Genomic DNA, 72,089 nt, shown 5'->3' with positions numbered 1-72,089 from the left:
TTTTTTTCATTTTATTTTGAAACAATAATAGGCCTGAACAATTTATCTGCCATTAACAAATACTGACACAAATCAGGGAGGAAGAGAGAGAGAGAGGAGGGGTGAAGAGGGATGTAGGGAGGAAGAGAGAGAGTGAGGAGGGATGAAGAGGGATGTAGGGAGGAAGAGAGAGAGAGAGAGGAGGGATGAAGAAGGATGTAGGGAGGAAGAGAGAGAGAGGAGGGATGAAGAGGGACGTAGGGAGGAAGAGAGAGAGAGGAGGGATGAAGAGGGACGTAGGGAGGAAGAGAGAGAGTGAGGAGGGATGAAGAGGGATGTAGGGAGGAAGAGAGAGAGAGGAGGGATGAAGAAGGATGTAGGGAGGAAGAGAGAGAGAGGAAGGATGAAGAGGGACGTAGGGAGGAAGAGAGAGAGAGGAGGGATGAAGAGGGACGTAGGGAGGAAGAGAGAGAGAGAGAGGAGGGATGAAGAGGGACGTAGGGAGGAAGAGAGAGAGATGAGGGATGAAGAGGGACGTAGGGAGGAAGAGAGAGAGAGAGAGGAGGGATGAAGAGGGATGTAGGGAGGAAGAGAGAGAGTGAGGAGGGATGAAGAGGGACGTAGGGAGGAAGAGAGAGAGAGGAGGGATGAAGAGGGACGTAGGGAGGAAGAGAGAGAGAGAGAGGAGGGATGAAGAGGGATGTAGGGAGGAAGAGAGAGAGAGAGAGGAGGGATGAAGAGGGATGTAGGGAGGAAGAGAGAGAGAGGAAGGATGAAGAGGGACGTAGGGAGGAAGAGAGAGAGAGAGAGGAGGGATGAAGAGGGACGTAGGGAGGAAGAGAGAGAGAGAGAGGAGGGATGAAGAGGGATGTAGGGAGGAAGAGAGAGAGAGGAGGGATGAAGAGGGACGTAGGGAGGAAGAGAGAGAGAGAGAGGAGGGATGAAGAGGGATGTAGGGAGGAAGAGAGAGAGAGGAGGGATGAAGAGGGACGTAGGGAGGAAGAGAGAGAGAGGAAGGATGAAGAGGGACGTAGGGAGGAAGAGAGAGAGAGGAGGGATGAAGAAGGACGTAGGGAGGAAGAGAGAGAGAGGAAGGATGAAGAGGGATGTAGGGAGGAAGAGAGAGAGAGAGAGGAGGGATGAAGAGGGATGAAGAGGGACGTAGGGAGGAAGAGAGAGAGAGGAGGGATCAAGAGGGACGTAGGGAGGAAGAGAGAGAGAGAGAGGAGGGATGAAGAGGGATGAAGAGGGACGTAGGGAAGAAGAGAGAGAGAGCGGAGGGATGAAGAGGGACGTAGGGAAGAAGAGAGAGAGAGCGGAGGGATGAAGAGGGACGTAGGGAAGAAGAGAGAGAGAGAGGAGGGATGAAGAGGGACGTAGGGAGGAAGAGAGAGAGAGGAGGGAGAGGAAAACCAAAAAAGTAATGCGAGTAGAGAAAGAAGAGAGTACAAGAGAAGAAAGGGGAAAAGAGACGGAGCGCACATCACTGGATGATCAGTGCGTAACAGAGAGAGAGAGAAAGGGAAGCAGAAGAAGGTAGGGAGGAGGAAAGGGGGGGGGAGAGAAGGGGAGGGGGAGAGAGAAGGGGAGGGGGAGAGAGAGAAGGGGAAGGAGAGAGAGAGAGAGAGGGAGATGGAGCGGGGACCATGAATGAGAACTCTCGTCGCTCCGACAGAACACGATTCACCAGTTGAAGCACGTGTGACCCGAGACACGCGCGTTGTTCCACTTCTGTCACTGTGGATGGAAACAACCGGACTGAGCTGTGGAGATGCCACGAGTAGAACATGTCTGATCCTGATGTTGATCAGTTCGTCCTGAGATAAGAAAAGAAAAGAAAAGAAAAGAAAAACCCAGAGATGTTCCACGATGCGCTGTTTGGAACCGCGCGCGCGTAAAGGACGCGTCGCTCCGGAGCCGCCGCCGCGCGCCGCAGCTCGCCGGTCCGCCTGAAGTCGTGATGCTGAGCGGACCGACCCTCGGAGACCCGCGGCCCCTCCCGCAGCTGATGTCCCTGGAGGCCCGTCACGAGCCCACCGCGGTGGGGGGGACCCTGGGGCCGCGCAACGCCACGCCGGCGGCGGACGGGGCTCCGGGGCAGCAGGCGCAGTCCTTCCCCTGGGCGGGGACCCTGCTGGCCGGCGTGCTGATCACGACCATCGTGGTGGATGTTATCGGGAACCTGCTGGTCATCGTGTCCGTGTTCAGGAACCGGAAGCTGAGGAAAGCAGGTGAGAGTCGATCAGCTGATCGATGATCGATGACAAGTTGATGCTGGTGCAGTTTTTCTTCCTTATTAAACTCTTTTTGCAAATGTCCCTATAATATTACATCAGTTAAAACTTAGAATATAACCTAAAGACTTCGGTGCTTGAATAATATTATGAATATTTCTTTAATTAATTAATCACAAACTCAGTTTGAATTTTCCTGCTTGAATAACACAAAGGATTCTGGGACATTTCAAACTGTAGTCAGTGTCTTTTCTGTGATCGTTCAGAATTCAGCTTCAATAACCGGACAGAGGTTGTTACACTTCATCCCTTCATCACTTCAGACTTTGTGTTTCTGGCGTGTTGACGTGGTCGACGCGGGGGAAACGTGGTCAAACCGTCGAGTGTCTGCCGACCGGGCGCCGTCCGGAGGGTTTGGAGCGAGGCGGTGGACATTTGACATCCTGGCTCTGGGTCAAGGACTCTAGGAAACTTGACTTGCAATCGATGTGTAAACCACGAGCATCGCTGAGCATAACTAACGCCGGGCCACTTAGGAACCCTTCAAATACACCGAGAGAGGGAAAAAATCTAATTGCTCCTAATTGTTATCTCTGGCTCTGCGGCATGCTCCCACTGAGACGTCTCCGGCACTGACAATCACCATAAAGGCACTTAAGTGAGGACGTGCGACAATATATGAATATTGACGGGGTCGTTCGAATGCGTCTCGCACGACGACGTGGCAGCGAAGCTTCAACTCTAATGGTCCCCGACGGGCAAATCCATTCCCCACGTTGATGTTAGAGAGTCTTGTCTCGTCTGTCCAAGGTCAAAGGGCACGTCTCTCTCGTACGGAGAACTTGAAGATCCAGGCAGAGAGAATTTTACCGCTCGCCACCAAACGCTGCTAAACGTTGGGTTTCTGTTTTCTTCTGGTTTCTGTTCCACGAGTCTGTGGATTGACAGGTCGAGCTGCTGCGCTGGTGCGTCCACGTGCGGCTGTCCGCAGCTGATTCGACCCTCGTCCAATCTGACATGTTTTCACTGCAACTTCATCAACTTCAAACGGGATTATTTCACGGTGTGTTTTGTCGTTTGGTTTAATTCTTCTCTCCTCAAAATGAAACAGAACGAGCCGACGAGCGAACAGTTGAAGTAGCCGATCGATGAGCAGCGTCGATACCATCAAACCGTAACGATACCCGACACCTCTGGCGACCCAATGTCAGCTGGGATTGGAAAAAATATATATATCACTTAATCAGTCCCTTGGCTGCAATCAGCAACTTTGATTTAATAAGATGAAACTGACATTTGCTTCCCCACATGAACAAATGCTGCTTTTCTTTTTTGCCGTGCATGATATTGAGTGAATCATCTTCATCTGCAGACGTCATCTCGGGCTCTAATCATCTCGCCACTACCAACAAATCACGGAGCGCTCCGCCACGTCCTGACATTGTTCAGGCCAAAGTGATCAATCGGAAAACATAAGGGGAAGATGAATCGATAACCAAGTGAAGAAGTCAGTCGCAGCCCTGACAGAAGCAGCGCGTCGCGTTTTCTCCTGCTCTGCTTTCATCACGTTGAGAATTGTTTCATCTTTGGGTTGAATATGATTGAGAGGGAACAAGAGTTGACGTGAAGGTCACAACAGCGTCTCAATGACTTTGTTTCAACACGTAGTTCAAACCTGCATCACACTGAATCTCCGACTGAAAATGCTGTTGTCCGTAACATCACGTGGACTTTTTCTGACTGGACTCTGATGTGAACTGTGAACTGACGCTGAAGGTCAACAAACGAGACGAGAAGGACGGAGCTCAGAATGATCCTGTTTGAAAACTCTTACGTGACCGAGAAGAGTTCTCATCACAAACTGTCTTACGTTTGAGGGCGGCACGGCGGAACAGTGGTTCGCACCGTCGCCTCACTGCAGGAGGGAGCTGGGTTCGAACCTCACGATTGGCCGAATGTTCTCTCCCATGGTTCTGAGTGGGATCATTATCATTATTATTATTAATTGTTTGGTTCATAAAACGTGTTTCCTAAACTCCCAAGATGATGTTTTGATTTGTTCACACACCAAAGATCTTCAGATGTCACAGAGGAGCAGAGAGACCAGAAGACTTAAGACGCTGAAATCAGAGAACTACTTGAACAGACGAATCGATTATCAAGATAGTTGGAGATGAATTCATTTAGTAGTCGATTTATCCATTAAACTCGTAAATTGTCCTTAGATATCAACGCTTGTTTGTCTCTTTGCGGCCGTTTTCACAGGCGATGACGTCTGAACATTTCCCTGAACTTTCCCCGAGCGGCTGAATGTGAGAACGCACATGTCCACAAACGTTGCTCCGGAATTTTTTCCGTAACTTTTCCCGCCAAAATTTCCAAAAACAATGTCCGAGCGATGAAACAGTGAGATTCACGGCGAGCGAGTGTCCGAACGTTCGTATGTGAAAGGCAAACTCCGTTTTCCGGAGTTCATGTCTTAAAAAAAAAAAAAGCGTATGTCATCGCTGCGACGCGCCGGCGAGCGGTCAGGGTCGAACTCCGCCCCCGAAGAATAATCTGTATGGATGACGGACTCTCCTTCATTTGAGCTTTTCATTTCCATTTGTCAACTATGAACAAAGCTTTCGGACGCAGTGAATTCAAAGAGACGGCGACGACGCGACAGCGTCTGTAAGTTAACAACAACATTGTGACGGGAGACGAACGCTCCTCCGTCACCTGGGCTCTGGTTCGGAACCTCGCAGTCGAGCTCCAGAGGCAACCGGCTGGTCGCCGTGGATCCATACAGAAACAACCCCAGTCTAGTTGCTCTCAGTCGACTAACAGACGAGTCATTTATTTCCTGTGTTTCCATCAGTTCCTGTAGAATCCCTGAGCGATCGAGAACAGGATGGATCGGTCCCCATTTCTCATTTATTCTTCTCTCGCCACGTCCTCATTCATCTGATCTCCCGTTCCCTCTCTTATCTCCTCCTCTTCCCAACTCTCGTCTCAATCCATCTCCTCCTTTCCATTTGAATCACTCCTCTGGACTCATCTTCCTCACCTCTCCTCTCTCTTTGAATCACTCTCCTCCTAATTCCTAGTCTCTCTCTTCGCTCGCTCTCGGCCCGACAGGTCTCTCATCTCCCTTCTCCTGTTTCCTCTTCTCATCTCCCTTCTCCTGTTTCCTCTTCTCATCTCCCTTCTCCTGTTTCCTCTTCTCATCTCCCTTCTCCTGTTTCCTCTTCTCATCTCCCGTCGTCCTGTTTCCTCTTCTCATCTCCCTTCTCCTGTTTCCTCTTCTCATCTCCCGTCGTCCTGTTTCCTCTTCTCATCTCCCTTCTCCTGTTTCCTCTTCTCTTCTCCCGTCGTCCTGTTTCCTCTTCTCATCTCCCTTCTCCTGTTTCCTCTTCTCATCTCCCTTCTCCTGTTTCCTCTTCTCTTCTCCCGTCGTCCTGTCCGCCCACACCGTCCATCCATCACCTCGCTCCATCTGCACCATCGGAAACACATTACCTGATAATCAGTAGAGTCGTGTCACGGTTCATCGTGTCGCCAGGTTATTTCACTTTTTAAATCGAACAACATCAATGTTGTCACCTGACAAAGACAATGATGGTGTCAACAGAGGGAAGTTTGACTTCTCCGCTCTTCTTAAACCAACTTCTACAGAGTTGTTTTCATCTGAGGAGCAAATGCTCTGCTGCTCTGACCCGGGCGGCACGGTGGTGCAGTGGTTCGCACAGCGAGAAGGGTCGAAGGGTCGTTTGTCTCTGTGAGGTCTGGACGTTCTGGAGTTTAATTAAACAGTTGATTCCACAGTGGAGAGTTTTTGTTTTCACTGTGAATCCTCCTGTTGTATTCTCACCTGGGCTCAGTCGCCCATTCTCTGGAAAATTTTACTAGCAGGAAAAGTTCCGATGGACGACGTCCCCTGCGAGTTGTCGGACACGGCCCCCTCCTCCGGAGAGGTTCAGGAAAATGTGGGGACTTCATGAGCGCGTGCTGTGATTCGCTGGCGTGCACCTGCGTCCGCTGGGACGGGTCCAACTCCTCTGGGACCCTCAGGTGAAGATGAGCGGTCAAGCTGAAGGATGGACGGATGTTCAAATGTCGTTTTCTTCTTCCTTCCATCTGTAGGTGCGTCGTTGGCACGTTACTGCCCCCAACTGGACATCAGGTGGGGGCAGTAACGTGCATCCTGGTGACTCGTGCACGATAAAGAAACCAGACGCTCAGCGAAAACGTTGCGCAAAACTTCTGTTGGCCTCCTTGGTGGAGACTTCGGATGAAGGATGGATGAAACTCCACACACCAAGTGTGAGTCAATGTGTGAAACAACAGGAAGATCCGTCGTCTTAAAGTCTGTGACGGTCGAGCGTTTTGTACGTGAGCGGATGAATGTCAGTAATTCCCCTCGCAGATGGAGCTCGGTTAGCATCGCGTGTCGGGATGACGCGCGGCGGCAGATGGCTCTACTCGGGGCTTTGTGCTGAATCCTGAACCAACTGGTCCGACAGCTGGAAACCAGCAGGAAACGGGGGTGATTGGGGGGAGATCTGCTCGGAAATACCACCCGCCGAGGGGATTTACTCCCAGAATGAGCCTGTGATTCTTCTTTGACCTTCAACTTCATCTGAACATCTCAAGACGCAGCCAGCTCAACTCCGAGGAACTGGGATGAATCTCAACGAGCCCTGAAGGAAACTCATTATGGAAGTCAGTGAAGGTGGCAGTGACCTTCACCCACTTGGAAGGAGTCTGTGATGATCAGATTAGGAACCTACGTACATACAACAGCTATAATTGGGTTGAGGGATTTGATTGGATTCATAGAATCGATGTCTGTTCATGTGTTGTGAGCTTGGAAGGCAGAAACATGCTGAACATGTTGCAGGCGCTGGTTGACTGGACCCAGACTGTCGACGCTGGACAAAGCAGGTAGTGCAGGTTGTCAGGCACGAAGGAACTCAACAATACAGGCAACGAAACGTCAGCACATCTCAGGAACATGGAGAGGAAACACAAAAGAGATGGGAGCACAGAGACCACATGCACAAGAGCGGCGGGACAGACGCCCACAGAACACGTATATTTGGGGGTGTGGTCTGACTGTCAGCTCGACGACACCTGCAACCACGAGGGACCGATTGGACGGTACCAGCTGTCAATCACGCTGTATGTCCGCCTCCCAATCTATACGCTGCGTTATGGTCTGTTTGACTGTAAACTGACCATAATGTACAAAATAAACATCATCGTTGTTATTGGACAAGACATGAAACTAGAGATTGAACCATAAACTCCTCAGGAAAATGTTTACTGACGTTATGAATCTTTCTATGGATTTCTATGAACTCACAGGTAGATTCGTTTCCTGACATCCCAGATTTCTCCTCCAGTGCCATCATTAAAATCAAATTGGTCCAACGCTGTAGTTTATATCGCCTGTCAGCGAGCCACGTGACCGTGGGACCTTCTTCTTCTTCTTGTCGTCCTGGGGCTTTTCAAATGTTGAGGAGACCCACGAGCAGAAGCTCCAGACAGAGTCTAACAAGTTCCAGTGGTTTTAATAAAACATCAGAGGAGACGAGGCTCAGCGGGTCGAGACAGGAAGTGGAAACCTGGGAGAGAAATCCAGACAAACAACTCAGACAGGAGAGAGAGAGAGAGCAGGAATCCAAAGACCAAAAGAATCAAACAGGCAAAACACGAAGACGGCGCTGACTAGTAACCAGCAGGTTGTCAATACGTTGACTCCAAACAAACGAATCATAGAATAAAGTTCATGCAACAAGTTCACACCGGGCGACGACAGGAAAAGTGTGACTTGCTTAAAGGAATTCTATAATCAAAGTCTGTCCGACAAAAATATATAAGTATTTAAAAACTCTTTCAGCACAAAGCGATTGTCGTCTGCACTAAGTTGGTGCGAGTCCCGGACACAAAGACGCCGCTGACTGAGACACGACTCATTTCCTCACATCTGCTTTCAACAAGGTTTTTCATTTTTCCTCTCTGAGACTCTGAGGAATCTGAGGACAATATGTTCTGATCTGCTCTGAGAAATACAAGATGTGAAGTACACGTACTCTTTACTGCAGTGTGGAGGAGCTCGTACTGCACCCGAGTATCACCGCTTCCTGCAACTCTATATGTATTTGATGTCGTACTTATTACTCTGCTGACGACTTTAGTGCGTCGGCAGATCAATCGAAAACAAAATACGATCAGAGAATTAAATCAAATGCGTTATTATCTTAGACTTGTGGATGATTTACATCGACGCAAGTGAAATTATAATCCAATATGAGCACTTTGCTACTGTTGTTATATTTGAACTTCTCTGTGGACCCATTATAACTGATAATAATAATAATATTAATATTAATAATGATAAAGTCTGTTGCTGCTGTAAAAGCTCAAAATGCAGCCGACGCCTCCTCTTTGTCGGATCATATCTGACATTTGACGGACAGCGACTCACCGAGAACAGATTCTTTCGAGTTATGCATGAAATGAATTCTGACAGAACTCTTGTTTCTGCAGAGAGAAGTGTTCGACGATGGAGGTGAATGTGACGGTGGCCTCTGAACTCTAATGCTGTTTGTGTTTGATGAAATCCATTTCATATGTGACTGTACCGCCGCACCGAACGCATCCGTGCTCGTTAAGTCCAGATTATGAGGGAACACGAGGAACATGAGGAACACGAGGAACATGAGGAACATGAGGAACACGAGGAACATGAGGAACATGAGGAACATGAGGAACACGAGCAACACGAGCAACACGAGGAACATGAGGAACACGAGGAACACGAGGAACATGAGGAACATGAGGAACATGAGGAACATGAGGAACACGAGGAACATGAGGAACACGAGGAACATGAGGAACACGAGGAACATGAGGAACACGAGGAACACGAGGAACATGAGGAACACGAGGAACACGAGGAACATGAGGAACATGAGGAACACGAGGAACACGAGGAACATGAGGAACACGAGGAACATGAGGAAGGTAATGTGAGACCTTACCCGTCATTAAAGCTCGGCGACGGTGCAGGAAGGTCGCAGGAAGGTCACAGGAAGGTCGCAGGAAGGTCGTAGGAAGGTCGCAGGAAGGTCACAGGAAGGTCGTAGGAAGGACGCGGGAAGGTCACAGGAAGGTCGCAGGAAGGTCACGGGAAGGTCACAGGAAGGTCGCAGGAAGGTCACAGGAAGGTCGCAGGAAGGTCACAGGAAGGTCGCAGGAAGGTCACAGGAAGGTCGCAGGAAGGTCGTAGGAAGGTCGCAGGAAGGTCGCAGGAAGGTCACAGGAAGGTCGCAGGAAGGTCGTAGGAAGGTCGCAGGAAGGTCACAGGAAGGTCGTAGGAAGGACGCGGGAAGGTCACAGGAAGGTCGCAGGAAGGTCACGGGAAGGTCACAGGAAGGTCGCAGGAAGGTCACAGGAAGGTCGCAGGAAGGTCACAGGAAGGTCGCAGGAAGGTCACAGGAAGGTCGCAGGAAGGTCGCAGGAAGGTCACAGGAAGGTCACAGGAAGGTCGTAGGAAGGTCGCGGGAAGGTCGTAGGAAGGTCACGGGAAGGTCGCAGGAAGGTCACAGGAAGGTTGAATGAAGGTCACAGGAAGGTCGCAGGAAGGTCGCAGGAAGGTCGCAGGAAGGTCGCAGGAAGGTCGCGGCTCGCTGGCGGGCGAACGGAATGTTTGCAGAAACAGATTATGCACCTTTTTAAAGGATGTGGGCAATTTTACTCTGGGAAAAGTCATTTACCACATCTGTTAAAAGCGGAGACGGACGTTACGTTACTGTTAAAATGAGAAATGTCTGGAGCATCTTGTTAAGTTGTACTTTCGTAGTTTCACAAGTTTCACAAATAAGGAATTACGTCATGTTTTGTTTGATCGGCACCACATCGTCATACGTGTCAGGACGTGAAAGAGCCACACGAAGGATGGAAGGAATCTGTTTCCACTCTTTTCTCATTTGAATGACGTCGTTCATTCTTGTAGTTTTATGAGTTAATTCTCAAAATCTCTGAACCTTCCTTTTTTTTCAATATGGTCCGAATCCTCAGTCGTACCTATTTGATCAAATATTGTTAATTATGAATATCATTTAACTCTTGATGGTGATTCGGATCAGATTCTGATCAGACCAGAGACGTTTCTGTCCCAATAGTTTATTACAAATTTGGCCAAAACAGAAAACAGAAAAGAAAAAAGAAGCAAGCGTCTCAGCCTGTAAATGAGACAGATATAACAAATGAGAATAACTTCACGAAAGACCAATTAGATGAAGCTCGCTGATCCGCGGCGGCGAGATGTAACGAACACGAGGCAGGAAGTTCACCAGTCCGGAGCTCCTGCCCGACCTCGACACCTCCACCCGGGACTCAGACGCTGAGACACCAAATAAAAAAGAGCGGAGAGAAGGGACGGAGGCCAGAGTCGTTCTGTGTGTGTGTGTGTGTGTGTGTGTTTGTGTGTGTGTGTGTGTGTGTTTGCGTGTGTGTGTGTGTGTGTTTGCGTGTGTGTGTGTGTGTTCGTGTGTGTCCCTGTGTGTATGTGTGTGTTTGTGTGTGTGTGTGTGTGTGTGTGTGTGTGTTCTTGTGTGTGTTCTTGTGTGTGTGTGTGTGTGTTCTTGTGTGTGTGTGTGTGTGTGTGTGTGCGTGTGTGTGTGTGTGTGTGCGTGCGTGCGCATTTGTGTGCGTGTGTGTGTGTGTGTGTTCTTGAGTGTGTGTGTGTGTGTGTGTGTGCGTGCGTGCGCATTTGTGTGCGTGTGTGTGTGTGTGTGTTCTTGAGTGTGTGTGTGTGTTCTTGTGTGTGTTCTTGTGTGTGTGTGTGTGTGTTCTTGTGTGTGTGTGTGTGTGTGCGTGTGTGTGTGTGTGTGTGCGTGCGTGCGCATTTGTGTGCGTGTGTGTGTGTGTGTGTTCTTGTGTGTGTGTGTGTGTGTGTGTGTGTGCGTGCGTGCGCATTTGTGTGCATGTGTGTGTGTGTGTTCTTGAGTGTGTGTGTGTGTGTGTGTGCGCACCAGACTGCAGCAGCTCCATGAGATCGTCCGATTAGGTTTTTGGATCCGCGGCACGAGTTTTGCACATTTCAGTGTGAAGAGCAGAAAGTCTTTGAAAGTCTCCATGAGGTTGGAGAGGCAGAGGTCACAGTGGCGATGGAAATCTGCTGAAATCAATTCACCGTTTGTCTTAATGAACAGGATCATTATCATATCACGCTGGGTTTCATCCATCATCAATGAGGAGCCTCTTGACGTCCATCCGATATGGATCTTTGAAGGGGCCGGTACAGACAAGATAAACTGATACATATATTAAAAAAGAAATTGGTAATGATTCCAAAGATGTTGTTATCAAACCCGTATGACAAAGAAAGGTAATTGAGGCTTCATCTTTTTAAATAAACTTTACTATACATAAAAATAAAACCAAATATATTCAAATTTAATTAAGAAAGTTTTCATATCTGCAAATAAAAACACAGATATCAATATGTCTGTCCAAAAAATTCATATCTGCTAATTTTCTTGACTAACAAATAAATATATTGTATTTGTAGTGACTGTAAAGTCACATTGTCTGAAAGTACATGAAGACGCTGCTTCCATTCATAGAGGCTAAATTAACTGTAATTAAAAGGGTTCATTAATTATTAATACACTTATCAGCTGCTTTACAGATCAGTTATAAGATCACCTTGCTTTTCATCTTGTGTAAAACTGCTGCAGGACATCTGGACCACAATCTCAATATATGAACCACCTTTTAATATTTACAACCGCAGCATTATCACCGAACAGTGTCTAGATTGTGCGTTCACACTGACGACGCCAAGTGGATTTTTTTTGCACGATGAGATCAAAAGTCACTCGCATATGTTGAAAAGGAGCGAAATGCTCGCGTGACGCAACGAATCCCTGCGATTGTGTTCACTGCGTTAATCAGGCGAGTAGATATGACTGATGAAGTTACAGATGAATTAACCCGACAGCGTAGGAAGTCGTTATCTCCAACTCATGTAGCCGCATCGTAAAATGAACGTGGTTGAAGATGATCGGTGATATGAGAGATCGGCAGTCTGATAAAATATTAATAATCTTAATGTCATCGCACCATTCTGCATCATATCCACGTTTTGCTGCAAATACAGTTGGTTTCTTTGCAGTAAGTAAGTAAAAGCTCCTAATGATCTGATATGTCACATGTTGGATATGTAGGTGAATATGAACAGCTGATACTTGATAAATGGTTCTGAATGGTTCTAATGAGCCCGACCCCTCCATGGAACTGAACCTCGAACCCTCGGCAGCGTTTCCTCCTCTTCCTCTCGTCAACACGTGACACCAGAGCAGCGGTAGCGTCGGCGAGTGGCTGCGAAGGCCAATCGCAGTAATAAAGACAGAACCACGGACTAATACGTATTGACTGGCGGCTAACAAGTCCCCCGTCGCCGCAGCCCTTCCCCCTAACTGGCCCGCTGCGGCGAAGCTTCCTCGTGATGAAGACAGAGCGGGCGGCGATAAACACTGAACATCCGTCAAGCAGGTGGAACAAGGTGAATCAAACGAGTTCAGGAGGAACATCGACAGGCTCTTCGCTGTACTGAGCGGCGTGACGGCAGCGAGAGGAGCCTCGACGGGAACACGTGCCCGAGGTTTGGAACAACTTTACCAGTTAATCAGTGTAAACGACAAAAGTGCTTGACAGGATGAAAAGCAATGCTCCTCCCTCCACGAGGGAACGCGGCGCTACGCCTCATGAATGTGAAATGAGGAAACAACAGAAGGCAGGTAAAGTGTTGTCTGTTCCCCACATTCCATCTCTCTTTTTCTCTTATAAAGAATTGTCAGATGTAAATATCCCATAATGTTCCTTCCTAAACCTGCTCTGTTGCTTATATCATCATATTCATCATCTTATTCCTAAAACTGGTTTTGTGTGATTATTTGTTACATTACAACTGCAGCTAATTCCTTCATATTCAATTAACCACAGACACAAGTTAACAAGTTCAGAGACACAGACATTACGTCTTGAAATGAACTGTTTGACTTGAAAAAAAAAAATGACACAAGTACACGTTAGATACGTTTTCCCCGAAGATTGTTTCTGTCATATCAGGTAGTTCTTATCACTGATGGATGTTCAAGTGTTCAGGTTTCTCATGAATCTGGTTTTAATCAGTTACCTGATGCTATAAAAAACGTGGCGCAACATCACAATTGATTTGTTTCATCAGGACGTCGACACCGGGACCACCACCCTAACCACCCTAACCACCCTACCACCCTAACCACCCTAACCCTAACCCTAACCACCCTAACCACCCTAACCCTAACCAACCTAACCACCCTACCCACCCTAACCACCCTAACCCTAACCAACCTAACCACCCTAACCGCCCTAACACCCTAACCACCCTAACCCTAACCACCCTAACCGCCCTAACACCCTAACCACCCTAACCCTAACCAACCTAACCATCCTACCACCCTAACCACCCTAACCACCCTAACCACCCTACCAACCTAACCACCCTACCACCCTACCACCCTAACCACCCTAACTACCCTAAACACCCTACCACCCTAACCCTAACCAACCTAACCATCCTACCACCCTAACCACCCTAACACCCTAACCACCCTACCACCCTAACCACCCTACCACCCTAACCACCCTACCAACCTAACCACCCTACCACCCTAACCACCCTACCACCCTAACCACCCTACCAACCTAACCACCCTACCACCCTAACCACCCTACCAACCTAACCACCCTACCACCCTACCACCCTAACCACCCTACCAACCTAACCACCCTACCACCCTAACCACCCTACCACCCTAACCACCCTAACCCTCTCGCTGATCATGAGACATCAGTTCAGTGGTCGTGATCGGAGCTGTGCCGTCTCTCCGTACCAGAACCTCGTCCATGTGATGGAAGCCGGTGGGAGTTCTTCTCCTGGTTGAGATCACTCCGTCACTCCGGTTCACGTTCGCCCTCCACAGCGTTTGTTTGCGACACCTTGGTCGCAAAGTGTCGTCCAAATGACGAGAACATTGGCGTAAAGAGAGAGTGGTGAAACACCGACCTTTAAACACACGTTTGCCTGGTTGAGTCTTGTTGCTCAATAGTTGGACTTTGTCCACCCAAGTTTTTACACCAACACAATACGCTCACATGCCGCTCGTGTGATGAGCCTGGTACATTCAAATATTCAGTGTCTTTGTTTAACACTGAGAAATAATAATCAGAAATGATCTTATTTTCATGCCTTAATCAACAACACTCGACACGTTCATCTGAGCAGAACATGAGGAGAATGGATGAAAGGTTGTTTAGAAGCTGTTGGTAACTCTCCTCATGTCCTCTGCAGGAAACGCCTTCGTGGTGAGCCTGGCCCTCGCCGACCTGGTGGTCGCCATCTATCCCTACCCGCTGGTCCTGACCGCCATCTTCAACGACGGCTGGATCGCCGGCTACATCCACTGTCAGATCAGCGGCTTCCTCATGGGCCTCAGCGTCATCGGCTCCATCTTCAACATCACGGGCATCGCCATCAACCGCTACTGCTACATCTGCCACAGCCTCAAGTACGATAAGCTCTTCTCCAACAGCAACACCATGTGCTACGTGGTGCTCGTCTGGGCGCTCACCATCCTCGCCATTGTGCCCAACTGGTTCGTGGAGTCGCTGCAGTACGACCCCCGCGTGTACTCCTGCACCTTCGCCCAGTCAGTCAGCTCGCTGTACACCATCGCCGTGGTGGTGGTGCACTTCATCCTGCCGATCGGCATCGTCACCTACTGCTACCTGCGGATCTGGATCCTCGTCATCCGGGTGAGGCGGAGGGTCAAGCCGGACTCGCGATCCAAAATCAAGCCGCACGACCTCCGCAACTTCCTCACCATGTTCGTGGTGTTCGTGCTCTTCGCCGTCTGCTGGGCGCCGCTGAACCTGATCGGCCTGGCGGTGGCGCTGGACCCCAGGCTGAGCCGGGCCATACCGGAGTGGCTGTTCACGGCCAGCTACTTCATGGCGTACTTCAACAGCTGCCTCAACGCCGTCGTCTACGGCGTCCTGAACCACAACTTCAGAAAGGAGTACAAGAGGATCGTCCTGATCGTCTTCAAGTTACACTGCTGAGATGGCAGGGGGGGGGGGGCTGACAATGAACTTGACCTTGACAAAGAGGAAAACTGTGGAAATGAAAGGGAAATAAAACAAATATAGGTAGAAACAGAAGGTTTCCGGAGGAGGCGGGTGGAGACGATGTGAAATAAACGAGGCCACAGAGAGTTATCAGCGACGCCTTCAGGGACACTGGGAGACTCAGGGAGAGGGAAGCAGAGACCGCAGAGAGGAAGTGACCTAGTGGCGTGTTTCATCTTGACGTTCATGAGTTACTGGTCGCGTTCCCGTTCTCGCTGGATTATTCCAAACACGGTTTATCAAATCATTTTGATCCACGAACTCGTCCATAAACTGGTGTCGAGACAGAAATACTGTGACTGAACAGTGTCGGAACGAGGAGACGAGGTTTTTCCACGTTACACTGATCAGTTGACTAGAATAAACTCACTGTCGCTCCGGGACTATGAAGCAGTGCGATGTGCTTCTGACTGAGGCTGACCAGTCTTTTTGTTTACAGGAATCATATTTCAAATCTGACAGTAGTCAGGTGTTTTGTACTGTGGCCCCGAGAGCTGCACACAAGCAAACATCACAGGACATCCTCAGTTGACGACGACGACATCTGTTCGACTCGCAGCCTCAGTCTGGATGAAGGTGTTTTTCTGTGTTTTGTCTATTTGCATTGGTGAGTTGCAGAGAGAGTTGAACTCTCGGGGCCACCGCAGTTCTGAGGAAGGAACCAGACAGATGTCGACTTTGAGTTGGACCAGAGCCACACACGTGATTTCGTCAGAAATCTCAAACTTCAAGATCTTGACTTTGACGTGACCTGGCCTCTTGAAATGACCTGATCACATTGACAAGACGCCAACAGACATTTTCAGATTGTAATGTCCAAACCTACAGTCTTAACCTCCACCTGTGAAAGTAGTGTTTTGCTGCCCCCTCTGGTCGAAAGTTCCAAGCGTCTCTTCTCTCGAGGGCCGTGATTGGTTCCACCACAGCCGTGCGCAGGTGAGCGCAGTTTCATCTGAACTGGGTTGGAGAGGGAACATACGAGATGTCAGGTGAGGAGTTACAGCCGCGGAGGTCAGTTGGGAGTTGAATTAACCTGCGTTCCGTTTTACCTCTGACGCTCTGCAATCCGAACTCGGAAGTCGGGCTGGTCGCAGGATTATAAAGGAACGATAACCACGACGGCCGAGGTCTAACGAACCGCAGCTTCGGCCTTCAAAGATGAAATAAACCAGCTCCACCAGATTTTGGGAGCCGGACACAGAGTATAAAATGTATATATATTAAAAACAATTCATTCAAGATGCCATAGTCATATCTGTTAATAAGGCCATGTTTTTTTGATGCAGGACAACTTGCAAAATAAATACTGTATAACAAATAACAGCCTCGTCATCATGCAGCATTAGCATGTCACCTGAGCCGTGTGGCATCTACCTCGCAGTCGAACAAAATCTCGTCTCTTCGTCGACTGTGGATTTTCTCACGCTGGACTTTCTGTTTCTGTTCCTTCAACACAACAAATGACGAAGCGCTCTGAGAGTCACACGTCTGAGGTCCTGATGATTTCCACGACGTCCCCGTCACCGGCTGACAGAGTGACATCTTAACATCACACCGTCACGCGACTCCGCACTTCGTCCCGAGGACGCCACAGAAAGTCCATCAAATCTCACAATTAATGTCAAATGTCCACAGAAGAGTCGAAGCTCTCAGGTTGAATCTCACATTTAGTAACAACAGGAACGTGTTGAAAACATTGTACTGTGAAGACAAACTGTGTAAAAGACAATACTGGGAAGTTATCTATCATAATACTGTCATTCATTTAAATATTGACATTCAATTATTATGTATTTATCACATAGCAAATAATTTGTCATGAAAATAATCGTTCATAGCTAATACATTAATTTGTTCTCACCTGCACAAATGTTTTGGACATGATATATTACTGGTTCTAATGTGATGAATATATTATTCAGCCATTATAGGAAACAGGAATCCACACTGAGGTTTGAGACGTCAAACATTAATCACTGTTTAGTTATTTCTCTTTAATACGTCCAGGCTTTAACGGGCCGGTCGCCTGATGTGATATGAAAATGAAATTGAAGAAGTTTTTTCATCAAAATTCAAATTCTTCCATCCGTCAACTCTCCCCTTGTTCTCTGTTGTCATCACTGTGTAGAACTTTCATCTCGTTCATCGCTGGCTTGTCAAAGACGTCTGTGAAGAGGATATCTGTGAAATTGTCTATGGATGCAAAGAACCCTATTGGCCTGAATATAAGATACTACAAGGTTTAATAAAAAAAGATTGAATGGAGAAAACATCTTGACGAGATCAAAAAGACTCGCGTCGAGAGAAAATGATGGTGACGCTCTGACGGGAGAGAGAGTGAGTCTGTGACGGACGGAGAGAAGACGAGTTTGACATTTTGATCCTCGTAGACGACGACTCGCGTCTTCACCCAAGTGTCATTTACACGTGGCATTGAAATATGTTTCTGATGAAGATCACGCTGTGTTCACTTTCCTTTCCAACGCGTCCACCTCCTCGTCCACTTCAGTGATCCAGCATCACGCCCGTCCGTCCGCGAGGACAGTGGCTTCACTCTTCAGACGAAAATATAATATATAATATCAACAAACAAAAAAAACTAAAGGACGAAGAAGATGTGAAAATGACTAATGACGACCCGGTTGTTATGAACATTCTGACCACATCACTGTGTTTCACACCCCCGGAAAGTGGAAGATGAATGTTGCATATGTATGAATACGCAGGGTCATCATTTTAATGACCTCACTCTGTGTGTGTGTGTGTGTGTGTGTGTGTGTGTGTGTGTGTGTGTGTGTGTGTGTGTGTGTGTTGCCTGTTGGAGACCTCTCCTCCCCCAGTTTAAACGTCCTGGTTGGGCCTTTTACAGAGGGTCCAATGGGTTGATAAGCAACAGGGCGGCCAGCTGTTGGAGGGAGGGCGGAGCCAACGTGTCACAGACGTCTTCAAACGCATCCAACTAATCCTCCTCCCATTCACGAGCAGCCGAGGATCCAACAGCTGGATCCTTCTGGAGCCCAACGCTCACAGAATGACCTTAAAGTAGCTAATGATGCAACAGTGAGGTCGGGAACAGACCGCCGGCGAAGGCGTGGTCGTCGTAGGTAACAACAGACTGGTAACTACAGACTGGTAACTACAGACTGATAACGACAGACTGGTAACTACAGACTGGTAACGACAGACTGGTAACTACAGACTGGTAACGACAGACTGGTAACGACAGACTGGTAACGACAGACTGGTAACGACAGACTGGTAACGACAGACTGGTAACTACAGACTGGTAACTACAGACTGGTAACTACAGACTGGTAACCACAGACTGGTAACTACAGACTGGTAACAACAGACTGGTAACTACAGACTGGTAACTACATACTGGTAACTACAGACTGGTAACTACAGACTGGTAACTACAGACTGTTTTCAGGTTTCCTCTGTTAGTTAAAGTGAAGTTAAATGAAACACGGTCCCAGATGTGAGTCAACATCTGGAGCAGCTGCAGTCCAGTGGACGACAGTGGAGACTGTAATTGGCCCACGGAGGGTTTGAAAACTACAGACCCGGCCTTTTCTCTGAGGAAGCATAAATCAAACTCTTTCTCTTTCTTCTTTCCAGTGTTTAAAATCAATGCAATTAACTGAGCTCGCTGTTTGTTCTGTGTTTGACTCGGAAGCCAACGGAATGTACTTTTCTTTTTCATACTCCGTTTTGCACATCGCTGTATGAGAATGTTTCTTCTGAATGTCTTGTGTTGTTGATGAGATGACAGGAACCAACCGAGCCCTGGTAACACGTCTGAATAAAGAACGTTCACTGTGAGCGCCGCCTCCGTCTGTCACTTTACTATAGACACACACACACACACACACGAACACACACACACACACGAACACACACACACACACACGAACACACACACACACACACACAAACACACACACACACAAACACACACACACACGAACACACACACACACACACACACACACACACACACACACGAACACACACACACACACACACACACAAACACACACACACACACAAACACACACACACGAACACACACACACACACACAAACCACTTCATCCTCTGCTGCAGGATCTGACGGGCGTCCTTCGTCCTTGTCAGGATGCGAGAGCTGTTGCCGGGAGCAACGCAGGTGAGACGCATCAGGAGGAGGAAGACGAGGAGAGGATGTGAGACCGGAGGAGAAGATCGGTTTCACTTTTCCTGTTTTGTGCATTAGTAAAATGTAGAAACACATTTCTTGCAGTATTCAGATTCTTTTTGTTTTCGTAGGAACCGAGCAGATCAGAGACACATGCAGGACGAACCAGGAGGAGGTGGAGGTGGAGATGGAGGTGGAGATGGAGGTGGTGGAGGAGGTGGTGGAGGTGGTGGTGGTGGAGGTGGAGGTGGTGGAGGTGGAGATGGAGGTGGTGGAGGAGGTGGTGGAGGAGGTGGTGGTAGAGGTGGTGGAGGAGGTGGAGATGGAGGTGGTGGAGGAGGTAGAGGAGGTGGTAGAGGTGGAGGTGGTGGTGGTGCAGGTGGAGGTGGTGGAGGTTCTGGGGTTTTTTCCCGTAGAAAAGTTTTCTGAGCATAATACCGTGACACATTATCCTCCATCTCCTTCTGGAGAGAACAAGAGAACGTGACTTCCTCTACTCAGAATCACGGTTCTCCAGGATTTACAGTAAAAAAAAGAAAAGAAAAAGGAATTAAAACGCTGCTGAATGCGGCGACACATCAATGTTTTTAAATCATTTCACAATAAACGTTCTTTAACCGAATGGCCTCCAAGTACCTCGGACAACAGTCAGGGATCTCGGGAGGAGCTGAAGAACGTAACTAAGTACAATTTTAAGACAAGATAAAATAAGATAGGATTGATTATTGATTCCTCGTGGAGGAAACTCAAAATGGCCACAGCGGCTCATCGGTGAAGCAGCACAGGGGAAATGTAACAACGAAGTAAAGTAGAAGAGAAACAGAATCTAAGGTAAATGAGATAAACAATAATATATACAATAACAAATACTATTAACAGATACTACAAGTTGGGATTTGGATTTTAATACTCATACTTTATTTTTTTCATTCTTTTCGACTTTATGCTTCTACAACACCAGATTTATTTGACGGCTTGAAATACCAATGACTGTTGGTATCATAAGCCATTTTATGTCAAAATATAAACATTTGACACGTTAAACGCATTTATCCCAAAATACAAATGGAAATATCTGAAAAATCAATGTCCTGTCTGTGTGTATGTTAGCAGCGTTACACAGAAACTACCAACAGATTCCATGACACTCGACGGAACATGGACTTATGGATTTATGGATCTTGAAGGAGGGAAAAATCTAGACATATTCAGTGGACTGATTCTGTGTGTGGGCTCATCTGAGTGTGGAATATATATTTTACTTAGCGTCTGAATACTTCTGATGAAGTACCGCAGCTAACAAAGCTCTACTATTACTCCTGAAACTACAGCTATCAGTACTAGAATAACTGATATTAATATTCAGCCTTGAATATTAATATCGCTGCAGAGCGAGAGCGACGTGGGCCGAGCTCCTCAGCGTCGGAGGAGCTGAACAGGCGTCATCCGAGCGTTTTCCTCGTAAAGAAGAGAAGTGGAGTTGGTTCCAGTGTGACGCTGACGGCTGCAGAACCCAAGAGGCAAGAATCCAGAGGGTAACTCGGACCAATAAACCATATTCCATATTCATTCCCGACGGCTCATCTAAAATGCACTGTGCTGTTGTCTGAATACATTGTCTACATGAAACACTCCCCTGCTCCCACACGGGTGAGGTTCCATCTCTGGCTTCATAGGAGGGGAAATTAACCCCAGCGGACCCCCCCCCCCCCCCCCTCCCATCGGCCTCCATCTCATTTGTTACAATTAGGCCGCGGGTGAGATCACTCGCACTGCTTGTGTGGCGAATGTTGAAAAGAGAAAGGGAAGAAAAGAGCGTTTGCACTTCGGGGACGCGGAGAAGAAGAAGAAGAAGAAGAAGAAGAAGAAGAAGAAGAAGAAGAAGAAGAAGAAGAAGAAGAAGAAGAAGAAGAAGAAGAAGAAGAAGAAGAAGAAGAAGAAGAAGAAGAAGAAGAAGAAGAAGAAGAAGAAGAAGAAGAAGAAGAACATAAAGCTGAGAGACACAGAAGCAGCTCGGAGCCCCGACCTCCTTGACGCTGTCATGACCTCCGCAGAGCGTCCGTTGGCTGGTTGGATGGTTTTTGAGCAAGATGACACAAACACTGCTGGACAGATTTCCACGAGACGGTGGGAGGACGGGACGTGGGCCAATGAGAACCAGGACGTTTCGTGGACGATCCACGATTCACTTTCTTGAACTTTGTGAGATAGGGTGTTTTTCTATTTTTGTTTTTTTCAGCATTTTCTCTGATTTCCCAGGAAATAATTAATAGATCTTGATATGAAAAATATAGATTTTCCAGGGTGGACACATTTATGGGACTGATATCTGTGAGTGTGTGAGATCTGGATCCAGTAGATTTAAATGTGGTTTCATTAGGAGTCGGACGCTTTCTTCAGCCAGTTAGCACAACTGCTTTGTGAGGCTTCATGTTCACGTGTTTGTTCAGAGGAGGTTTGACGGAGGAAGTTCAAGGAAGAACAGGCGGATATTCCTGTTGTTCGAAGGGATATTTGTGTTATTTGAAGTTATATTCGTGTTATTTGAAGGGATATTCCTGTTATTCGAAGTTATATTCGTGTTATTTGAAGTTATATTCGTGTTATTTGAAGGGATATTCGTGTTATTCGAAGGGATATTTGTGTTATTCGAAGGATATTCGTGTTATTCGAAGGGATATTTGTGTTATTCGAGGGATATTTGTGTTATTCTAAGGGATATTTGTGTTATTCGAAGGGATATTTGTGTTATTCTAAGGGATATTTGTGTTATTCGAAGGGATATTCGTGTTATTCTAAGGGATATTTGTGTTATTCGAAGGGATATTTGTGTTATTCTAAGGGATATTTGTGTTATTCGAAGGGATATTCGTGTTATTTGAAGGGATATTTGTGTTATTCGAAGTTATATTTGTGTTATTCGAAGTTATATTCGTGTTATTCGAAGGGATATTCGTGTTATTCGAAGGGATATTTGTGTTATTCGAAGGATATTCGTGTTATTCGAAGGGATATTTGTGTTATTCGAAGGGATATTTGTGTTATTTGAAGGGATATTTGTGTTATTTGAAGGGATATTTGTGTTATTCGAAGGGATATTCGTGTTATTCGAAGGGATATTCGTGTTATTCGAAGGGATATTTGTGTTATTCTAAGGGATATTTGTGTTATTCGAAGGGATATTTGTGTTATTCGAAGGGATATTTGTGTTATTCTAAGGGATATTTGTGTTATTCGAAGGGATATTTGTGTTATTCTAAGGGATATTTGTGTTATTCGAAGGGATATTTGTGTTATTCGAAGGGATATTTGTGTTATTCTAAGGGATATTTGTGTTATTCGAAGGGATATTTGTGTTATTCGAAGGGATATTCGTGTTATTCGAAGGGATATTCGTGTTATTCGAAGGGATATTTGTGTTATTCTAAGGGATATTTGTGTTATTTGAAGGGATATTCGTGTTATTCGAAGGGATATTTGTGTTATTCGAAGGGATATTTGTGTTATTCGAAGGGATATTTGTGTTATTCGAAGGGATATTCGTGTTATTCGAAGGGATATTTGTGTTATTCGAAGGATATTCGTGTTATTCGAAGGGATATTTGTGTTATTCGAAGGGATATTTGTGTTATTTGAAGGGATATTTGTGTTATTTGAAGGGATATTTGTGTTATTCGAAGGGATATTCGTGTTATTCGAAGGGATATTCGTGTTATTCGAAGGGATATTTGTGTTATTCGAAGGGATATTTGTGTTATTCGAAGGGATATTTGTGTTATTCGAAGGGATATTTGTGTTATTTGAAGGGATATTTGTGTTATTCTAAGGGATATTTGTGTTATTCGAAGGGATATTTGTGTTATTCGAAGGGATATTCGTGTTATTCGAAGGGATATTCGTGTTATTCGAAGGGATATTTGTGTTATTCTAAGGGATATTTGTGTTATTTGAAGGGATATTTGTGTTATTTGAAGGGATATTCGTGTTGTTCGCACGCCCGATCATCACACTCATGCGTCTCCCTGATGCAGACGAGATGGTTGCCGATGTTTTGTTTTTCCACTGATCTGACATTTCACACCTCGGGAATCAATCCAGGATCCGAAGGCTCCGGCTGCTTTTTTTTTTTTAATCAACAAAGGGGGAAGTAAACTTTACCCAGCAGGGGAGAAGACGACCTGATGATGTCATCAGTCAGCGAGCCCTGGATGGACGAGGGGGAGGGGCTCCAGGCCGAAGGTCGTTCTCAGAGGTCGATCATGGTTCTGGTGCGGCGACAGAAGCCACGTGATTCTCACCTTGAGTTTGATCGGAGCTTTATTAATGACTTTCAAAGACATTCAGTTATTTGCATGTTTCCTGCAAACAAAGACGTTGACGTCTGGATTTGATCTGCGGCGTTTTCTGAAAGAAAAAAGAAATCAATTCAACGAGTGTGATGGTTAAAAGGATTCAGTCGGCAACAGGTCGGATGGTTTCCCTTGAGCTCTGGGATGTCATCGTGTTGCGCGGCTGCTGCACATTTATCCTGCAGCATTCAGGGATGGTAACAATCTGTGGATGACAAGTTGTTTATTGAAACATGGATGTGGTTCTTACTTCCAGACACGATTCCTTCACATTCGCCTCTTTTTACAAACAAGCTAACGTTTGGTTGTACTCGTCGTCTTTGCAGGACACTGTGATTTGTACAAGCGGCGCCGAGAGGGCGAGACGTGGCATCCGGTGAGGTCGCATCGCGGGACTTTTGGATGAGCCTCGTTTCACCTGCGAATTACAGCTACATCCTGAAAATTAGCATAAATAAATGGAAAGAATGGCTTGTTATTATAAAGCTGGGATGAATTTGTGTGGATCCAGTTCAGCTGAGACTAAAGGATAAAGAGGTTAGAGGAGAAAAAAAAGATCAAGGGCAGATCAGTTCCACTTTAATAAATATTGAATAAATTCGTAGATTCATAGAACAAAAAAAAAAAATTGTATTAACAATAAATGATGAACTGGTTATAATGAAATTTGTTGAGAAGCTGAACATCATCCAGATCATGTTAGTGTGAAAAAAACTTCAGTCATGATTCAAATCTTTTACAGTTTCAACTGTTAAACGCTGAAGACGAACAACTAGTACAGAAGCGTGACGACGAACCTGCAGCACGTGTTCATGTCCGTCTCCCCCAAAGCAGACGAATGGTTTATTTGATATTATTTATACCTACAGTATAAGTCGCTTGTTATATTTGACATACATGTTACAGGATATCACATGCAGAGAAATAAAACTGTCAAGGTTTCGTTGTAAGTCCTTAAAAAAATGCATGCTGTTCTGAATAATAATAAAAAAAAAAAAAATACAGAATCATTAATTTAGTAAATACATTTAAACATAAAAACATGTTAAAAAACACACACAAAACAATTGGATCATAAAAATAAAAGATTTTAAAGACGAGAACAAACAGCAGAGGTCCCATGAGTTTGTTAAATCTGATATATATATTTTGCTTTGTTTGGAAAATCTGCGAACGGGCGTCACTCGTGAGTATTGTTGATTCTCATCGTTGGTTTTCATCAAATCCTGGATCCTTGCTCGTTCAAGGAGAGAAAACCATATATGTATAGTACAAGGTTCTAAAACCCAACACAATTAAAATACAAATAGTATTCATCTGGTCATTAACGAGGTATTAACATTTTGTTTGTCATCCTTTTAGAATTGAGTGATTTTACAGCAGAATTAATACGACATTTCGGAAAAACATTTTCTGCCGCATTCCTGAAAGTAAAATTAAACAGAATTCATATTTTCTTCACTATGACATGATTAAAGGTTCAATAGCACATAATTGGCCCTTTTTATCTTGAATTTAAGAGAAAATTATTAGAAATCTGATTCTCTGACTTTAAAAAGTAGAGTTCTAGACTCTAGAAGCTCTGTGTGCCAGCGTTAAGTAAGAGCGTAAATAATTTATAATGTAACAATGCAACATTGATTGTGTTGATCACCCCGGCAACAGTCAGTCCCACAGTTATGACTGTTATGATTGATCACTTGATGCTGATTATTAAAAGTTCATTGCACTGAAAAAACCCGACGACGGATAAAGACGTTGACGTTTAACAAACAGAGTTCGGCCAAACATCGCCAACACAACATCCTAAAACATCCGCACCACAGACTGTGAATAAAGACGGACGACGTGACACACCCCCACAACAGTGACACCAAATCACCTGGATCGCCCCCCGGTGGCTGGTCGCAGTATAGGCCATAAACCCCACCCCCTAAAAAAAAAACTAAAACTACAAAAAGTTGAATAACTTTTTCCTTTAGATGGTTTCTGTCATTTTAAGCATGTTTGCAGTTTGACCAGTTATTTGATGCTGTGAAAATGTGGTGAAACGCAATGATTGACAGCTGAGACTGACTCGCTATTGGTCGAGGGCGATCACTACTCCGTAGACTCGACACTACGTCAAAATGAGACGAGATATTTGGGCTTCATTTCGTTCAATTGGAAGATTTTTAAAAAATACAATTTGTACTCGCAGCTAAAACGATAAAACTCGTATAGAAATAACAAATTTGTAAATTTGTAAGTATATCTTCATCTTATGAGATATAAAAAGTCATAATTATGAGACGCAGAAGTTAGAATTACTTGATAAAGCTCCTCTACGTTTCCGTTGATCAGTAAACACAACAAACATACGTACGAACTTCCCTCTCAAGGATTTGATAAAAGCCAAATCAAGAGGAACAACTCAAGACGATCCCTGGTCCTTATCCATTTGGATTTGGTTTCAATTCAAGAATTATTTCGATAACCCAACCTGGATTTGTTAGTCAAAGAAACAAATAAAAAACCCTTTTGGACCTTTTGAAGTTACCCGATTTTGTAGTTTGTGTAGTGTGTCGTCTAAAACCACCCTCGAGAGTCGTGTGTGTGCTGGTCCACGGAATAAGGCATGAATTAAAAGTGCAACAGAATATATAGATTAGAAAATAAAATAAAATAAAATCTACAAAAGATCTGCTGTGCGTCAAAGTCGAACAGGTTCTAAGTGAAATGCCGAGGGAGTCAGAAAGGTTTTATACAGACCAAATCGATACCAGATTGTGAGGTAGTTTGATTTTCTGACAGAAACAATCAAAAGCATAAATATATATTCAGACTGTAACTAAAAAAACAACAACAACCGTGATTCTGAAAATCTCTGACTAGAAGGAATTATTTAGCGTTTACCATAATTATATAATCATTAGAAGTGGCTCGATGTGATGGGACGCGAGTTACTACAGCAAACATAACGAAACTCAACATCAGCACCACGAGTCCTCACACGTCATACTGCTTTAACATTTCATATGTTAATCCTAAAATGGCAGCCATATCCAACAGCAGCGAATCAAAGAAGAGATAGAGAGAGAAAAAAAAAAAAGGTGCCTTAAAACCGCTTCTAAACGTCCTGGGAGGTTTGAACTCCACCTGCCGAGAGTCACGTCACTGCGTCACTTCATCACTGCACCATGAAGGAGGAGAGCGTCCCTTCGTGTTTGAGCGCGTTGCGGGCGATGATCTGCTCGATGGCGATGTACGTGCCCGTGATGAAGCCGACCAGCCCCACCAGGCTGATGGCGATGTTCTTGGCGGTCACGAGCGGCGACAGGCCCTCCGAGTGGAAGGCGACGATCTGGAGGAGCGGCGGGAAGATGAGCGCCAGGAAGCTGCTGCTGACCGAGCCCACCAACGAGATGACGAGGTCCAGCTCCGGGATCAGGATGGCGAGGGCACCTGGAGGAGAGAGATGGACGGGATGAGACACTGCCTTTTTCTTCACCTTGACCTTGAGAGGAGGACTCGTTTTAGAGTTTTAAAGATTAATCACAACTAATAACGAGCAGTTCAAATCAACAGTATCCATTCATCCATCGTCTACCGCCAGGTCGCCAGCCTATCACAGGGCCACATACAGAGATGGATAACCCCATTCTGCATGTGTTTGGACTGTGGGAGGAAGCCGGAGAACCCGGAGAGAACCCACACATACACGGGGAAAATGCAAACTCCACACAGAAAGTCCCTGGTTGGTTTGAACCGGGACTCGAACCCAGAACCTTCTTGCTGTGAGGTGACAGCGCTGACCACTACACCACCGTGCAGCCCATCAACAGTATCATCATTTTAAAATCAATGCTTCTACTTTGCCTGATGATTCATTCCTCGTCTGTGTTTGAGAAAAAAATATGTCAAGGTTTCCCTGAAGCCCCTTTAATCCGAGGAGAGGAGTCGTAAATGAGGTTGCCAACTTCTTTCCACTCCTCACGGATTTGTGTATGAACATCCATCGCCGACACCTTGAGAGACGTGCGAGCTGCAGGACAGACGCCGCCACTCGGGGCTTTCGGCCTCGTGGTCAGCGTGGCGGTCTGACGTACGCTGCAGGTTCGAGCTCCTCCCGGATCAAATCCACAACGAATAGTCTTCTAACTGCCCCTTTTAATGGGACTGACAACACCTGCTAGCCTAGCAACAGTACGGCTACAAAAAGACATAACGTGACGTCAAAGGGGAAAATCTGGAATTGTGAATCGTCTCATCCACCTTTTTTTCAGAAGCAATTTTGCTGAAGCGGGACAATCATGATCCTTCTCTTAGCTCCTGTATTAGCTGGTGAAACTTCCCCTTTCGAACAGAATCATCACTAGTTCAAGTCAGGGTATTTTTTATTTAGCAGGAACAATCTTTCATCTCAGACAAACTGTACAGACTCCACGTGCAGACACTTTCCTCTCTTTTGGTAACGGATAGGAAAATTCTGTTGGCAATCCCCTGAACACCGCGACCTTTGGCCTCTCGGTGATCTTGGATTTCAATCATGTCCTGACATTTCTCCCCTTTCCTTATTACTGTACAAGGGAGTGATGAGTGTGCGTGACGAAAGAGCCCGATGAGGAAATGATTCCTGCAGAGAAGACGATTCCTCCATAGAGGTCGGGGGGAAAAAACAGGACAGGAAGAAAAAGGGGGTCGGATGAGAAATGAGCTGAAGCGTACTCGGGAAGAAAGGGAAGAGGCGTGAAAGAGATGGATAAGACAGAGAGACGGGAAGAGGAAGAACGGAGTGTGCTGAGAGAAAATAAAGGCGTGATTGAGGGGATTGTTTTCCACGTGTTGGGAGTGATGATGAGTGATGATGAGTGATGATGAGTGATGATGAGTGACGCTGCGACACGACCCCGGTCACCTTCACCGGTTGAGGTGCTGATGGGCCAAGAACTGTCCCAGGCAGCCGTGACTGGACGAAAGACAAGCGTGTAGGGCTGCTGCTAGTGATTATTTTCATTATCGATGAATCTGTCGATCATTTTCTCGATTACTCGATTAGTTCCTCGGTTCATAAAATGGTTAAAAATGTCGATCGTGTTTCCCAAAACCTCAAGAGGATGTTTTGTTCTGTCCAAACACCAAAGATCTTCAGTTCTGTCACAGAGGAGCAAAGAAAACAGAACATATTCACAAGCTGAAATCAGAGAATTTTAAGGAAAAGGAAATAATGAAATATAGTTGCCGATTAATTTAGTAGTCGATTACTAATCGATTGACTGTTGCAGCTCTACGAGCGTACGCTCCAACACAGTGGCGCATTGCGTCAACCGAGGTGTGTACGTTTTTCCCGCCCAGGTTTCCATCTTGGACGCAACCTCAAGCAGAGCGGCTTCATGTGCAGAACTCCGCCCCCATCTCCGTTCACCGTCTCCTCCCACAGCGAGCGGAGAGGACACGCCGGGCGCTCTTGCTCCTCGCTGGATGTCGGACACCCATTACCAGCGGCTGATGAAAGACCCTCCTAAACCATAATCAATTTGCTCCTCGCCTCTGCGTGCTCACAGAGTCTGTCAAATTAACCCCGCGGAGGGCGACGCAGCCAAGGTCGAGCTTTCATGTGACGTGAAGTAAGGCGAGGGTAGAGGCCCCTCGCAGCCACACTCCCGAGGAGTAAACCTGTCACCTGTGGGGGAAGCGCCCGCGACGCTGAAGGCTGCTCTTCAAAAAACGGCATCTGAAGCTGCTTTCTCCCCGAGCCATCAAACAAGGCAGGCCAGTCCGTGAAGGAGGAAGGTGATGTGGGGGAGGAGGAGGAGCGACGCAACTACCCCGGGAGAACGAAGAGGGCTTTAGCTAAAAGCCTCGCTGCCGATGCCCCCGGGGGAGACGGGCGGCTTCAAAGGGCCGAGGAGGGAACGTGGCGAGCACGCTGATGTGGCCTCGCAATCTCCCGTCTCGCAGAAACAAAGGGAGATTTACAGAAAGAAAAAAACACAGAAAGAAAACGAGGAGGAGACGTTCGCTCGTCACAAACAGTCGGACGAGGATTCAGAGGATGACGATGAGTATTAAAAACCTCCAGAGTGAACGAAGGGTTGCAAACGTAAAGGTCGGACAACTCGTCTGCAAAAATGTTAAAGTGTAAGCGAGGTGAGGAGCGCCATGAAGAGAGACTCGTTTCAAACGGCATTAAATTATCCACAATTGGTCCATTTTAATAATTGCGCGGCTGCAGACGAGCAAAGGCATAAACATGTGAATTGAACAAATAGAAAGAGTTACACGAACCAAACGCTTACGTGAGACTGAGACGGAGAAGTTTTATAAAAAAAAAATGAAATAGAAAGCAAACACAACAAAAGTCATCATTTAAAAAGCCTGGTGGACATAAGCCTGTTCAGATCATGACGTTGTTGTTGAGGTTCGTCTCTGGGAGATAAACTTTCACATTCAGAGAACACGACGTAGAACACAAGTATAACACGCCACACGACGTAGAATACAAGTACAACACGCCACACGACGTAGAATACAAGTATAACACGCCACACGACGTAGAATACAAGTATAACACGCCACACGACGTAGAATACAAGTATAACACGCCACACGACGTAGAATACAAGTACAACACGCCACACGACGTAGAATACAAGTATAACACGCCACACGACGTAGAATACAAGTATAACACGCCACACGACGTAGAATACAAGTAGAACACGCCACACGACGTAGAACACAAGTACAACACGCCACACGACGTAGAATACAAGTACAACACGCCACACGACGTAGAACACAAGTACAACACGCCACACGACGTAGAACACAAGTACAACACGCCACACGACGTAGAATACAAGTATAACACGCCACACGACGTAGAATACAAGTATAACACGCCACACGACGTAGAATACAAGTACAACACGCCACACGACGTAGAACACAAGTATAACACGCCACACGACGTAGAATACAAGTAGAACACGCCACACGACGTAGAACACAAGTACAACACGCCACATGACGTAGAACACAAGTACAACACGCCACACGACGTAGAACACAAGTACAACACGCCACACGACGTAGAACACAAGTACAACACGCCACATGACGTAGAACACAAGTACAACACGCCACACGACGTAGAATACAAGTACAACACGCCACACGACGTAGAATACAAGTATAACACGCCACACGACGTAGAATACAAGTATAACACGCCACACGACGTAGAATACAAGTAGAACACGCCACACGACGTAGAACACAAGTACAACACGCCACACGACGTAGAATACAAGTACAACACGCCACACGACGTAGAACACAAGTACAACACGCCACATGACGTAGAACACAAGTACAACACGCCACATGACGTAGAACACAAGTACAACACGCCACACGACGTAGAATACAAGTATAACACGCCACACGACGTAGAATACAAGTATAACACGCCACACGACGTAGAATACAAGTAGAACACGCCACACGACGTAGAATACAAGTAGAACACGCCACACGACGTAGAACACAAGTAGAACACGCCACACGACTTAGAACACAAGTAGAACACGCCACATGACGTAGAACACAAGTATAACACGCCACACGACGTAGAATACAAGTATAACACGCCACACGACGTAGAATACAAGTACAACACGCCACACGACGTAGAATACAAGTACAACACGCCACACGACGTAGAATACAAGTATAACACGCCACACGACGTAGAATACAAGTATAACACGCCACACGACGTAGAACACAAGTATAACACGCCACACGACGTAGAATACAAGTATAACACGCCACACGACGTAGAATACAAGTATAACACGCCACACGACGTAGAATACAAGTACAACACGCCACACGACGTAGAATACAAGTAGAACACGCCACACGACGTAGAATACAAGTATAACACGCCACACGACGTAGAATACAAGTACAACACGCCACACGACGTAGAATACAAGTACAACACGCCACACGACGTAGAATACAAGTAGAACACGCCACACGACGTAGAATACAAGTAGAACACGCCACACGACGTAAAATACAAGTAGAACACGCCACAGGACGTAGAATACAAGTAGAACACGCCACACGACGTAGAATACAAGTAGAACACGCCACACGACGTAGAATACAAGTAGAACACGCCACACGACGTAGAACACAAGTAGAACACGCCACACGACGTAGAACACAAGTAGAACACGCCACACGACGTAGAACACAAGTATAACACGCCACACGACGTAGAATACAAGTATAACACGCCACAGGACGTAGAATACAAGTAGAACACGCCACAGGACGTAGAATACAAGTAGAACACGCCACAGGACGTAGAATACAAGTAGAACACGCCACACGACGTAGAATACAAGTATAACACGCCACACGACGTAGAATACAAGTATAACACGCCACACGACGTAGAATACAAGTACAACACGCCACAGGACGTAGAATACAAGTAGAACACGCCACAGGACGTAGAATACAAGTAGAACACGCCACACGACGTAGAATACAAGTATAACACGCCACACGACGTAGAATACAAGTATAACACGCCACACGACGTAGAACACAAGTAGAACACGCCACACGACGTAGAATACAAGTATAACACGCCACAGGACGTAGAATACAAGTAGAACACGCCACAGGACGTAGAATACAAGTAGAACACGCCACACGACGTAGAATACAAGTATAACACGCCACACGACGTAGAACACAAGTAGAACACGCCACACGACGTAGAACACAAGTATAACACGCCACACGACGTAGAATACAAGTATAACACGCCACACGACGTAGAACACAAGTAGAACACGCCACACGACGTAGAACACAAGTATAACACGCCACACGACGTAGAACACAAGTAGAACACGCCACACGACGTAGAACACAAGTAGAACACGCCACACGACGTAGAATACAAGAACACGCCACACGACGTAGAATACAAGTATAACACGCCACACGACGTAGAACACAAGTACAACACGCCACACGACGTAGAATACAAGTACAACACGCCACACGACGTAGAATACAAGTAGAACACGCCACACGACGTAGAATACAAGTAGAACACGCCACACGACGTAAAATACAAGTAGAACACGCCACAGGACGTAGAATACAAGTAGAACACGCCACACGACGTAGAATACAAGTAGAACACGCCACACGACGTAGAATACAAGTAGAACACGCCACACGACGTAGAACACAAGTAGAACACGCCACACGACGTAGAACACAAGTAGAACACGCCACACGACGTAGAACACAAGTATAACACGCCACACGACGTAGAATACAAGTATAACACGCCACAGGACGTAGAATACAAGTAGAACACGCCACAGGACGTAGAATACAAGTAGAACACGCCACACGACGTAGAATACAAGTAGAACACGCCACACGACGTAGAATACAAGTATAACACGCCACACGACGTAGAATACAAGTATAACACGCCACACGACGTAGAATACAAGTACAACACGCCACAGGACGTAGAATACAAGTAGAACACGCCACACGACGTAGAATACAAGTAGAACACGCCACACGACGTAGAATACAAGTATAACACGCCACACGACGTAGAATACAAGTATAACACGCCACACGACGTAGAACACAAGTAGAACACGCCACACGACGTAGAATACAAGTATAACACGCCACAGGACGTAGAATACAAGTAGAACACGCCACAGGACGTAGAATACAAGTAGAACACGCCACACGACGTAGAATACAAGAACACGCCACACGACGTAGAATACAAGTATAACACGCCACACGACGTAGAACACAAGTAGAACACGCCACACGACGTAGAACACAAGTATAACACGCCACACGACGTAGAATACAAGTATAACACGCCACACGACGTAGAACACAAGTAGAACACGCCACACGACGTAGAACACAAGTATAACACGCCACACGACGTAGAACACAAGTAGAACACGCCACACGACGTAGAACACAAGTAGAACACGCCACACGACGTAGAATACAAGAACACGCCACACGACGTAGAATACAAGTATAACACGCCACACGACGTAGAACACAAGTAGAACACGCCACACGACGTAGAATACAAGTATAACATGACGTAGAACATGACGTAGAACCGGACGTAGAACAGGACGTAGAACAGGACGTAGAACACGCCACACGACGTAGAACAGGACGTAGAACACGCCACAGAACGTAGAACACGCCTCACGACGTCCAGCGTCAGTTTGGCCCCTGATGATTGATTCAGGAGCAGCGCAGCTTCTACGTGAATGTATGATTAAACTAATGAAATAAGTACTTGTGCTCGAATGACTGATCCACTTGAATCAATTTTGTAAGAAAAAAAGTGCATTTGAGCTGCTGCAGGCGACGATCGATGAGGCGGGCGTCGCTGGTTTGCCACAGAGTGACTGACACGAGGCGTCGACTTAAGAAAACAAACCCAGTTGACATTGATTTTGGAAATTTAAAAAAAAGGCTTCTAAGTTCTCCAATCGACTTCTAGGCGTCTTTTAAAGATTAGTCCTTTTCATCCAAACTGGATCTGTGAAGTGAAACAAAAACCCAACAGGCCAATGTGCATAAATTAGTTTTCAAGACAACAGAGAGCAGATGAAGGGAAGAGGCCAGGACGATCAGAGCAGATTCAAAGTGCGTCCCGAGACTCGGCCCGTCTCACATACAGAACTTCTTCGTCCTACGATGAAGAGAATTCACTACATGAAGGGTAACGGGACCCGACCCGGTTCATCTTGTTGAGGTCTTGAAGTATAACGTTATTTTAGACGTCAAGGTTACGCTTCAATATTTTTAATGACTTTAAAGCTACAATGTGTAATATTCAGAAGAACTTATTCACAGAAATTGAATATATTGTCCATAACTCTGTGTTCATATGTGAGTTAAATATAGTTCCATGAGGTGGACCGACCTCCGTGTGAGTCTCCATGTTTCTACATCGTGTTGAATACGGTTGTTGAACTGAACGTCCAGAATACGTCGCGTTCACGTGGAATTTTCAGACGCTGATGGAAACAGGAAATGGAATCAGCGGTGCGCCGCCATAAAGTGTCCCTGGTTGCGGTTTACAACTTTACAACCAGATGCCGCCAGAAAATCTGAAAAATTACACACTGGGGATTTAAAGACTATTTTTAAAGTTGTGAGTCAGGTCTTATGAACATGCTGAAATACAGTAATTGAGATGCAGTTGAAAAAATGGTCAATGTGCAACTTAGATATATAAAATAAGGCTTTTAAAAAACTTTTCAACCAGATTTGCAGATGACATAATGTACAGAAATCTGCAGATTTGACAAAATCTGGGCCGCATCAATGATTAGTGGAAACGTATTAAAAGCCATGAGCCGGTCAGGTTAATGACTTAAAAAGCTGATATGGTGCGTTCACACCAAACGCGATGCAAATTTTTTTTTGAAATCCTGCTAACAAATAAACCAACAACACACACATATATAGTTATGTATATATATTAGTGTGAAAACATGGAGGGAATGAGCAGCTGGGAGACGAAGGTAAAGGACGGACTCAGAGGGAAGTGGGGGGTCTGGGAGCCTTTAGACTGTCAGCAGGAAGTCTCTGAACCGAGCCCACAACTTTGAAATCCCCCGGGAGAAACGTCTCCACAGCCGGGTGGAGTCAAACACTGACCTCCAGAGCCGCACAGCGATGCCCGGGGAACAGTCGGGGAGGGTTTTCTCTTCCGTTTCCTTTTCTCCACAGTGAACCAGGATGTGGTAGATGCTGCTCGACCATCTCGTGTCTTCAACCTTGCTGCCAGCAAAATACCACGCAGGCAGGAAGCAGCCACGGGACCCGGCTGCCTACAGCTCCAGCAGACGTTTCCTCTGGTTCACCCGCAGCTCGGTGGACTGCAGCTCATTAAAGATGGAGGGGGAGCGCAGACTCCCTCCGAGGCCAACAGCAAGTGAAGAGTCAAGGTCTGCGCATGCTAATGGTAATTAGCAGGAGTGGATCTGCTCAGCGTGGAGCTGTCGCGTCTCGTGGTCGAGGAGATGACGACCGAAACAAGTCGCAACCGCTAAATAAATGTCAGGTCTGCTTTGATCCTCTGAAGGTCGGTGTGTCATCTCACAACAAGGGTTTGATTTTTCGCAGATGTTAAAGACAGATATCATCTGATTATGCGAAGTGAAGCTTCATATCCGACTGACGGATGTTGTGAGTGACGGATCCGTCACTTTGAAGGTTTATTAGAACTGACTCTTAAACCTCATAGTGAATAGTCTCAGGGCCAAAGAACACTTTACATCTGATCTGCTGCTGCGTTATGAACCGTCCAGGATCACTTGAATGGTTTTGGGTCAAATCGTCTTTGCGACCCCAGAGTCAGAACTAAACAAACCAAATATATACATATACAGTATATCGCCGTCGGGCTCTACTAAGACATTTCAGTGCGGTACAAGGAGCGGATGCCATCATCGTAACTATTACTAGTGCCGTTGTCATGCGTTCTTTGCCTGATGCAAACGCCATCTTGAAAAGTGAGACAATCGGGAACCGAAGAGTCGTCTGGTCGTTAGCAGACCTGCCATTGGACCAGTGACCACATCAATCACCTCCGTTTATATCCTTCAGCTGCACCATAACTGTTATTGGTTAATTCATTGCTTAAACCATTTAATGCTTATTTTTTTTGTAAATGTCTGCCTCGTTTTATTCCAGTATTTTAAATCCTTTTTATGTGTCCCTTTTATTATCGCCTTTACCTTATGACTTTCAGTAGCCTTCATGGAATATGGCAATTGCTGTAATCAAACACTTTATACTCTCCGACCCAGGTGAGACGCAGCATTAATCAACGTCCTGTGTGACACGGTGGTAACTAGGTGGCGTGGCTTCGCTGTTGGTCAACCAGAGCCAGCGGTTTTCTACCCATGGGACTATTAGAAGCCGTCAATGATATATCTATAAACTGTGATGTCGGAACAACGGACGAGGTGATAAACTTCTTGAAAAGGCTGATGTGCATTTTCTCTCGACACAATTTGATCATTGCCAACAGAGAAGATAATTTAACTAAACGGCAAACGATTCTAAGTGATTATTAGCTTGGCATCAGACACGCCTCCCCTGCCACTCTGTCTGAATACTTCTCTCCATCGTCATGACCTCCGGCTCACCTTCCCTCGCCATCGCATTGAGTCAGAAAATCAGCGTTTCTCCAGCGGACAGAGGAAGAAAGAGCTCGTCTCCTAAACCAACAGACAACTGCTCTTGAGTCATCGCTTGACACCACATTTCTTTCAATAGTCGTGTTTCAGATGCACTTGACATTTTTCTTGTCCTGAGAAGTGACGAGAAGGATGCAGCTGTAACTGGAAGGTCAACAACGCGGTGCCCCCCCCCCCCCCCCCCCCCCCCGGTAGGCTTTTGTTTTTATCTACGGGCTTTGTCCTGCTCATGGTCCATGTTTGCTATTTGCAGAACAAATATATATTTTTTTAAATATCCCATTCAGAAAGATGAATACATGCCATGTTGTAGACCAAGTATTCTTGTTCGAAATACAGTTACAATGTATAAAACTGTTTGCTGTTTCAGAGAAACGTGAAGTTTTGTGAAATGTACTTGACTTCTCCCAGCGAGCGTGAGTCACCGTGGCTCCAACACACCAGAAGAAGTATTTCCACTTGACAAAAGAAACATTTCTTATGTGTGCCTCGGGAAGAGGGTCCGGAAAAAAAAGAAAAAAGTACACACATTTCATCTGCCGTGCAAATTACAGACCTTTGTTGGAGGCGGTGGTTGTCCTCACTCACCACACTACTGCTTCTGGATCCTCAGCGAACGGCTAGAGTTTCTTCGGAGGACAATTTGATTATTTCCGCCCCTGGGACACGTTTGCAGAGCGGATGGAGGATGTACACTCATCAAACCTACCGATTCAATTAATCGTGGCTCATGGTTGTTTAAAAAGTACCAAAAAATACGAGGCGGCAGGAGCCGTCGCCACGACTCTTCATTTAATCACGAGGTGAAAGTCTGCTGGAAGGGCTGTAATCAATTTTGGACTGCGATGATTATTTATTTAATTTTCATTTGACCTTTACTTCACCAGGAACTACTCGTCGAGATGTCATATCTGTTTTTAGGGCAGCGACGTCACAGAGTTACAAATACAAGGGACATATAAGACAAAACATAATTTTTGTTGCTCTAATGGAAACATGGACACTTTTCTGCTCAGAAGCCCGTTGTGCTACGGTAAAATCATCCGCGCGGAAACGCAGTGATCGGTTCCACGTGACGTTACGTAGATTAAACGAAGCTTCGAGGCGAATAATTTAGATTTTTTGGAATGGAACTGTTCGAATTACTCGAGGAATCGTTTCAATCCCTGTGTCGACGTCGATGAGGATAAATTAGCATGGGATGGATTGAGTGAAATAGCTGGAGGTGCTCGCAGACTTTTCTTTCCCGCTCAGTCGAAAGCAAACTCGTTACATCAGAGAGAAAATAACACAGGTTCTCTGAAGAGCAGCACTGATTTTAGTTTCGAGTGCGTGGAGGCCGCGGCACGGCGCCCTCACGCTCCCGAAGCACTAATTGATCCGGAGCGTTAACCAACGCATTCCAAATCGTCCTCTGTTGTTTCACCGTGGTGCTCTTGTAAGTCGCTGTCCAAAATGCACCACGCGGAACAAAAGCTCACCTCAAATGTCAAGTACAACAACAAGGACACGCTACATTACAGCGTTTTAACAGACTGCAGTGCGGAGAGTGAAGTGCCCGGGCAAACGAAAACACACCTCACAGTGTTGATCTGAAATAACAGAGAATCAGCAAGTTCCGAGCTTGAGGACAAACTGGTCACGTGCGGTGAACAATCTGAGAAAGTTTAAGAGGTGACGACATTTTTGTAACTTGTGTGTGAATGAACGTAAGGGCTTTAAAGGGGCAGTCTGCCATTTCGGTGAAAGATTGTTTTGTTGTTGATTTTTCGACTGCACCGTGAGACGGACGCGTTAACCACGAGGCCAAAAAACACAGCCCCCCCGCTCCCCCGAACAACGAGCGAACACCAAAGACAAGCTGGAGTCATTCACAAGATAACAAAACTAGAAGTCTCACTGGCGCCCGGACGCTCCGACGTTCACGGCCATTCATAAAAATACTAGAACACGTTGTGCTGCAAGGTGAACCGTTCCTTTACCTTCTGATGTTGTTTTTTTGGGGGTGAGGGGAGGGGCCTAAAAATGAGGTCAGGATATGTGGAGCATCCCCGACCTGGACGCTGAGAATGAGACAACCTATGAGGGAAAGGAGGACAGAGGACAGAGGAGCAGTCAAGAGTGGGAGGAGATGGGAGTCGCAGGGCGATGCTGACCTTCCCCCGCCCGACAGGACGGTCCACGCTAAAGAAAGAAATCCGCCGGCTGGGGTTAGCTTTTAGAACGCGACATATTCTGGACCGTTTTGTTTCAGTTTTGCTTCAGTCTATTCCACATTCTGGTCGTTGAATGTGTGACTTATAACGTGCGAAATGGATTGTCGAACGTGATATGATATTCTTTTTGTCAAAAATGAAAGTAAACTATTCATTCATTATCACCACAGGACCTGTGTTACTTTCTAAAATAGATCTGTAGACCAACAGTCGGTTCATCGCGTCTGATCTGATCTCGGCCCTGCTGCCTCTCGCAGACACAATGTCATTCGGACGAGCTGAGACAGGAACAGAAAGCAAAAGGCCACGAGACGTAAAGGTGAATGTTTGCACGCAATCGTGTTTTTCAAAGGGTAAAAAAATATATATGACGACGGCTATAGTCCAGAAACACAGCAGCATGAATTCCCAGTGGCATGCCACCTTAGTGCCACAGTGCTCCAGGTTGAAGAGGAAGAAGCGGTGGTGGTGGTGGTGGTGGAGGAGGAGGAGGAGGAGGAGGAGGAGGAGGAGGAGGAGGAGGAGGCGGCTCACGCGACGTCCTCTCTCATTCCTGTCAACAGCTCGACGACACACGCGAGCTTCTCGAGCCTGCGGCAAAGTGACTCAGACGGAGGAAGCACTTTTACAAAAGAGGAAATGAAATGACCAGTGGAGCCAACGCGGCTTCAGTACAGACAGGAAACGACTCGCTGGATGAGCTTCAGGGCTTCTTACTCAGCTGGAATGCTCATATATGTGAATATGACTTGGTGTATTAATACTGGGGGTACAGTGGATTTCCCATTAGACAGTGTTATTGTGTGGAAGATTTTTTGTGAGATTACATCTTCTTTCAAATTATTCTGAAGGCATTTATTTATTTATCTATTTTTTGTGCCAGTTGCTCTCAACCCATTCTTCAGAGTTCAGGCTCGGGGGGTGAAGACTCTTGTGATACCACCAAAGGGAAATCGTACAAAAAAAGGGGCTTCATCGATAAATCAAAAGACTCTCTTGTTCAACGTGAATGTGCCGATGAGAAGAAGCAATCCGACTGAGAATCAACACTACAGGCATATTCTCTCTTGGTTCCTCAGGTTTAAGTTCCAACTTTAGGTCAAGTTAGTTGAACGTCTACAGAGTGGAAGTTTTATTTTGCCAACGGGCGCCATCCGACCTCTACAGCTCATCCAGAACGCAGCGGCCCGGCTGGTCTTCATCTGCACTGGCTCCCGCTGGTGGATCCACTACGATACAGGACACTGGTCCTCACCTACCATCCTTCCTACATCCAGAACATGGCCAAACCTCTACACCCCAGCCCGTCCACAACGCTCTGCTACTCCCTCACTCCGAGGGGCGGGCAGCCACCGCAAGACTAAAATCCTGTTTGTTTTCTGTCCTGGTTCCTTAACGGTGGAACAAGCTCTGCGTTGACATCAGGACAACAGAAACCCTAAAACACTTTCCGTCGCAGACTGGAACAATATCAATTCTAAAATGGAGCACGTCGTATTGCCTGTTTGATAAATGTTTATGTACTCGCATGATTCATCTTCATGGTCGCTTTGGACAAAAGCATCATTTTTTCCTCTTATCTGAACCATTCACTTAAAGCTACAGTGTTTAAAATTTCGAACTTATTCACAGAAGTTTAATATATTGTCCATAACCCTGTGTTCATATATGGGTTAAATATAGTTCCATGAGGTGGACCCGACCTCCGTGGGAGTCTCCATGTTTCTAGGTCGTGTTGAATAAGGTTGTTGAACTAAACGGTTCACGTTGAATTTTCAGACGCTAATGGAAACCGGAAACGGAATCAGCGGTGCGCCACCATAAAGTGTCCCCTGTCGGTCGCTCAGTTGTTTGCTGTTTGCAAACTTTACCACCAAATGGCGCCACAAAAGTACAAAAATGACACACTGGGCTTAAAGATAAAAGTATGTGAATTTGGGATACCTAGATAAAACTGGCTTGACCCAAAATACAAGAAATTCATCCAATTTTTTCTTTTGTGTCCATCTGAGATTCATTTAACTGATCAAACTCTGCCTCGAGGCAAAATCCTTCATGAACCCTGAAATGTTACGGTATTTTGGCACAATTACTGTACGAGTGCGAGAATCAAGGCAGAGCTGTGAAGCATCTCTTCGCCACTCAGAGGCTTCTCTGATCCGACAGACACATGGAGCTGTAAGCTCCTGCAGCCCTCGGTCCAACTCTGGTGAATTAGAATTGAAGAGTTCACTTCAAAAGAAATCTCTCTGCATCGGAACGAACTGACCTTTCTCGAGTGGGAGTCGCAGCACGGCTGAGAAGAGAGAGTTTGCTCAAGGCTCTCGTCTCTTTTAACTCTTATCTGCCTTGTTGGAGCTCAAACTGAGAGAGACGAGGAGGAGGAGGACACACTGCGACCAACAAACGAGTCACATCAAGGCTCATTTTACAGTTGTTCTCCGTAACAAGACCAGATACAAATACAACCGTCGGCGCTGGACTTCCTGTGACATTTTTACTTCCACCACCTGAAAGACATTTGAAGTCTTGGATGTTTTGTCGGCCAGCTGATCTTAACATTTCACAAGAACAAACAATCACAGAGTAAAGAAACATGTTCGCAGCAATCAAAGGAGCACAACTCTTCCTCACGCATTGAACAATCTTATCCACTGATTCACTCTTCTCTCTTTTGGGGAGGGTGGAAACTTCTAAGATTAGATATTCTCCAGACCAGTTCCCTCTGGATATTACTGTTGGAGTTTGAGCGTCCATGGGATCATAAGTTTATTATACGCATTTTATTATTTCTTCTCTCAAACATCCACAGAGTGATGCACGGCTCCGTGTAAGGCCGTCTGGGTTTTTTGTCTCTTTGTCTTTCGCACCGCACTCTCTCGTCACTTTTGTCGAAAACAGCTGCAGTAGAGTAACAAAAGAAGAAAAGCTTCTCCCTCCAGACGACCACAAACCAACATCTGCTCTCTATTCAAACACTGACACTCTCCGAGGCATTATCTCTCTCTCTCTCTCGTTGATGTTAATGGAAACAATCCACTCTCTCTCCCCCATTGAGGAATTCTGAGACTGAGTTTTCATGATATGCAAATAACACAGGCCCCGCCCACCACAGCTGCTTACACTAGGTCGACCGGTGGAAGAATGTGATCAACATCTGAGAGACTCAGCCATAAAACTTTCACCAACTGCTTATGCTAACGCTAACTATCTGCTGACACACCTGCCTTCCTCTCGTAGATGCTAACTGCTAATGCGAATTGTCTGATGACACACCTGCCTTTCTCTCGTAGATGCTAACTGCTAATGTTAACTGTCTGCTGACACACCTGCCTTCCTCTCGTAGATGCTAACTGCTAATGCTAATAGATGCTAACTGCTAATGCTAACTGTCTGCTGACACACCTGCCTTCCTCTCGTAGATGCTAACTGCTAATGCTAATAGATGCTAACTGCTAATGCTTACTGTCTGCTGACACACCTGCCTTCCTCTCGTAGATGCTAACTGCTAATGCGAATTGTCTGATGACACACCTGCCGTCCTCTCGTAGATGCTAACTGCTAATGCTAACTGCTAACTGTCTACTGACACATCTGTCGTCCTCTTGTGGATGCTTACTGCTAATGGTAACTGCTAACTGTCTGCTGACACATCTGCCGTCCTCTCGTGGATGCCAACTGCTAATGCTAAATGTCTGCTGACACACCTGCCATCTTCTCATGATGCTAACTGCTAGTGCTAACACTAACTCTACTGACACTAGCCATCCTCTCGTGGATGCTAACTGCTAATGCTAATGCTAACTGTCTGCTGACACACCTGCCTCTGCTGCACTGGAAGTTTCCTGTTTCTTTGCCTCACATTTGCATATTCAACAGTGACTTCTGCCTTTTCCACCAATTGTCTGAGTGACTGTTGTGGTATCTTGACATTGGCCACTATGCAGCTGCCTGGTTCGCTCATGCCGTGTGCATGTAGGGGTCGCCGCGGCTCCCTCGCCTCCTTCATTCATTCATGTGTGCATTTTTTATTCCCCTTTATTAGCTTATCAACATGCATGTGCAGAAACCTGTGCCAGCGCAGCAGCAAATGTAATCTGCATAAATTCCTCTATAGGTTCCAATCACGGCTAATAAAGGAAGTGAAGACCCCCAGGGGCTAACGAGGGCCGTGCCTCTGTAACTCAATAACTCTGCGTGTGAAGTGCGGCGAGGGGGCAGAATGCCAATTAATGGCGGGGCATTTCCTGGTGGCAATGAGATTTACATTTTTTACCCATTAATGATTGTTTATCACAATTTACACAGTGGATAATACAAATCCCCCGCCACCGAATAGCATCAGAGTAGTGGAAGTTAAATAGGGCTGCGAAAAAAATCAATCAATCTGACTCTGCACACGGCATCCTACCCCCCTCTGATCCAGTTCCCTCTCGGACCAGATCTCCCCCCGTGACTCTCTCCTACATACAAGGCTGTGCAATAAAACATATCACACAAAGATGTTAAGCACTCCTCTGTGCCTCTGTATCACTCTCACCTTGAGATTTATTTTGAACCCCCTTCACATCCTCCCCCCAACAAGCCGACGCGATGAACTCGGCTGTGGTCTCGACTTCCATCACTTAATGGAGGCTTTTATGCAAAGCACTCAACATGACAGTGAGTGGGCAGGAGACATAAGACCAAACCCGGAGAGTGACGCCGATTCTATATTGGCGGCCGCAAGGGTGACACGCGTTACTGTACCCGCGAGGCTTTGCATGACCTGTAGAAAAGCCATACCGGTCCTTTTTTCATGCCAGCCATTTAAATATATAGAAGGTAAACACAGTTGTTCTGTTCTACTTGGGTACAAAGCCTTAAAGTTCCAGTTTGTTACTTCCTGGCGGCATCTGGTGGTAAAGTTTGCTCACCACAACCAACTTTATGGCGGCGCACCGCTGATGTCATTTCCAGTTTCCAGCAGCGTCTGAAAATTCAACGTGAGCGTGATGTATTCTGGACCATTTAGTTTCAACAACCGTATTCAACAAGACGTAGAAACATGGAGACTCACACGGAGGACGGGTCCACCTCATGGAACTATATTGAACTCATTCTATATTCAATATATTCAATTTCTGTGAATAAGTTCTTCAGAATATTACACACTGTAGCTTTGACTAACGTGATTACTAACACGTGTGTTCAGCCGATAGCTAAATGGCTGCCGTGAAAAGGGTCTATTAAAAAAAGAAGAAAACTTAAAAACTACCATTTCTTCTTCCCCTCAGCAAAATGTGCCGTTGAGGAAATCTCATGAGAAAACATTTGAACGGCTGCTTTGAGCTTTTTCTGAATAAATTAAGTTGACCTTTGCATTAAGATTATTTTCGTCTCTGAGAGGCAGAGGTTATTAAGGACAAACAAATCAAAGATACGAGGTGCGTTTCCAGGCACCTGTTTCATGAACATATTTTAAATGTGAGCAGAGAAACAAGACCTGATGAGTCAAAGATGAAGACAAGGAAAATCTTAGAATCTATTTTGTTGTTCTAATGACTGGTTGCTGACAGACGTATATTCATTACTGGTAGATTGGCCATCGATTGCAGCGCGCCGGCTGCGAACACACTCACACACTTTTTTTCTGGGTGCCGACTGGATTAAACAATTTAGTGGCTGCTTTCATCAGAAGCTTTTTGTAACCTTTCATTTTCCAGACCGAATTTCTCTCTCTGCAGATGTGTCTTAACTGGAGGATCCTGAGGCGATGACAGCCATGCAAGGTTCCGTCAGTACGTCTTGGGGTCTAAGTTTTCGTGTCGCGATTATCGAGCGAGTACCTGAGTTTGGCTGCAGGATTGTTTTGTGCTTATTAATGACACAAACTGTGAATATTCGCCCGTTCCCCCTGCCACCGTCTACGACAAAACTCCTCTGAACGAACACACAGAGACATCACACGTAAACATGAACTATTGAATGTTTAAAAAAAAAACGGCATCCCCATCGCCACATGGAAAAAATGTGAAAACCACACAAAGAGTATTTTAGCTTTAACCCAACTAACTTCTTCTTCCCCGTGACCATCTGGTACAGTCTGACCTTCACTCCTGAGCGAGACTCGATCAATGGCCTCAAACTTTGAGCTGAACATCTTTAATATTTAATCACCCCTTCAGACCCTTTACATTGATCTAATGGCAATTTAAACATTTATTTCAAATTAAACATAATTTCGGAATGAGAACGTTGGTTGTATTACTGTAAAAGTCACGGCAGAGGTCAAACTCAGGTCGGGGCCTCACAGCATTTCCATATGCACTTTCGATGCAACACGATTCTGACGTAATATCGTTAGATTAAAATTAAAATCACGCGGTGAGATTAGGGAGAGCAATCGAGTGAAAGAATCAGGAATTAAACCAGGGTCCTACAACTTCACTATTCACACTCTAATGACATCAAATGACAAAACTGTAAAAAAATGAATTAGTGGGCTCAGTGTGAGAATTCCTCCTCCTCAAAATAGTCATGAAATAAGAGTTAAACTGCAAAACAAATTGTGAAATCCATCAGCGACGCAGCTGGAGAGAGTGAGAGAGAACAAACCCGTCTGTAGCTATTTATAACTGACTGTTTTGTCTGAAAGAATCTGTCATGTAGAGACGCAGCCAGCGACGTTACGGGTTCCGTGTCGGAAAAACGGAAAAGAAAGAAAGAAAAGGAGGGTTTGGGTTGCAAACTGCCTCAGCGTCCGCTACAGGTCACGGACCGATGAAGCCGAGAGAACGAGGTCGTCAGCAAAAAAGCAGTGATACGATCCCGAGATCACAGAGGTCACCGAGCTGATCGCACCTCAGAGATTCTGAACATAAATTAGCATTGGTCAAAACAGCAGTGAACTCTGCCACAGAGTCCATTGCCCAACGAAAAAAAAAGGGTCGACCTGTTGCCAAGAATGTCGACACATATCTCACTCCGTTCATACGAGGACGTTCCAGAAGCAACTGTCCACAAAACACAAAGAACTACTTTGTCGTCCTCAAGGTCATAACAAACCCGAGGTCCATGAATGACCCGGGACTTCCTGACGAATGACGCACACACCTTCTTGTTTTAAAAATGGCAACTGCCACCTGCGCCTGCCGCTTTACAGGGACCGTCCTCGACCTCTTTCCTGTAGATGTATTACACCTTATATTTACACATTTCCCTTTTCATACAGCCTGACACATTCTGTGTGTCCCCCACAATATGTTTCAAAGGAGACATATTATGTTTTTCCCTCTCCTCCACTGTACTATATAGTTTTTTTTCATGTGTGTGTGTGTGTGTGTGTAAAAGTTCTGCAAAGTTAAAAAGCCCAAAGTCCGAGGCAAAGGGAGCTCCTCTGCTCCCGAGCTCCTGAGACGCCTCATCAGTCGTCCGGACGACCCTTTTCGGAAGCTGGTGACGTCACAGCAGACTGGGATTCATTGGGAGGGAGGAGCCTAACAGTGAGTTCACACTACTAACTAACGTGAATTGTGTGAACCCCCCGTCACAGATGAGTCACGTAGTGTGAACAGCACGACTGAAAGCCTCGTGATTACGAGACATCACGTCCTGTCGCGTGAACGGTACAGAAATCTGACCACTTCGAAAATCGCGTCGTGTGTCCGAGGCGTTAAAGAGACAGGAAGTTTTTCAGACAGAGGCTATGAGGAGGAGCTGCAGGAAACTGATGTGTTCACAGAACATTAGGAGCATGTGAACTTTAAACCTTTAAAATGATGAACCTGAATATGAGCAGAATACGTCTCCTTTAATATCAAAGATATGTTTCCTGGTAATTACAAGTTAGCCTCTAGTACAAGAAACATGTTTATGTCACGGGATACTATCAGAGCAGAGTAAACCTCTGATCCAGGCTGAGGCCAGAGAATAAAGTGAAGCCTGACGTTCGATGCATCAGCTGAATATCTACCTCAGTGTCAACCCATGAAAATAATGCTCTCTAAGTGAGTGGACCTGCACACAGAATCACAGCAGCCGGGTCCGTGGAGCCACGAGACAACAACCGAGTTGAAGGACCGGCGGTCCTGGCTGAACGGGGGGATCAATAGCAATTGCTGGATTATTGCTGCTACAAAGAAAAGAAAAGAAAGCCCCAGCAGGGCTGTTGTTACAGAGAACCGTCGCCTGCGCAGACACAAACACACACACCGGGGAAGCGCTGAGCCGAGCGCCACCTCCTAACAGGCGACAACACAAACAAGAACCATGCAGCAAAGACTTTTATAGATTCTTGCGTTGCTGGATTTGACACGGGTCAAATGTCTTGTTTGGTCGACTGGGTCGAGACATTTCGACTGGGTCAGAAAGGTCAAGGCTCGTACGGTGAGGAAAAAAATAACTCGCCGTTCTATCTCACTGTGTCCAGCAGGGCTACTTACAGGTGAAGATGACCAGGACGGTGCGAAGCAGAAGGTCGACGGCCGTCTCCCACCTCTCCGGGACGCGGGCCAGCACCGACGGGATGAGGATCTCCGCCGGGACGTAGAACTGCAGGGCGAAGGTGATGAAGATGCCAAAGCAGTAGAGGAGCTTCACCGCCTGGTAAGTCCTGCAAATTACGACATATCCGGAGATTCAAAGGGGAGAAAAAAAAAGAAAGACTAAAGAAACCTCTGAGTGAGTCTCCATGTTTCTACGTCGTGTTGAATACGGTTGTTGAACTAAACGGTCCAGAACACGTCGCGTTCACGTTGAATTTTCAGACGCTGCCGGAAACAGGAATTGTTATCAGCGGTGCGCCGCTATAAAGTGTCCCCTGTCGGACGCTCAGTCGGTTGCAGTTTGTAACTTTACCACCAGATGTCGCCAGAAAATTACAAAAATGACACACTGGGACTTTAAAACTTATTTACTTATAGCTTCTTATCTTGCTCTTTATATGAACCTTTGTCTGATTTTATTGTTTGTTTTATTCTAATTTATGTTGATGTAAAGCAGTTTGGATAACTGGTGGTTGCTGTAAAGCACTATATGAATAAATGTTGATTGATCGATTGATACAAAAATCAAGAAAAAAATCGGCAGATTAATCGATTATGAAAATAATCGTTAGTTGCAGCCCCTTGACTCATTACATAAAAAATATATTTTAAATCATTGATAAAAAGTCGAAGGTACAAGACTGAGGCTCTAAATCCTGTAAAAAAAAAAAACAACAACTTGTAAAACCTATAATCATTTGCGGGTGAATTAACCAACTTTTAGTATTCATTTCCTGGAATATTGTCCTGCTGTTCTGTTCACGAAGCGAGAGAATGAGTTTTGAATTCTGTCTGATGCGGGCCACGGATTGCATCATGGGAACACTCACCACCGCTTTCTCATAAACAAATATATCGTTTTTCATACGTAACGATCATAATCCGACAAACAGCCATTTTGTTTGTGTGTATCAGAGAAGGATCTTTCAGATTAACTTCAGTATCTAATTCTCTCCATGGGCTTTTTGTTATTATGACTTGATGTTTAAAAAAAGCCTTTCTCTTGTTCTGCATGTTGAAAAATACATAAATCACGTCGAGAGGCAGAACAGACTCTGGCATCTCGGAGCCTTGTCACTCTTTATTGGAAAAAATTCAAAAACATTCATTCCAAAATTCACATTCGGGCGACGCCGTCTGTAAAACACGTCCGGAAATTGAATTTCGTGTCGTGTCAAATCCACGGGAACGTTGATATTGTCTTACCAGCAGTTGGGCAGGTTGAGAGTGACGCTGCCTCCGACGTGCTCCCCGAAGCACAGGTATCCTATGGTGCCGAGGCTGATGTAGAGGAAGGTGACGATGCCCATGCCCACGTACAGGACCACGGTGAAGCTCTGAGGCCGCTGCATTTTGTTCTCCAGGGGCAGAACCTGCCGACCGGGCGGAGACAGAGACGAAACTGGACCGGTTAACAAACGGGACAATGGTGCCAGAAAAAATGATTCAATGACATTTCGGAATATTAGAGATAATAGTCCAACGACTCCGGTGTTTCCTGTGAGTCTGTCTTTTTTTAATGTCACTTCCTCTCAAACTGTGATGTCTTTGATTTCGCCTCGTGGACGTTACAATGGGAGCTGAGTTTGTGGTCACATTTTAGCAGAAGACTAAACGTTGTGAAAAGTGTAATGCTCCCTCTTCTCTTCACTGAGTGGTGTTAAGAGCTGCAACAGTTATTCGATCAGTAATCAACTGCTAAATTAATCCCCAACTATTTTGATAATCGATTAATTGGTTCAAGTAGTTTTTATGAAAAAAAGGGGGAAATTCTCTGATTTCAGCTTTTTACATGTGAAAATGTTCTGGTTTCTTTGCTCCTCTGTGACAGTAGATTGAATATCTTTGGTGTGTGGACAAAACAATATTATTATTAGTATTATGGCCCGAGCTCCACTAACAAAGTCAGAGCGAGGACCTATAGGACCTATAGGATTCACTGAACGTGCTCGAAAGGTTGTTCAAATTCCCCCCTACCACAATTCAACGTCAAGGCTTTAACTTTGATTTAGATGAACAAAATTTTGGTCGGCAAGTGTATCACGTCAATAACTTCAAAAAATCCCTCGGTCACCATTAACCCCGACCAACAGGAAGTCGGCCATTTTAGTTTTAAGTGTGCAAATTTGGCGCATTTCTCGACATTTCCGCACATCAAACTTTAACGAGCTCCTCAGGACCTAGGGGATCAAAAGACTGTTGTTATTACCATTATCATTATCAATATTATTATTATTATTCTGCTTCTCATTTTAGATTGTGGAAAAATATCATGTTTGCATATATAACTGTGGTAAATTTAATTTATATGTAAAGGGATTTTATTCCGATTTGTTTTGTGACTTTTTTTTTAAGCTGAAACTGTCTGTAAATAAATAAAAATATAAGATTTGTTCAGTTTAAATAATCTCTCTCTCCATCGAAAGTTTTATGATCATAACATGAACGAGATATTTTGTGTCAAAGCTCCACGTCTGCACTTTGGTCTGGTTTTTCTCAGCTTGTCTAAATTATTTAGACCTAAACGTGTGTTACTTGGTGTGTTTACACATATTTCATATGTCATGTTACTGCTGGGCCTAAGTGTGGTTCAACTGTAATGGAGGTTAATGTGTTTAATCATCAGCCGGCCACGTACCACTCCGATCCCCTCGAAGGCAAAGATGGCCGTCCCGAAGAAGAGGGGGTAGTCCTTAGCCCGGCCCACTTTCGGTAGGTTGATGGGATATGGGATGTTCTGGAGCGGGAGATGGGAGAAAACATGGATTTATTTTACTTCTGGATGTTCCAGGGCTGAATCATATCACTCCTGCATACGTGGAAAGTGATCACATTAAGTAACGGCGGCGTCGTGCCAAGAGAAGAAACGCTTCTCCTCGCCTGCTGATTACAGTATCTTGTCAAAAGGATAAATTAACATGATTAGAGTAGCTGCTAAGTGGTCAGAATAACATACAGATAGTAAATTAAACCCAGGCAGGAGACTACCAGCTATTTTATTCTTTTTACTTCACTATCAATATTCAGAGAAAAAAAACCCCAGACTTTCTGACATTAAAGTGGTAAATCTACGAGAAAACAAACACGCAAAACCTATAATCTTGGAATCAGTAAACGAAGCTGCTGGCGGAAACAAACCCGCCCCCGTCTCTACCGGAGGAAAATCCACATGGCTCATTATTATGCAATGACGTCATCGTACCAGTGAAAAGAGCCATAACCCCTCTTTTCAACAACTCTTGGTCACAAAACGATAGGACATAAATTTTTTCAGATCGCACATTAGTTGTATGCAATGATTGAGCCGATTAAAGCGTCTGTGCTTGATGTACGTCAGCGGCTGTGGATCCTGAAGGGATGTAGTTCCTCCAAAAACAAAACTATTTTTCAGACTTCTTTTTCACGAGCTTTACCACTTTACCACAGAGACTATCCAAGTTTGTTTTCTCGTAAATTTTACGACCTTAATATCGGAAATTCTGTGGGGTTTTTTCTTCGGAATATTACTCCCCTCCCCGGCTCCGTATTTCATTTCATTTTCTCTACAATGGCCCTAATGCGCCGTCGTAGTTATGGGCTACAGTGCTGCTCCTAAAAAAAATATAAGGTTTGTCTGGGGTCATCATGATTTATACGACTATCAGACTTTAAAATCGTGACATATAAACATAAGAAAAGCGCGAAACAACTGCATCAATATTGTCATGCGTTCTGAGGTAAAACTGCAGAGCTACAAATTTGCAGATGATAAAAAAAACAAACAGAGCATGACCAAAGTGAGTCCAGACTGATTTGGAGTTGTGGCCTTTATGCTCCAGTTTTCCAGCTCAGGTGCTTCATCAGGCACAGAAACACCTTTCGGGCCACATGCGTCTCTTAGTAGCCGAATCGTTTTAAGGTTTCTGATGCAAGAAATTACTTCTTCTTTTTTTTTTTTCAAAGGCAATGCCGTTTCTCATGGAGCGCGACTATGTCACGACGTATCTGCAGGAAAAAAAAAGCCAAAGGCTGCACGATGAAACGCTCCGCAGCTGGAAAACCCCGGAGCAATCTGGAAACTCTGTCACCACCGGTCGTCCAGTTATCAACAACAAGCCCAGAAACCAATCAGCCAAGTGGGAAACACACAGACGGACAGAACCACTGAGAGTTTGAGGTTCACGGTTGTCAAATCAGAAAGAGAATCAGGGAAACTTTTGTGATTCCTAAAAGGGAAACAGCTTGTACGTTACAATTACAATAAGAATCAGGGAATGAGGGAATATGCCTATAAATAGTTACAATAATAATATTGCGTTGAGTGATTGGAAATGTTTACGAATGAAAATTAGCTTAAAAAAAAATGAGACGCCGATGAAGCCTCGAATGCCGCAGGTTTAGAAGGACCTGGTTGCGATGTCCCCCATTCACGCAACCAGGTAGTTTAGAAACCCGCTGCGTTCGAGGATTCACTGAAGTCTCTGTGCCATGTCGCAGCATGTGTCCCCCGACGCGCTTTCCCGCTTCCTGTTTGGTTCTGGAAAGAACTCCACCTATTGGTTGTTGTTGTTGTTGACAATGTTCACGTCACTATCTGAACGATGAAATCACACGCGGTTGATTTTATCGGAAAGTCAAGACGAGAAAAAGACGCAAAACAGCTCGGATCACCACCTCACACCGAACGCCCGAGACGACGGGTGCACTGCGACTCGACTCCAGTCGTTTGGTGTGAGGCCGACATGAGACGCTTTCTTTAAAGTAATGTGTTTATGCTCTGTCAGTAAGGTGTTTCCCAGGATTGCTTGTGTAAAAATAAATAAATTTGCTGTCCCCAAGGTACGTGAGATTCAGAGGAAACAATGCCACAGTAATTTTTAAAAATTATTTCATATTACAGACCGCAGCGTCACTATTCAGCGTGAACTCTCCCTCCGGCGCCTCAGTTACGGCTCATTGATAAAAACAAAAACCCCACTTGTAATGTGACATTGTGTTTATAAAAAGAGCCAGTGAGACAGAACAGCCGCACATTTAGAATCCAGTGTTTTGGGGTTTTTTTACCGTGAGGGAGTAGAAGTAGATGAGGACCAGACTGGCCGTCATGACCAGGTTGGCCACCAGGGACAGCGGGGCCAGGTATTTCAGGTTGGGGGTGAACACCAGCAGGACGAAGGCGGGCAGGAAGAAGAGCATGTAGAGGCGTGAGTCGAAGCTCGGCACCAGGACCTGCGTCTGGTTGGTGTGGGTCACCGAGCAGCTGAAGGTGGTGGCGTTGGCCGCTTCGACCACCTGGCGAGGGCGGACGGGAGGAGACAACGGAGGGTTTAGGTTTTTAATATATAAGTTTTATCAGTTCTATTCACTCCTAAATGTTATATTTGGATTTGTCTTTAATCAGTTTGTATTTTAATTGATTTATTTGAACGCATATTTTATTCAACTTCTTTTAATGTCTTTACATTTGTTCCGTTTTATTTATCAGCTTCTCAGAAACAAGTTTCCCGATATGAATTTTGATTGATTGATCAAACCAATTTGATTTAAATAAAGGTGATTTCTTGTAAAAAAAGAAAAATACATATATTTGCAAATTTTTTTTGTATATTTTTTATAGCCAGATAAGATAATGGTTGTTTAAAAGTTTTTTTAACATTTTTAATTTGAAATATTTACATCTTTTTTTGTATGGTTGATATACCAGCTGCCTCTGTGGTAGGTGGATGCCACCATCTAGTGGAAAGAATCTGTACTACATTCTGGACCATATTTATTTTAGTAGCCATAATTTCGGGCCCGAACTAAACTTTTTTTATTATTATTATATCTATTTGTTTTTAAAGATAAATCAGAGGTTCGAAAAGTTTCCAGAACTTCCATCAAAACAAGGTTGTCAGTTGGCAGTGAGGGGTCAAAGGTCCCAGAAATCGTCAAGGCGAAGCAACAACAACCACCGTGTGAGATAAAGAGGCGACTGTGAGAATCACTGGTCTGCCTCCAGTGCGACGGAGCGTTTGTATCTGCTGCCTGTGGTTTGTGTAAAAGTTGAACACACACACACACACACACACACACACACACACACACACACACACACACACACACACACACACACACACACACACACACACACACACACACACACACACACACACACACACACACACACACACACACACACACACACACACACACACAGAGCGCAGGTCAAAGAAGCAGTGACCTGCGTGTTTCGCTGACACAACAAAACCAAGCGCTTTAATGAGCAGCGCCGCGCTAATGGGCCGATTTTGTGTGTGTGTGTGTGTGTGTGTGTGTGTGTTTCTGTCATAGCCTTTGGGGACATATTTCAGACCAAAACAAAAAAACTTTGGGATTTGGGAAAAAGCTTATTTTTTGATCAGTGTTGAGAGTATGAGACACACCAAGGTGACCTATAATAACGTGTGTGTGTGTGTGTGTGTGTGCGATCATGACCTGCTTGATGTTGTCACTGAGGAAGACGAAGTAGACGCAGCAGAAGCCGAGCTGAGTGATGATAAGGAACAAGTTCACCGTCCGTCTGAGACAAAGAGACGAAGAAGAAGAAGAAGATGACGTCAGACAGAGATCGAACTCTCCTCCACTGATACATCAAGAAATATTAAGCTAATGGACACACACACACACAGGACACACACACACAGGACACAGGAATAAGGAATAATAAGGAATCAGAATCGGTGTCAGGGAGGGAATAAAAACATAAAGACGTTTATCTTACTTCCCCCAGAGCGAATGTCTCCTCAGCCATGAAACGTTCTCCATCCCGTACTGCATCGCCTCGCCGTAGGTCAGCGACGGCCTGTTCAACCTTGGACAAGAAACACATTCACATCCTGTTACGGCCAGCGCAGTGAGCGCACGCTAATCCGCTGTTTGCTAATTAAAGCGGCAGTGAGCGATTTTGGAGAGAGTTTGTCTCTCTCGTCTTTGTTGTTGTTGTGATTTTCTGAAGTTGCGGGCTGTGAGCTCTCTGGGCCTCCGTACGGGACCTCGGGTACTGGCGACCAACGCACTGAGCACTGGGCCAAAACTGCAGAGTTGCGGCAACGCCCGCCAGCATGTGCCATCTCTTAAGATTTATGTTTTTTGTTTTTGACTTTTGGAACCCGGGTTGAGCCGAAAACCCAGATTTTTTTCGGCACGCACACACAAGCGACAGCTCGGCGATGGTGAGGAAATATTTGCGGATTTTTTATGTTGACGTATATTTAGCTAAAACTAAAATATAAGTTGTAGGAAAACACAGTGAAGATCAGATAGATGTGATATTACGAAACATTCAGGTGTAAAATGGCTGCTGAGAACCACACACAACAGTGGAACATGAATAACTGCACATTTGTAGTTCTATTGTTCAATAAACAGAACCCGCGGCTGCTGCGTGGGAACAAGAGGAAGTGATGATTCTGACACTGCGGCAAAAAGAAGAGGAACAGAATTTTTCCCATGAAAGTTTCTTCTCTGCTTTGTTGTAGAATCCTCTTTGGCGTGGAGGAGGAGGACGAGGAGGAGGAACTAGGTGGTGTTAATCACTAACAGCTGATAAAACAGATAAAGGATCATATTCTGCGTTTACTGCCTCATCGGGTCTGTTATATAACATAATGGTTTTTTAAATGGACAACAGTTGCCGACGTGTCTTTGTTTGCGGAGACGACGCCGACGGCCTCTGTGTCATGCGCTGCGGAGCACCGCTGTCCGTCTGCCGCTGATCACACGGTAGAACGAGGGCGGAGACGCTCTGGAACAGATCGCTATCTGTGGGCGCCGACTGCGAGGGCGTGGCTACGTAAACACGCGGCTGAGCAGAAGCTCAAACAAGAGTCTGGTTATTCGGTAGGAAACAAGCCACTGTGGATCTGCTCAGAGGGAGTGACAACAAACGAAAATAATTTGGGGGGAAAATACTTTCTTCAGGGAAAGAAGAGATTCAGTAAGAACTAATTCAAATAAAGAATAAAGATTTTAAATCAGAGATTATGAAAATGATGTTTTGCTGGTCTATTAAATCAACCAGAAGAGTATTAACCAACCAAAAGTTGTTTAAGTACTTTAAGTACATTTTTAGGAGTGGCTGTGGCTCAGGACGTGGAGAGAGACGGTCGTCCACACACCAGAAGGTCGGCAGTTTGATCCCCGCTTGTTTACGTGTGTGTTTGTGGGAGAAAGTGGACGAAAGATTGTCCAAGTTGTTAAAATATCAGTTACATTTCTGTCTTTGTCATTAGGGGTTTGATAACGAACTCTTAGGAATCATTGCAAATTGCTGATTTATTCACTAATATACAAATTATACCCCGAAAAATCCTGGTGGGTCCAAGTTTGACTTTGAGCAGAAGTCAAACTCTACACTCGGTCGGTGGCTCGATGCTTCGTGGTCTTTTTAGTTGTACATGAACTTCCTAATTCTGTGATGGAAGTGCTGACACCGACACGAAGTGTTTACCAGGCATTTCCTGTCATTTAACTGAACTTGTGAGAACCAGCAACGAAACTTACTTTTCACTGAGGTGGTGGGAGCATGTGACCAGCAGCCTCATGCAGTGGACTGCGATGATTCCCATACACAACAGACTGACTGGTCCCAGCTGCACAGAGGAGGACGGACAGAGAGACGGTGATCAACATGTTTTAATCTTCTCAACGTTACAACATCGTCAGGAAACAATAACTCCAGGTAAATCCGAGTGAACAGTGACAATAAATTAAATAAAGGTCACTCTCACTCATGAATCCAGCTCACTCTTTCTGCAGGGTTCCTCCCTCCCTTCCTCAAACGCTACACTGACAAACAGCTCACTTCTCTACGTCTCATAGTCTAAATCAAACTCCAAAACACCCCACGTCTGTCTCAGTATCAGGAGGAAAGAGTATCTGACAAGAGGGGAGAGATGTCCAGACTCCCCACGTGACCGGCAGTGATTAGGTGATAAACTTACCACCAGACCTGCATTCTTCACGGCCAGAGGCAAACCCAGCAGCCCCGTCCCGATGTTCCCCTTTAGGAGGTGAATCAGAGTCTGGCAGAAACTGGAGAAGGGGAGGACACAAAACCCAAAACAGTTGTGTCTGCATTAGAACCAGACCATCCGCAACGTCTGCCACTGGATGGACTTGGTGTCTTGTAGAAACCACGATGGGTTCGGTGAGGAAGAAAAATGGATCAACACTCACGACGTTCCTGTTTGCCCGGAAATCCTCTCGTAGTGACGCTGGGGTCTGGATGGTCCAGGAGGGGACGGACACAGAGCGTCCATTTCTGACGGGTTCTGGTCGGAGAACAAAGCCGCTAAGACAAAAAAAGAGATGAGAAAACAAAACAAAACAGACTTTAATCACATATTGTACAGAGACTCGGATTACACTAAAAACCTGTGCTTTTTGACAGGCTTGGTGTAATTACTCAGTTGGTACCGTAGGGAGAGGAAAAAAAACAACAACACGAGACATGTTTACAGAGCATATGTGATCCTTCACACTCCACCGATCTACTCCATTTATTTCACATAAAACCTGGTTGACCAGACTTGTTGTGACTGGTCAACTGCTTCCAGCGCTTGTAGGAAGTTCTCTTGCTCTCACACCCGGCTTTGTTTGGGGGGGGGGGGGGGGGCATGTCAGACAAGCTGCTAGACGCTTTATGGACTTCTGTAAAATGGCGTCGTCATCCTATTACGGACGCATTGTCCAGACGACTGACGAGGCGTTTGAGGAGCGTCAGGAGCAGAGTTTACTGTCAGACTTTGGGCTTTTTAACTTTGCAGAACTTCTGCATACAGAAAAAAACAAATATGTTTACTATAGAAAAATTTAAAGAGCGGGATATCTCATTTAAACGTGTTCACATGAAATAAACAAAAGATGTCTTGGGCTGAAGAGGAGACAAGACGGACTCAGCTGCTGCTGCTTCCTGCTGGTTGACAGATGTGTTCAAGCACCTGAGACATGGACGGAGTTCACCCTAGTCTCCTGTGACTCTATTCACCTTTTCAAAAGCACGAGGGATGAAGAGCGGAGCATCATCAACGAACAGAATGTCGACTCAGTGTGAAAACTGAGGCCGAAGGGAAAATGACGCACAACTACACCGAGCTGACTAACATTTAGCGTTTATATGATCTTCAAGCTTCCAGACTAATTCTTAAAACATGTTAGGTTTTAGTTGAGCAATAACGTCCAGATGAAATGACACTGCACTTTTTTCTGTCTGCTACAGAATATAGAACTGCTCTGTCCCGTGATTTAGTTTTTTTTGCTTAAACAGATAATTCAGCGGTTTCCCACGACAATAAACAAGAGCAAACAGAACCAAAGAACAAGTGGAAAACGACAGCATAAATCAGAGACGGAAATAAGCAGGAAGAAAAACTCTTTTCTCTACTGTACTTCTGCATATATCACAAAATACAATTGTAATCGTAGACAGCAGTGTCACAAGTGACCTCCTGTCGAACAAGACACCAGACTCTCCATCAGAGGGATTAAGCTGCTTTGATGATTCAGTGTTACCTGCCAACTGGGATTACGTATAATCCCAGTTGGCAGACCTACGTTAGGTTAGTTACACTATCTACACCATCTTTGATTTTTTTTAAAGATCCAATAACTTCAAGCTACAGTTTGTCGTATTTAGAATAATTTATTCACAGAAACTGTATATATTGTCCATAACTCTGTGTTCATATAAGAATATATATATATATATGAGTTAAATATAGTTCCATGAGGTGGACCCGACCTCCGTGTGAGTCTCCATGTTTCTACGTCGTGTTGAATATGGTTGTTGAACAAAACGGTCCAGAATACGTCGCGTTCACGTAGAATTTTCAAACGCTGACGGAAACCGGAATCAGTGGTGCGCCACCATAAAGTGTCCCCTGTCAGTCGCTCGGTTGGTTGTGGTTTGCAAACTTTACCACCAGAATGCCGCCAGAAAATTTACAAAATTTACACACAGGGGCTTGTAATGTGAATGTACAGTTGATTTTATTACCTTCACCTTGGATGTCTACATCACTTGAGGTCATCATGTCGGGTCAGGCGGTCTGGTGGACGACTGGCTCGTCGTCTCTCTCCCGGGGCCTCGCGGATGCTAATGCCGATGGATCAGGGAGTCCAGCATTGACGGCTGCCAACAACATGAAAAGACAAAGTACGTCAGTGTCAGATTCAACAGCAGCATTGACGTTCACGGAGACGGGAAGCTACAGCGACCGACATCGATCCTAAACTAACACCAGTAAATTCAAAAATATAATCAATAAATATAAAGTTACCAGAATGGCAATGTCTGGCGAATACCTCAAAATCCTCTCCTGGAGGAGGAGATTTCTGTTTCATCATTCTGCAGAGCGTAGCTCAAAGTACAGTAACAATACATAAAAATAATTAAAAAGTCATTATAAATTCTTCATTCAGCTGTGATATTCCACTTGTGTATTTAACACCTGGCAGAGAAATACTTCACTTTAGTGGTGATGAACCGCCAGTCAGACTCGCTCTGGCACATTACAGTCATTCTTCGACTCCGAAGAAGGAAACCTTATGGGTAAAGGTGCAAAAAATGTAGTCTAGAAACAGAAAATTAACCTGCAATTGTTTTGAAAACTTAAAATGTCAAACACCTGCTGGTTCAAACCTCTCAGTTATTATGATGTGCTGTTGTTCTTTTACTCATATATGATGGTATTTGAATACATCACATTGGGCTCGGGGAAGTTATGATGGACATCTGTCACTATCTTCCTACATTCAAAAACAATGAATCAAGGAAATAAAAAGCGGATTAATCGATAACGAAAAGAAGTTGTATTCAACATCACTTTCTTCCTCTAAGTTTTGGGCTGACACAACGAGGAAGAGGAAGTCACATAAAGGGCAGTAAGTGGTTTTGGAGAAAGATTGTTTGTTGTTGATTTTTTTAATCTCGGGTACGGGAGACGGACGCGCTGACTACGGGCCAAAAAACCCTGAGCCAAAAAAGTGTGTTGGATTAAAATCGCTTACTGACACTTTAAAAAACAAGCCAAGTTAAAAACACGCAACCTGCAACAGGTTGTAAGTAACTTTACAACAAAACAACAAGCCCACAGTCACTTACAATAAGCAAACTTGCCAACAATGAGTTCAAGAGCAACACATACAGTTAAACCAACACTTGTTTCACACGGTTTCAAAGGTTCAGCAGATATTGAATATTGTAGGACTCGAAAAATTGTTCCCACTGACATTACTTAATTTCCCTAATCTTCATGTCGGGGTCTTACTGTCTACAGTGTACGAATGAAATCAGAATAAACACAAGACTTGTAACCACTCACACACGAGGCCGCACGCAAAACAAAGACTGGCCTTTGGAAAAGCTGCCGGGTATTTATCCTTCATCTAAAATAAAATTATTAGCACTGTAAAATGTTGACACAGTCAAACGTAGGTGTGTGTGTGTGTATATCCTCAAGACAGACCAATCACCTATGCAGAGCAAAACTGGCTCCCCCCGCGGTTCCTCTTCAGGGCGAGAAGTTGTCCGGCGGAGAAACGAGCCTGTCGAGGCCAAAGTGTCTGAATTACGAGCCACTCGGCAGGTTTCACAATGAGGCAACTTCACTGAGCAACACAGAGGAATTTAAACACGGAAAGACAGAAAGCAACTTTCGAGGACAATATTTGAAAAACACGATTATTATTAGTGTTAATAATAAGATATACTTCACATGTTCTTCACAAGTACAGTACTGGAGAGCACCGAGTAGGATTGTCAATAACTTTTTAATGTAATATTTCACATAATAACAACAGTTTTTTATGATATTTACATTTGTTACACAATTTTCAATACTCGCTAATCTGACAAATATCTTTGAGATTAAGTCATTTATCTTTTCTTGGGGTATTATGTCTAAAACACATGGGACAATTCCCAGTGTGATTTCCCAGATGATGCTTTCATTACTTCCACAACCTCCAAATATTCAATTTACAAAACGATTTATTTGTCTGCAAAACAAAACTGAACCAATTTCCATCAAACATTGGAAGCGGGTGGGACCAGGGTCTGGGAACTTCCTGTTAAATGTTGCTGAAGATTCAGGATGATTGTTTGGTTTGTTTGTTTTTTAACTTGGTGTAAAATAGGGCAATTTTCCTAAGTATTCGCTACTTTTTTTAAGGGAATAAAGCCTGAATCTCGACTGGGTTTTGTTGTTCTTCTTCTTTTTTCTTAATCGGCATATTTAGTGGGCTGATATTTATGAGTGTGAACAATTTGGTGCAGCTGCAACAGCTGCATATTTTTCAGATTTCTTAAAATCGCAACCGTTTGAGACTAACAAAGTCATTAGTGACTTACGTTTAATTTCATTATGGATTAATCTGTGGATTATTCTCTCCGATTAATCGATACATTGTTTGGTCCATAAAATGGTGAAGATTGTCAATCGTGTTTCCCAAAACCGCCAAGATGATGTTTCTTTTATCCACAAACCAAAAATATATTCAGTTCACTGATTGTTGACACACACACACACACACACACACACACACCAATCAACCTGATAATCCCATCATTTATAGACGGGTGTTTAGGGCCAGGAGGCAGACGAGTGTCTGACCCTCGGTCACTGGCGGTCAGAGGGATGTGACTCGGGAGGAGACGGAGCTGACACACGAGCTCATCGCTAATAAGAGACAGAAAGTTACATTGGGGAAATACAAACACACACACACACACATCTTTTATATATATATATATATATATATATATATATATATATATATATATATATGTATATATGTATATATGTATATATGTATATATGTAAGATGTCACTGGGCAGTAGCGACCTGTTTACCTGTTTGTTTTAGCTATCTTAGCTTAGCTTAGCTTAGCTTAGCTTAGCTAACGTTGTGTACAGTCAACCTCACAGCGGTTAGCCAACGCTAGCTTACGTGTCCGTGAACGATCAACAACAACAACAACAGCAGCAGCAGCAGCAGCAGCAGCAGCGACCTACCTCGGAGAATCCTCCTCGTCCCCTCTCGGATAATCCCGGCGGACTGACAGATTCACGGGAGGCGTCACGTCACCGCAGACCGCTAATTTTCATATCGCAAACATGTCCGGTGATGAATGAAGAGACGGCGGCGATGAGGCGGCGACTCTGACTCGGCTGTTCGGCTCTCGGCTCTCGGCGGGCGGTGGTCATGTGACCCGCCCCCTCCTCCTCTTCTTCTTCTGTTATTTTTTTGGGGGGGGTTGTTGCAAACAACAAATCGGCGCATTACCGCCACCAACTGGTGTGGAGTGAGGCTCAGCGTCGCTATTATTTACTATGTACACTAAGACTCACCAAAGACAACAAACAAAAGTTAATAATAAACAAACAAACAAAAAAACAATAAACGTATCTTCTCAATGGCATTTGTTTGTCTGAGATACTGAAATATGACTTGATAACACTCATCTGTGTTCTTCTGTAGAGTATCTACTAGATTGAACTGTACTTTTTATGAAAGTGGATCAGAATCACAAAAATCAAAACAAGACAAATCAAAATCTTCTTTTTATATATTTTTGTATACAGATATGTGACCTGAAATGCGTATTATTGTTGGCATGCTGATTTTAATTGTCTGTGATTTGTATGTTTTTGTGAAAGCACTTATATAAATAAAATTATTATAATTATTATAAAACAAAACAAAACAAAATAAAACAAAAACATGAAATATGATCAGATTCTCCCTAACACCTTCATTTCCCTGAGGTACTGTATGAAATGATTATGACATTCGTTTCTGCGAATCCTGCTGTAAAATGTCCAAAATATTCAGTTCCATCTTGATCTTTCTGAGGTTCTGACTGAGTCGTGTTCTCTCTGTCCCATATTTTTTGACATTGTACTATGATGTGTTCTATTGTTTCCTCTTGTCCGCAATTGTCACAGTATTCCTATTGTGAATAGTGTACTATGAAGTCCGGTATCCCAAATCTGAGATGGCGCAGTAGTGCCCGACCGACGTGCTGTTGCCATGGACACGCAGCTAATCATTGGCTTATATATTTATTCTAAAGCTTGTATATTTTCTGAAAAACAAATTAAACTTCCCCTAATCTTGTCGGAAAGACGGACAACGACATTATTGTAATTTTCCATTACGTGTTGAGATCAATTCAATCGATTAGCAAATATTTGCAGTTGGACCCTTTATTGACCTCCCACTGTACATGGAAGTGTCGTTATGTGTCAAGACATCCAGCCAGCACCCCAGGGGCAGATCTGATCAGCTGATCGACAAGGTTCGATCATTGATTATTCATTTAAAGTTTTCTTGAAAAAGGAGGAATGTTCCCTCTCCTGCCAGTTTTCTATGATAGTAGAGTAAACGTGTTGTTACAAGCCGGTCAGACAAGGAAAGAAATAGAATATAAATATGTCAATGTGTGTACTTGTGTCTTGTGTGAATTATTGTGTGTACAATAAAAGCCATCTGGAACAATAACGCGGGCAATAAAGCAAAGTGCAATCTACAAGAGTGTGTTATTGAATTTTTGGCTTTCTCAAACTCAACCTGTTAATACACAAAGCACGGTTTATTTTTTGTTGTTTGTGACTGTCATCGTGGCAGCCACTCTCTCCCGTCTATGTGATTTGTTCATTTAGTTAAAATCATGAATATTTTAAAAGAAATGTTTGTTTTTCTAAATCAACAGTAACCAGAGAAACATCCGGGCTACTCACCAGGGCGATGTGCTGTCGGGCGTTAAGTTAGTCAAAAGTGCTTTCAGAATAAAGGCGGAAGTGAACTTTTTTCTTCTTTTTTAACCATGAATCTTTATTCAGAAAGTAGGTAAAACATATTTGGGATAAAATGTTTAAAAAACACAACCAGGGGATCATAAACACAACTTTCACACATTACGTGTTTATATCTACATATATAAATATAATTATTTTTTTATTTTGTATCCCCAAACCGGAAATCCTGCCGCTGGTAACGAGAGTTAGCTTTGTGCTAACCAGGAAGTGAACATTCCCGGAGATTTTCGCACTTTTTTTTCTTTCCAGCAGCTGAAAAGTCAAGTCAGAGGCGAAAGTCCACATCTGGTCTAACCCGCAGTTTTCGACACGTCACTTTTCAACATGACCGTGAGTTCTTACGACCCATATTGTGACTGGTGTTCATATTGAGCTTTAATTACGACAGATCGTTCTGCTCCGGAATGCTATGTAGCATGTAAGCTAGGTTTCAAATATGTAGCTGGATGATGTCAGTATAAGTTCCTGATCACTTCTATTGATGAAGTCGATTCTGCGTCTTGATTGAGCTGCAGCGTGAATCAAACAGTATCAACTGAACATTATTATCTTTACTGATGTTTGACATTCACAACAACAAATAATCTGCAACCATTTTCAAAATCGATGAATAATTTCAGCCTCTGAGAAAAGAATCACTGCTGCTGTTCTCAGTCATAACACGTTTGTGTATATGATGTAACTGTATCAGATTTTTGTTTGTTTTTTACTTTTGGGGGAAAAAAACCTTTAATAATTGTTGGTCGCAGCCTCACATCGTTTCTGACATCAACTGTGGTTAATCTGATCATATTAATATTGAAAATATTTAGAGCTGCAACTTACGATTAGTTTCATAATTGATTAATCTGTCGATTATTTAAAATTGTAAAAAATGTCGATCGTGTTTCCACAAACCCCAAAGACGATGTTTTGTTTTGTCCACACACCAAAGATCTTCAGTTCACTGTCACAGAGGAGCAAAGAAACCAGAAGATATTCACATTGAAGAAGCTGAAATCAGAGAATTTTGACTTGAACCAATTAATCGATGATCAATAATAGTTAGCGATTAACTTAGTTGTCGATTACTAATCAATTACTAATCGATTAACAGTTGCAGCTCTAATCATATTGATCATCAATGTCCTGCAGCTGATGTGTCGATGACACGAATGTGAGGACAAGTGATGAATGACTGAACGTGTCTCCAACAGAAGCACGAGTTCGAGGTGGCGATGACGTGCGAGGGCTGTTCAGGAGCCGTCACCAGAGTCCTCAACAAACTGGGAGGTGAGGCTGAGACCAACCGTCGTCTTCTTCTTCTTCTTCTTCTTCTTCTTCTTCTTCTTCCCCTTCAAACTGTCCGATCTGAATCATAATCTGATGTTCAATTCATGATATTTAGGCCAGATTACCGTTGATATATCACTTAGCAGTTTCAGTACAAGCAGTTGAACAATGATTCCTGATGTGCTTTCTTGTCACCAACGTTTTTGGAGAATTCAGGGTTTTATAAGCTAACAAACACCATTTCCAGTTACTGCAGCAAGTTTCGGTTTATTCCAGCTCACGGAATTTAATTTAACGCAGAACGAGAATAACAATTATGATAAAATAAAACCAACAAAAAAACGACAGGGTTCTAATAAATAACAAAACCAAAACCTTATAACTTATATCTTGGAAGAAGATAGAAGATCATTCACAGAGAATTCAGTACCAGTGAAAGTGTTTCAGAGAACAACAGTCACGTAACCCAACATTACAATGAATGAAAAGCTTCTTGTGGTGCCGTCTCCGTTCGTCTCCGCTCCCAGACGTGATGTTCGAGATCGACCTGCCGAAGAAGCTGGTCTGGATCGAGTCCGACAAAGACGTGGAGGTTCTGATGGCGACGCTGAAGAAATGTGGGAAGGACGTCAAGTACAATGGCACCAAGTGAAGGAGTCTGCCACAAACTGGTGACAGGTGAAGTTCCTTCAAAGTGTTGAAGTCTTTTTTTTTCCCTTTCCACTGCCTCCAGCTGAACTCACAGATTTATGTCTCCCACGGTTTTATGTTGATGACTCAATAAACATAAAACTGTAAATATGTAGAGAATCACAAGCTGTGATTGTTATGACTTTGATTACATTTATGGGCTCTTATAAAGTACAGCACGAGCGATAAGGATTTTTTGGGGGGCAGATGCTGATATATGGATATTTAGGAGTACAAGATTTCAGATGCCGATATATATATATATTATCTGTCATTGATTCCTAAGATTTTAATCGAGGCTTGATATTTTAGTTTGACCATAAACTTGATCATAAATAACTATAAATGAAAAAGAAAATACAAATACAACCAAATATATAGAACTTGAACTAAGAAAATTCTTATCGGGTTCAGCCCGACCGATATTATCGGTTTACATCCTAGGTAAAATAAATGTTGTTTTTTTTAATTCAAACTCTATTATATGTGGTTGTATTTGTCATTTTTATTTGTTTTTATGATAACATTTATATTTAAACTAAAATATCAAGCCTCAATTACATTTTATTATCATCAAGGTTAAACAAAGATATTTTAGAATCATACATACGTACATATATATAAATATATAAAAATATATATAAATATATATATACAGTATGTGTATGTATATATATATATATATATATATATATATATATTGGCTGATGTATCAGTATCAGGAATCTTGTACTCCCTGATATCGATTTCGGCATCCGCCTCCAAAAAATCCATATCGGTTGGTCTCTAGTAAAAATAAATGCACTCTTTTCCTGAACTGTTTATTCTGTACTATAAAATATTTCATATCTGTAAACATAAGCGCAGATATCTAAACGTCTGTGAAAGGCACTGATAAATCGGTCGGGCTCTAATCATTGATCTCCATCTGCAACGATTAATTTAATCTATCTTTCAGTCCGGTATGGATTTGTTAATGTAGTGGCATTGATCCACTGACGTACCATCTGCATGTGTGTGTGTTTCCTTTAGGAAATCGATCATTGCTGCTAATGCGAAGTGAACCTTTATATTCTGGAATTCAAGTTTTCTACCTGTCGGGACGAGTCTGACGGAGCCGCTGCGCTGATGTCGACCCTCCTGTAGCTAACGCGCACAAAAAGATATCACTCAATCATGACAGTGTAAACAAATATATTTTACGTCTCCAATACGTCTGCCGAGTCATCGTTCTACCAGTATTCTCCCATCATGCCTCTGTGTTTAAAAAAACAACTAATCTACACGTTTCCTTGACGTGGCGGTAAAGTTTTATATTTTGCTCTTCATGTGAAAAATAAACCGACGGCTGTGCAGCGACATCGTACATGTTCTTCAGTGAATATAATTCCCCAGGTGTGAAATATATAACAATGAAAAATAGACGTCATGTAACTTGATATTTGGAACATTTTTGTTGCCATTTTCATGGATGTTATTAAAGTAATGTAATCACATTAAAGTATGAAAGAATTAGCAAATGTCCTTTGTGCATCTCCTGGATCGAAAGACGGATTTGTGTTGATGTTCTCACAGTATTATCGTTTTTGTTTTTTGGGATGAAAACCTTTAGAAATCCATTCCAAGATTCCTGTTGATCTGCACTGGGGGGGGCTCAGTCTGTCTTCTCCCTTCAGGAATCTTCTGCTGGACTTTATCCATCACTGTTTACACCAGACGACGTAGTAAATCATTTTCGCTAACGCACAGTAACATACTGACATTCACTCAGTTGTCGTTTTTACTTTGCGTGAAACTACGGCCATCTTCTTCTGGGCATTTTGTTTTGTAACAAATCATCTGAGTAATAAATTTTAATAAAATCAGTCCTGCCTCAGTTACTACTTCCTCCCCTCCTAAATGTCTCAGAATAAGATGTTGCTTTTTACAGACCAAAGAGTAACAGACAGTAGAGCTGCAACAGTCAATCCATTAGTGATCAACTACTAAATTAATCACCAACTATTTTTGATCATCGATTAATTGGTTCAAGTCAATATTCTCTAATTTCAGATACTTAAATGTGAATATGTTCTGGTTTCTTTGCTCCTCTGTTACAGTGAACTGAATATCTTAAGTATGTGGACAAAACAAAACATCATCTTGGACGATTTGGGAAACACGATCGACATTTTTCACCTTTTTATGGACCAAAAAACTAATAGATTAATCGATAATGAAAAGAATCTTAGTTGCAGCCCTAAACGACTGTCAAAATTTCCTTTTCACTGCAGCTCAACAAATACGCTGCTCTACTATACAGACCAATAAGACAAACGCTGTTATTCTTCTTTTTTATATTAACTGATATATAGATATATATATCTTGTCCAGCTGGTTGGATTTGTGTCCTGGAGCAAGACACTGAACCTTCTGCTCGCTCACTGTGGACTGAAGGTGTGTGAGTGTCCAGGTAACAGTGTGTCAACCACCAGGTGGCGCTGTGCGTTCAAAGATTAGTTACCTTTTGTTTTTTAGTGTGATCTTCACTCTACACTCTTTTAGTTTAGTTAGATTGAGTTTCCTGGGCTGACTCCAGAACATTCCGGATGTTCGGTTTCAGTCGGAAGCAGTTTAATGGTCAGAACCTCCAACACGTCATCAGCTGTTTGATTAAGTTATGAAAAGGCATGTAACTGATGATGTTCCCTCATTCGTCTCCGTCCGGCTGAACTCCAGTTCGATGTGAACGGTAGATGTTTCATGAGATGGCTTTTTTTTTTAAACTAACAAACCATGAATTGAATTAAAAATTCAGATCATTTTACAGATTTTCCCAGGGGGGGACATGATTAAAAAAGAGTTTAAAATAATGTATTTTAATGTGACGATACAACTTTTTGACAATGAAAACATGATGCTCGGTGCTTCGTCGTCTGTCCTCTCATCAGGCTGCTCCCACGTTATTCACGTGGGAGCAGTGAATAACGTATAGACCTCAAAGAAAGTTAAGTAGAAATAGAAGAAATTAAAGTAAGTGTTGGTTCCAGTGCTCCTGTAATGGAATAATAATCTCGCCTTAGCTCCTTCTCTGTGTTAATTACTTTCAAACATATCAGCTCATTAAAAAGTGAGGATAATTAATAATGTCTAACCGTGAAACCGTGCCGCAGAGCAGGTCGTCGCTTTGTGACGGTGGTTAATGAATTCTAATTAAAAGTCCTCAGGACAAATTCCCTGCGCTGCATCTAGGACGCCTCGCGAGGCCTCGACAACAACAACAAGACTCGCATGTCACACATGCTTATGGCTCCTTCAAGATGTTTCTACGTCCGATTTGAGCCTTTCCTTCAGTTCACACCCGGTGTTCACGTGGACGTCCAGTGTCCGACGTCACCGCTCCCAGCCTGCAGCTGCAGACGCCTCGCAGGCGCCGCAGAGGGCGAACAGTCCCTCGCTGGCCCCCGCGCCCTCCACCAGGCCGGAGGCGAACAGAGGCTCATTGTATACGGAACAAACTCCTCGGACAACAGGGTCGTCTGCACCGTCACTGGATTCCTCATGTTACCCTCCCACACACACACACACACACACACACACACACACACACAAACACACACACACACACACACAAACACACAAACACACACACACACACACATCACTGTCTTTCTTCAGCTCCTTAGTTCCCTCTTCTTCTTCTCCTTCTTCTTCTTTACTCTTCTTCTTCTCCTCCTCCTCCTCCTCCAGGAGAAGCTGCAGTCGTCTGGAGCTCTTCATCTCTTCCTTGACTACTATCTGAAACACTGTGTATATATTAATGTTTCCGCCGTCGATACAATGACCGCAACACACCGGAGCAAATGCGACATGTTTGCTCTTATCGTGAAGCTCGTGTTGACCTGCCACGACGAGTGACCTCTGCTCTCCTGTGGGCTGAAGGCTTCACCCCACGTCCTCTTGGACGGGGCCAACAGCAGGGTCGGACCTTTCAATTGACTGAAAAACACGGCAGGACAAAATCGTGCCGTCAAATATTTCAATTTATTGATTACATCCTGAAAAGGGAGCTGGGACTGGCTGTGTGGATCGATCGGAGGGATTGATCGTGTAGAGGAGCGCGGTTACCGTGAGAAATGAAGTGAGATACATTTCTAAGTGGTGTCTGCTGACTCTTGTACTTGTAGGTCTTCAGCGGTTGGTTCCTGTTCCTCCATGTTTCTGCACAAAGACGCTAAAAGAATGTACCCAAAATAAGGAGGTTGCGGTTCACCTACATCTTTACAAATATATAAGAGATACAGAGGCAACGTTTCAGAGGCACTAATGTGGTGGAAATGTAAAGTTTTGTGAATGGTGTGGTAGGGTGATTTGTGTTGAGGGAAAACACTCCAGAACTAATGTATATCCATACTGGGAGCCTCAATTGCTTTGGACAGACAGAATCAGGAATCGGTCAAATAACTTATGGTTGAGTTTGGTTCCACTGAAGGAAAATCAGATTGAAGATGCTGTCACTGTTGTTCCAACTTTGTGGCAACATGTTGGGGAAAGTCTTTTCCTTATAACCACTTCTGTTCAAAAAAGAATGACCTTTTTTTGATTGCTTCTTCCTTCTTTTTTAAATTCTGCATATCTTTTATTTTCTCTCTCAGGACGTGTTAGGAGTTCTCAAGGCACGGTTGTGCTCTCCAACAATCACACACGAGCGGATGTGGAATCCTGACGAGAAAACATTCATCGTTCTCTCGTCTCCACCTGCAGGGGGCACTGTTCACAGATGACAGAGCGTCGGTAGAAAATGTCTCATGCGGATGGCCGGACGAGGAACCCCTCGCAGAAGGGGGCGTGTCTGCTGGTGAGCCGTCACTTTGACCACGAGGATCCGCTGAAGATGCATGAATCAACCGTCACGATCGGCTCTATACCGTCAGACTCGTCTCAGGTAAGCATGTTAGAATCTCACGTGCTTGGTCCTTCAGAAGCGTGAAGTCGGGCGTGGTCATGGCTGTCAGATTCTGTCCAGTCTGCCAAAACAAACACACCTGTCGCCAGGCGGACAGCCAGTCACAGAAATGTGCAGTTGGTCTGACGGGGGGAGGAACAGTCAGCCGACCCTGACGGCTTCTCGTCTCTCTGGGAGTCTCTGCCACTTATATTTCCTCTCGGTAACTTTACCGTCTTCATCGTGGTGTTGGCCAGCGAGCGCCTCATCGACTCAGCACGCCAACAACCCCCTCGCAGGTCAGAGCTGGCGTCGCCAAACTCCCAAACAATACCACTGACATTGTTGTGGAGAGACTTGGATCCGCCGCCGCGTTTCCCTCAGCAACATGCGTCTCGAACGGCGTTGAGACACGTCCAGGAAAACCCAACAACACAGAGCCACGTGCGATTTGTTTGTGTTGGCGATTTCCGAGGTTTGATTTGAATTCCCCCCAAAATATTGTGAAAGAATGTGCCCGGAATGTGGATGAGACAGTTCCGGGGGCGAGAGGACGAGAGAACAAGATCAGATCGGGGATGTGATGATGTGAAACATCTGGAACTCGCATGTTTATCCCGTCTCCTGCAAAGAAGCTCATGTAACGTACAGAACAGACTAATGTGAACACGCGACGGGAAGGAGACGGATCCAGCCTGAAAAAGAGCAAACAACGGAAGAGTACGAGTACACAAGAACATAAACAGGTGTACAGAATGTACGGCATGTTCTCTTTTATGATGGTAGAGAAGAAGACGCAGGCTCAACAACACGAGGCAACGCTGAACGCTCAGCGATGTCCAGCAGCAGACGAAGACTTCAAGTACTGAACTATCATAAGAATCTCACAGGATGACAGTTTGACCACATGGACGGAACAAAAACACAAATTAAACACACTGATGTCGATGAAACTTTTCCTCACCTGTGGTGCATGACCACATGTGGGATATCGCCATGAAGATAAATCTTTATTCAACCGCCCCCTCTCTCTCCTGAAGATGTTGACAAGGGGAAATACTGGAGGGATTCCTCAGGGACCTGAGTAACTAATGTCAGTGTAAGGTGAAGATTAGTGTGTGTGTTCCACTAACTTACTTTTAAAAGCAGAAAAGAAATCAGTATCAGCCCTAAATCCATCAACACTTGAGCCTAAAAAGAAATTTGCTGACAGCTGAATCACTGGAACTTTTTACTGCACCGCCTCGAGTCCAGACCTCTGGTGTGAGTGTGTGTGTGTGTGTGTGTGTGTGTGTGTGTGTGTGTGTGTGTGTGTGTGAGGGTGTGTCTGTGTGTGTGTGTGTGTGTGTGAGGG

General features: G+C 44.6%; 3 protein-coding genes and 1 long non-coding RNA gene across 6 annotated transcripts in view; 3 read left to right on the top strand and 1 right to left on the bottom strand.

Moving 5' to 3' along the window:
* Positions 1-1,602: 1,602 nt before the first annotated feature.
* Positions 1,603-15,409, top strand: mtnr1al (melatonin receptor type 1A like). Its single transcript, XM_035650828.2, has 2 exons — positions 1,603-2,210; positions 14,602-15,409. The coding sequence occupies exons 1-2, from the start codon at positions 1,940-1,942 to the stop codon at positions 15,369-15,371; spliced, it is 1,041 nt and encodes a 346-aa protein (XP_035506721.1). The 5' UTR covers positions 1,603-1,939; the 3' UTR covers positions 15,372-15,409.
* A 9,360-nt stretch (positions 15,410-24,769) lies between these two features.
* Positions 24,770-63,782, bottom strand: slc36a1 (solute carrier family 36 member 1). Of its 3 annotated transcripts, none has more exons than XM_035649849.2 (13): positions 62,044-63,782; positions 60,503-60,574; positions 59,025-59,159; positions 57,206-57,320; positions 56,971-57,061; positions 56,531-56,619; positions 54,750-54,839; positions 54,464-54,548; positions 53,051-53,278; positions 50,646-50,744; positions 49,214-49,380; positions 47,906-48,075; positions 24,770-27,409 (listed from the first exon to the last, which is right to left on the bottom strand). In XM_035649849.2, exons 3-13 carry the CDS (start codon positions 59,059-59,061, stop codon positions 27,135-27,137), a joined length of 1,446 nt encoding a protein of 481 aa, XP_035505742.1. In that variant the 5' UTR covers positions 59,062-59,159; positions 60,503-60,574; positions 62,044-63,782; the 3' UTR covers positions 24,770-27,134. The 3 variants fall into 3 exon arrangements, with proteins under 3 accessions (XP_035505742.1, XP_035505743.1, XP_035505741.1); XM_035649850.2 differs by lacking the exon at positions 62,044-63,782 and adding an exon at positions 61,574-61,643; XM_035649848.2 differs by lacking the exon at positions 60,503-60,574.
* A 239-nt stretch (positions 63,783-64,021) lies between these two features.
* On the top strand, positions 64,022-67,676 carry atox1 (antioxidant 1 copper chaperone). The gene is made up of 4 exons (XM_035650495.2): positions 64,022-64,179; positions 65,046-65,121; positions 65,649-65,799; positions 66,844-67,676. Exons 1-3 carry the CDS (start codon positions 64,174-64,176, stop codon positions 65,771-65,773), a joined length of 207 nt encoding a protein of 68 aa, XP_035506388.1. The 5' UTR covers positions 64,022-64,173; the 3' UTR covers positions 65,774-65,799; positions 66,844-67,676.
* Positions 67,677-69,521: 1,845 nt separating this feature from the next.
* LOC118319554 overlaps positions 69,522-72,089 on the top strand; it is a 6,115-nt gene continuing 3,547 nt past the window's right edge. The window contains exons 1-2 of the long non-coding RNA XR_004796034.2: positions 69,522-69,931; positions 70,555-70,735. This is a non-coding gene — a long non-coding RNA (uncharacterized LOC118319554). The remainder of the gene's footprint in view (positions 69,932-70,554; positions 70,736-72,089) is intronic.

Source organism: Scophthalmus maximus, chromosome 9 (genome assembly GCF_022379125.1).
Source record: "Scophthalmus maximus strain ysfricsl-2021 chromosome 9, ASM2237912v1, whole genome shotgun sequence".
Taxonomy (NCBI): Eukaryota; Metazoa; Chordata; class Actinopteri; order Pleuronectiformes; family Scophthalmidae; genus Scophthalmus; species Scophthalmus maximus.
Note: the sequence above shows the minus strand (reverse complement) of the source record. Positions and strands in the feature narration are given on the sequence as shown.

Bases quoted from the DNA above. Each gene is read 5' to 3' on its own strand.
- slc36a1 (XM_035649849.2), bottom strand. From the start codon at position 59,061: ATGATGACCTCAAGTGATGTAGACATCCAAGGTGAAG. The intron at 53,279-54,463 runs GTCATGATCGCA...CGCCCTCGCCAG, and splicing joins TCAGTGACAACATCAAGCAG to GTGGTCGAAGCGGCCAACGC. The intron at 27,410-47,905 runs GTAAGTAGCCCT...TCTCTCCTCCAG, and splicing joins CGTCCTGGTCATCTTCACCT to GTGCCCTCGCCATCCTGATC.
- atox1 (XM_035650495.2), top strand. The intron at 65,122-65,648 runs GTGAGGCTGAGA...CTCCGCTCCCAG, and splicing joins AGTCCTCAACAAACTGGGAG to ACGTGATGTTCGAGATCGAC.
- mtnr1al (XM_035650828.2), top strand. From the start codon at position 1,940: ATGCTGAGCGGACCGACCCTCGGAGACCCGCGGCCCCTCCCGCAGCTG. The intron at 2,211-14,601 runs GTGAGAGTCGAT...TGTCCTCTGCAG, and splicing joins CCGGAAGCTGAGGAAAGCAG to GAAACGCCTTCGTGGTGAGC.